The sequence below is a fragment of the Gopherus evgoodei genome, chromosome 2, assembly GCF_007399415.2.
Source record: "Gopherus evgoodei ecotype Sinaloan lineage chromosome 2, rGopEvg1_v1.p, whole genome shotgun sequence".
In the NCBI taxonomy this organism is placed as follows: Eukaryota; Metazoa; Chordata; order Testudines; family Testudinidae; genus Gopherus; species Gopherus evgoodei.
The window spans coordinates 296,551,295-296,610,139 of record NC_044323.1 but is presented as its reverse complement, the minus strand read 5'-3'; the positions used below and the strand labels follow the sequence as shown (position 1 = coordinate 296,610,139).

At 51.6% G+C, this 58,845-nt stretch overlaps 1 protein-coding gene across 3 annotated transcripts; it reads left to right on the top strand.

The window, feature by feature from the left end:
* The first annotated feature begins 3,846 nt into the window (after positions 1-3,846).
* LOC115647216 (casein kinase II subunit alpha-like) lies at positions 3,847-50,375 on the top strand. 3 transcript variants are annotated; one of them, XM_030554042.1, is made up of 15 exons: positions 3,847-3,943; positions 7,012-7,266; positions 18,688-18,784; positions 26,318-26,452; positions 29,385-29,496; positions 31,500-31,601; positions 33,336-33,386; positions 34,942-35,001; positions 36,201-36,284; positions 39,075-39,185; positions 39,884-39,985; positions 42,156-42,256; positions 48,588-48,736; positions 49,543-49,632; positions 49,887-50,002. In XM_030554042.1, exons 4-15 carry the CDS (start codon positions 26,352-26,354, stop codon positions 50,000-50,002), a joined length of 1,179 nt encoding a protein of 392 aa, XP_030409902.1. In that variant the 5' UTR covers positions 3,847-3,943; positions 7,012-7,266; positions 18,688-18,784; positions 26,318-26,351. The 3 variants fall into 3 exon arrangements, with proteins under 3 accessions (XP_030409902.1, XP_030409901.1, XP_030409903.1); XM_030554041.1 differs by lacking the exon at positions 18,688-18,784 and having other exon boundaries at positions 26,317-26,452; XM_030554043.1 differs by lacking the exons at positions 3,847-3,943; positions 7,012-7,266; positions 18,688-18,784 and having other exon boundaries at positions 26,352-26,452; positions 49,887-50,375.
* Positions 50,376-58,845: the final 8,470 nt, after the last annotated feature.

Sequence of the window (58,845 nt, the reverse complement as noted above, 5' to 3'; positions counted from 1 at the left end):
CCCTCCCTGCCCGTCACAGACCCACACTCCCTGGGGCATTGCCCAGCACCTCTCTCCCTGCCCATCACAGACCCACACTCCCTGGGGCATTGCTCAGCACCTCCCTCCCACTCTCTGTCCGAAACCTGCACACCTGTGGCATTGCCCAGCACCTCCCTCCCTCTCCCTGTCACAGACCCACACTCCCCAGGGCAATGCCCAGCACCTCCCTCCCTCTCCCTGTCACAGACCCGCACTCCTGTGGCATTGCCCGGCACCTCATTCCCTGCCCGTCACAGACCCGCACTCCTGTGGCATTGCCCGGCACCTCCCTCCCTCTCCCTGTCACAGACCCACACTCCCCAGGGCATTGCCCAGCACCTCCCTCCCTGCCCGTCACAGACCCACACTCCCCAGGGCATTGCCCGGCACCTTCCTCCCTGCGCTTCTCACAGACCCACACTCCCCAGAGCATTGCCCACCACCTCCCTCCCTCTCCCTGTCACAGACCCGCACTCCCTGGGGCATTGCCCAGCACCTCCCTCCCACTCTCTGTCTGAAACCTGCACTCCTGTGGCATTGCCCAGCACCTCCTGCCCTGCCCGTCACAGACCCACACTCCCTGTGGCATTGCCTGGCACCTCCCTCCCTCTCCCTGTCACAGACCCACACTCCCCAGGGCATTGCCCGGCACCTCCCTCCTTCTCCCTGTCACAGACCCGCACTTCCGTGGCATTGCCCGGCACCTCCCTCCCTCTCCCTGTCACAGACCCGCACTCCTGTGGAACTGAGATATCAGACAAGGTAGCCCGGGTGAGGTGCGGGAGGAGAGAAGGACACGGCCACATTGCTTATTGTAGCCACACTACATATCAAACTGTTTGAACGACAGGCAGTCTTCTGTTGCTTGGGCCATCCTCTGGAGTGGAGTGGCTGGGTGCCCGGAGCCTCCTCCCCGCGTTCTTGGGAGTCTGAGTGAGGAAGCTATGGAACATGGGGAGGAGGGGAAGTGATTATACAGTGGATGCAGTGGGGGTCTGTGCTCTTGTTGGCTTTCCTGCAGCTCCAACAGACACTTCATCATGTCCGTTTGGTCGCCCAACAGATGCTTCATCATGTCCGTTTGCTCCCCCATTAGCCTCAGCATCACATCCTGCCTCCGCTCTTCGTGCTGTCTTAATTCTTTCCTGGCCTCTGTCACTGAATGCCTCTGTGCATTAAGCTGTGCCCTATCAGTGCGGGAGGACTGCATGAGCTCAGAAAACATGTCATCATGAGTGCGGTTTTTTTGGCCTTCTAATCTGCAATAATCTCAGGGGCAGAGATGATACGGGGAGTGTAGAAACATTCAACAATTCTGGGGGGACTGCATGGTCACCTGTGCTGCTGCGTTTGCCACGCTGATCAAACAGGAAATGAAATTCACATGTTCCCAGGGCTTTTCCTGTGTATCTGCTCCCTGTCCCCTGACTGCCCCCCCAGGACCCACTACCCTTATCCACCCCCCTGACCCCCTCATCATGCCACTCAGAGCAGCATGTCTGGCAGTCATGCCACCCGGCCAGAGCTAGACACGCTGCCACTCTGCTCAGCAGGAGCGTGCAGCCATGCTGCTCGCACGGCGGTGTGGCTGCAGGGGATTGGAGACAGCATGGGAAGGGCTGGGAGGCTAGCCTCCCCAGCCGGGAGCTCAAAGGCCAGGCAGGACAGTCTCGCCGGCTGTAGTTTGCCCACCTCAGGTCTAACCTGAGGGGGCTCTCGCCCAGCCCAGTGGGAGCCTGCTCCATGGCTGAGTACATCTCCCTGCTGCATTTCCTCTTATTCAGTCTACATTTCCCATCCTAGGACGTGTTTTGCTGTTGGATGCAGTCCAGTGCCAGAAAAGACTCTGGCCCCAAGTCTGGCGGTCTCCTCCCTGTGTGGGAAGCCTTCCTATGACTGGAGGCCCTTTCACTCTGCAAGGGGAAAACCCCTCCATCTCTAGTTCAAAGTGTAAAGTTCTTTGGCACCAGGAGACTCTTGGCTGCAGGAGAACAGCCCCTTAGACCTACATTTTCAAAAATGTTCACGTATTTGATGGGTGCTCAGCACCTCTGAAAACTAGGTCTATGATATCTCAAGCTGGGCTCCCAAAAACCGAGGTCCATCAATTTGTGAATCCCTTTGAAAATGTGAAAGCAGCAAAGAATCCTGTGGCACTTTATAGACTAACAGACGTTTTGGAGCATGAGCTGTCGTGGGCTTTATTCACGCTGCTGCTGACTTGGTGCAAGGAGGAACTGAGGCAGCAATGGTAGGTAAGCCCAGAAGCACTGAGCTCACCCATCTGACCTGCATTCCCTAGCCTCTGCCCCAACCTCCCTCACACTTCAGTCATCACCCTGCTCCCAGGGAGAGCTTAGGGTGTCTGGTGGACTATAGAGTGTCTGGGAATGGGGGAAATGGCTCTGTGGGGATCCAGAAAGGAGAGCCACCATGAAAGAGTGCAGGAAGATTAGTAGGGGAGAGTGGCTGTTTGGATATGTGGTGATAGCATGGGGGGGTGGCCAGTACATCTGCAATGAGGCATTGGTCTGTCACACTGGGGCAGTAGTGCAGTGAATGTAGGTGGAACACATTATGTTTTAGTCTGTGGATTCTGTTCCGTATCAGTGGAGTCTGTTCTTCTTCTCTTCTCCTTTGCACAATTCTGTTGTTTACTTTGTCCCCTCCACACACATCTTTTTTCCTTTAGGTGACTTCAGCACCTGCAAATTCAGCTGAAGTCAACGTGTCCTGGGACATAAAATCAAGGACATAACATTGAGATATGATTCATGGTGGGAAGGGCACCAGGGCCTATGAATCTTACAGGCTTCTCCTCCCCAAGCCCATTCTAGCAGCATTCAGCTATTGCTAGTAGTCAGTGCTGCAAATCTAGGACCACAGCTATTTAATTTACCTTTGATCCCAGAGGAGGTGGGGACCCCTGATTTCAACCGTAACTGCAATACCCCCTTCACAGATGCTGCCCAGAGAAATTCAGGCTGCATTAGCTATGGATGGGATTTGGAATTCATTTTTATTTGCCTTAAAAATATCAAGGGAATTTCACTTTCATTCATAAACATCTCAAAAACTAAGAAGCTTCAGACTGGGTTATTGCTTGGAGGGGAAGCTTCCTAAGACATCAGGGAGCCATGCAGGTGACTTCCTCAGACTGTAGGGAGCAGCAGGCAACCTGCTCTGTTTGAGTCAGTGCTGATCTGACCCCAGGACCCCTGCCCAACAGTAGGAATAGTATTCTGCTCCAGGGAGCAGTGGGGGAAAGGGGGTTCAGTAGGTCACACCCCCCTCAGTCAGGGTTGACCCCAATGTTCCATCCCAGCAGTAGGGAGCTGTTTTGCTCCAGGGAGCAGTGGCAGGAAGGGGGTTCGGTAGGGAGCACCCCCTCAGTCAGGGTTGACCCCAATGTCCCATCCCAGCACTAGGGAGCTGTTCTGCTCCAGGGAGCAGTGGGGGAAAGGGGGTTCAGTAGGGGGCACCCTCCTCAGGCAGGGTTGACCCCAATGCCCCAGCCCAGCTGTTCTGCTTTAGGGAGCAGTGGCAGGAAGGGGGTTCGGTAGGGAGCGCCCCCCTCAGTCAGGGTTGACCCAGCAGGATCCCGTGGCGGCGGGGCGTTGACTCCCCCTGGCCCCAGCAGGACCCCCCGAACACAAGAGCCCAACGCTCTATGGTCCCATGACGTACCAGGCCGCCCCCGGCCGGCGCCGTCTCTCTCCCGCACTCTATGGTGCGGGCCGGCGGGATGCGGAAGTGACCGCGTGCGAGGCCCTGGCGCCCTCTGGCGGCCCGGCCCGGCCCGGCCCGGCCCCGCCCCTGCCGCTCCCGTCCCGCTCCACGGCGCTGCTGCCCGGGCGCGCGGCCGCCATATTGTCACCCCGCGGGCCGGGCTCCGGCAGCCCCCGCCCCAGCGCCCGGCCAGGTGAGGAGCCGGCTGCCGCCTCGGCCTCGGCAGGGCCCGGCCCGGAGCGCGGGGACCGACCGGGGGCGGGGAGCTCCCAACCCCCCCCCGGATCTGCCCCGGGGTTGGGGCGGGGACTGTCCACCCGGGGGCTGAGGGGGCGGGGAGTGTCTCCCCCCCCGGATCTGCCCCGGGGCTGGCGGGGGGGCGGGGACTGTCCACCCGGGGGCTGAGGGGGCGGGGAGTGTCCCCTGGATCTGCCCCGGGGCTGGGGGGGGCGGGGAGTGTCCCCCCCCGGATCTGCCCCGGGGCTGGGGGGGACTGTCCACCCGGGGGCTGAGGGGGCGGGGAGTGTCCCCCCCCCGGATCTGCCCCGGGGCTGGGAGTGTCCCCCCCCGGATCTGTCCCGGGGCTGGGGGGGCGGGGAGGGTCCCCCCCCGATCTGCCCCGGGGATAGGGAATGTCCGTCCCCCCTGGATCTGCCCCGGATCTGGGTGGATTGGGAGTGTCCCCCCCCCCCCCGGATCTGCCCCGGATCTGGGTGGATGGGAGGTCCCCCCCCAGATCTGCCCCGGGGATGGGTGGATGGGGAGTGTCCCGGGGGGGAAGGGGAGGTCCCCCCCAGAACTGCCCCTGGTGCTGTTGGGGAGGGGAAAGGGAGGGGAGGGTTTCCCCCAAAACTGCCCCTGGTGCTGTGCAGGGAGGTTCCCCTCAGATCTGCCTGTGATGCTGTTGGGGGAGGGGCAGCATAGAGGGAGGTTCCTCCCATCTCCCCAGTGCTATGGCGGGAGGGGGCGGTGTGAGGGGAGCTCCCCTGGTGCTCTGGGGCAGAGGTTCCCCCCCTCCCCGGTGCTGTGGCAGGAGAAGTCAGCGTGTGCCAAGGTTTCCCCCGTCACCCCAATGCCATAGGGGTGGGAACCAGTGTGTGGGGAAGGCCCCCCCATCCTCCCTGGTGCTATGGGGTGCTGGTCTAGTGTGGAGAAAGTTTTCCCAGGCAGTATTACCCGCTGGTGCTGTGAGGAAAAGAGGCAGTGTGAGGGGAGCTCCCGTCTGTATACCCCTACTTCCCACCCTCAGGGCAGGGGTTGGTGTGAGGGGATGTTCCCCCTCCTCAGTCCTCCTAGTGCTGGTGTCGGACGGGGGTGGTTTGAAATGGGCATTTCCCCCCTTTCGTATCTCCCTGGTGGTTGTGGGGAAGACAGTTGATGAGAGTGGAGAGGTGAGAGAGTGTTGGGGCAGATTCTCCTCTCCCGGTGTTCCTTGACACACTCCACACACCCCCAGCACCAGAGGGAAGATCTCATTTGCCCTTCCTTCCTGCTGCTGTTGTGGTAGGTGGTCAGTGTTAGAGAACATCCTCTCCACCCATGTCTATGTTCTGTTGGTGCTGCTGGGATAGCGTGTGTGTGTGTGTGTGTGCGCGTGCGCATGGGGGGGATTCTCCTTTCTGGCCTTGCTGGAAGGGGCTTTCATGATCTGATTTAGTTGGGGTTTGGTCCTGCTTTGAGCAGGGGGTTGACTAGATGACCTCCTGAGTTCCCTTCCAACCCTGATATTCTGTGATTCTATGATCACAAAGGACTGGCCTAGTTTCTCTTGGAGGACACATTTCCCAGCCCTTCCCATGACTCCTACCATCATACGTCTTCATTCCCAGCCGTCAATCCCAAGCATGCCCTCTTGGTAATCGTGATTCTAATCAGGATCAGTGAGGCCCCAAGCAGCCCTTAGATGCTGTAGCTCCCAGAATGCTGTGCTCCATCTTGATACGAGTGTTCCAAGGCTCGTGTGCTTGGACTTTTGGGCTCCTTTGTTTTATTGCAGGCCTGTTGGACTCTTGGGCCTCTGGCGAGTGGCTAGTGCAGCTTGAGAATGTGTGAGGTTTGGACACCCCCTGTTCTTTAAGAGTAGACACAGACATTTGTGGATGACACCAAGCTGGGAGGGGTCGCAGGCACTTTGGAGGACAAGATTAGTATTTAAAATGACCGTGACAAATTGGAGAACGGTCTGAAACCAGCAAGTTGAAATTCAGCAAAGACGAGTGCAAAGTACTGCACTCGGGAAGGAAAAATCAAATGCACAACTACAAAATGGGGAATAACTGGCCAGACAGTAGTACTGCGGAAAAGCATCTGGCAGTTCTTCTGGCTCACAAAACGAGTATGAGTCACCAATGTAATGCAGCTGCAAAAAAGGCTAATACCATTCTGGTGCTTACTGACCGGAGTGTCATAGATAAGACGGGAAGTAATTGCCCTGCTCTACTCGGTACTGGGGAAGGCCTCAGCTGAAGTACTGTGTCCAGTTCTGGGCACCAGATGTGAATAAACGAGAGAGTCCAGAGGAGAGCAACAACAGTGACAAAAGGTTTAGAAAACTTGACCTCTGAGGAAAGGTTAAAAAACTGGGTGTGTTTAGTCTTGAGAAAGGATGACTCAGGGGGCACCTGCTAAGTCTTCAGATATGTTAAGGGCTGCTGTAAAGAGGGTGGTGATCAATTGTTCTGCATGGCCACTGAAGGAAGGGTAAGAAGTAATGGGCTTAATCTGCAGCAAGGGAGATTTAGGTTAGATATTAGGAAAAACTTTCTAACTCTAAAGGCAGCTAAATTCTGGAATAGGCTTCCAAGGGGAATTGAGGAGTGGATTTCTGTTCTGGGCTCAGAGTGTTCCCTCTCTAGTTTATTGTGGATTGTATTGTATTAGATGGGTCTATTGCTGAATTATTTCTCTAGTCCTGTACGTGTGCAAGGCATTTTGTGGGTGTGTGACTTTGGACATCTAAAGAAGCATCAGGCTTTTTAGCTGTAACATCTAGATGGTGCCAGAAGTGGCGCTGGTAATGGAGTGGGTTTTCTCAGAAAGGGGTTTCTCCCATTTTGGTGCTGCAGAGAGGGGCTGTGTGATTCAATCTCTGTTGTAAATAGCTGGACAGTGTTGCTGTGTGCTGTTAAACCGCTGCTATGTCCGATTGGAGAGGTAGCTGCATTTCGGTGCTGCTCTGCTCCTTGTGTATGTGTTTGCCATGCCCTTTGGCTTGTTGATGGAGGGGTGCTATAGACATGTCTGTTTTGTTGTTTTTTTTAGGGACAGGGCAATGCTGTAAGCGCCTGGTTCTGGGAGGCCCCTCAGCCCATCACTTTTCTCTGTGCTGATGGATGGAAACCACAGATAGCTGCAACGTGGAAGCACTTTTCCTTCCCTCCTGAGCTGATTGCTGCAGTGAGCTCTGCCCGGCCCCGCTGGCCCCCCCACCCATCTGGAATGCAGCTCACGCCTTTCTCTGCCTCTCCCAGGACAGCTCATGGCAGCATTTGGGCTATAGATTAACCAAGGTTCAAGGTAATAACTTTCTGTTCCTGGAGAATGTGAAATCAGTGTCAATGACTTGGGCCATGTTCTACCGTGGTCCTTTCAAAGGGAAAGTCAGTCTGAGATTGTGTCCTGTCTGACCTGGGCTGGAGAGTTGATACTCTTGCAGGTTGTAATATGTATGAAAGTGTTTTGCCAGTCCTGGGATGCTCCATCAGGTGTGCCCATGTATCTCACTTCTTACCTGCAGTTCCCCTGCTGTCCCTGTCCTGGGACCCCTACGTGATTTGCTCATGCACCGTTCCTGAGTTGCTCCCACCTCCTTCTCCCTGACATTGCTGCTTCTCTAGGTGTGAGGGGAGCAGCCTAGAAGTGGAGTGCTTGGGCAGCTTCATCTAGTTCTTCCACTCGCACATGACGTGCGAGTGCACCATGACCACGTGCTGCTGTCACTGTGCTGCCTCGTCCAGGCCCATTTTAACTGTGACCTGGGACACGTGTTTCAGTCTCTTTGTGCCTCAGTCACTGTAGCTGGGAAGCTTAGTCAGGCCCCAGCCTCATCACCAGAAATGAGACGTGGGTCAGTGTAGATGCAGCCTGTTTACCGCAGTGAATGGCTGATGGGTAAGCAGCCAAAGAGGAAGGTCGAGCTTTCCTGAGGAAATAGGAAGTATGCGTGGGAGAGATCCTGCTGAACCTCTCTCGTCTTCTCTTGTCTGTGCCACAGGCTTGGTTTCCCTTTTGTAATGAATTATGTCTCATATCAAAAGGCTCTTCCCATGGAACCAGTTGGGCTTCTTGCTGCTGCTAAATCAGGGCCGTAGTTGCAAAGCTTTCACATAAGAAGGACACCTATGGCTAGTCACGCTAGATGATACATTAATGGGAATTTTGAGTAGGAGCATAGAGGTTATTGTGCCAGTTACTGTATGTGGCCCTGGTGCGAGCGCTGCTGGGATCCTGGGTCCGGTTCTGGTGGCCACAATTCAAGAAGGATGATGATAAATTGGAGGGGTCAGAGAAGAGCCACGAGAATGATTAAAGGGTTAGAAAACCTGCCTTAGAGCGATAGGCTCCACACACTCAATCTATTTAGCTTAACAAAGAGAAGATGAAAGGATGGCTTGATTAGTCTGTAAGCACCTACCTGGGAAACAAATATTTGATACAGGCAAGTCTCATCTTAGGCGGGGGTTCGGTTCCATGGTTATCGCATAAAGCGAAAACCGCATATAGCCAAAATTATATCCCCAAGCCCTTTAAACCCCGCACGCAGCTCCTGCAGCCGGGCTGGGGGGCATTTAAAGGGCTCCACCGGGCTCCCCGCTGGCCTTTAAATACTGGCCTCGGCCCTGCTGCCGGAGCTTCGGGCGGGGTTTAAAGGGGTCCGCTGGGCTTCCCGCCGCGGTGGGGAGCCTGGTGGAGTCCTTTAAATGCACCCCCTCCCCGGCCCCGCCGCCGGAGCTGCAGGTGGCATTCAAAGGGCTCCGCTGGGCTTCCCGCCATGGTGGGGAGCCCGGAGGAGCCCTTTAAATCCCACCCGCAGCTTGGGCAGCCGGGCTGGGGCTGGCATTTAAAGAGCCCGGAGCTCCACAATGGCTGGAGCCTCGGACCCTTTAGTTCACCACAGGGGCTACCAGCCACCTCTGCAGCTGGGAGCCCCCTGGGTGATTTAAAGGCCCTGGGACTCCCAGCCACAGCTGGTGCCCCAGGACCTTTAAATCTTGAGGCCATGCCCCCCAGTCCGGCCGTATGCGTATAGTTGAAATTGCACATGTTAAATGCACGTAAGTTGCGAGAGACCTGTAATGTGCTCTTCAGTCTAGCAGAGGAAGGTCTAACATCTGATGGCTGGAAGTTAAAGCTAAACAAATTCAGACTGGAAATAAGGTGTAGATTTTGGACAGGGTAATTAATCATTGGACCAATTTACCAAAAGTCATGGTGGATTCTCTGTCACTAACCATTTTTAAATGAAGATTGGATGGTTTTCTAAAAGATCTACTCTAGGAATTTTTTGGGGGAAGTTCTGTGGCCTGTGTCAGACTAGATGTCAGACTAGATGATCACAATGATCACTCTAGCCTTGGAATCGCTGAATCTGTGTGTAACAGGACTTGAAATAGGTTGGAGATTCTGAATTCTGGGGCTGTGAAATATAAATTTGATTATTATACCTGAATTTAGAGTAAACAATGAGGTGACAACATTTGCACATGATACAAAACTACTCAAGATAGTTAAGTCCCAGGCAGATTGCGAAGAGCTACAAAGGAATCTCACAAAACTGGGTGACTGGGCAACATAATAGCAGATGAAATTCAGTGTTGATAAATGCAAAGTAATACACACTGGAAAACATAATCCCAACTATACATATAAAATGATGGGGTCTAAATTAGCTCTTACCAGTCAAGAAAGAGATCTTGCGTGGTAACAGTACCCTCAGCAAGTTTGCAGATGGCACTAAACTGGGAGGAATGGTAAGTATGCTGGAGGGCAGGGATAGGATACAGAGGGACCTAGAGAAATTAGAGGATTGGGCAAAAAGAAATTTGATGAGGTTCAACAAGGACAAGTGCAGAGTCCTGCACTTAGGACGGAAGAATCTCATGCACTGCTACAGGCTAGGGACTGAGTGGCTAGGCAACAGTTCTGCAGAAAAGGATCTAGGGGTTATGGTGAATGAGAAGCTGGATATGAGTCAGCAGTGTGCCCTTGTTGCCAAGAAAGCTAATGGCATTTTTGGCACTATAAGTAGGAGCATTGCCAGCAGATCGAGGGACGTGATCATTCCCCTCTATTTGGCATTGGTGAGGCCTCATCTGGAGTACTGTGTCCAGTTTTGGGCCCCACACTACAAGAAGGATGTGGAAAAATTGGAAAGAGTCCAGTGTAGGGCAGCAGAAGTGATTAGGGGGCTAGAGCACATGACTTATGAGGTGAGGCTGAGGGAACTGGGATTGTTTAGTCTGCAGAAGAGAAGAGTGAGGGGGATTTGATAGCTGCTTTCAACTACCTGAAAGGGGGTTCCAAAGAGGATGGAGCTCGGCTGTTCTCAATGGTGGCAGATGACAGAACAAGGAGCAATGGGCTCAAATTGCAGTGGGGGAGGTTTAGGTTGGATATTAGGAAACACTATTTCACGAGGAGGGTGGTGAAGCACTGGAATGGGTTCCCTAGGGAGGTGATGGAATCTCCTTCCTTAGAGGTTTTTAAGATCAGGCTTTACAAAGCCTTGGCTGGGATGATTTAGTTGGGGATTGGTCCTGCTTTGATCAGGGGGTTGGACTAGATACCTCCTGAGGTCCCTTTCAACCCTGATACTCTATGATTCGATGATCTTGGAGTCATTGTGCAAAGTTCTCTGAAAACATCTGCTCAATGTGCAGCGGCAGTCAAAAAAGCCAACAGAATGTTGGGGATCATTAGGAAAGGGATAAATAAGGAGACAGAAAATATCATAATGCCTCTATATAAATCCATGGTATGCCCACAGCTTGAATACTGTGTGCAGATGTGGTCACCCCATCTCAAAAATGATGTACTGGAATTTGAAAAGGTTCAGAAAAGGGCAACAAAAATGATTAGGGGTATGGAACAGCTTCCATATAAGGAGAAATTAATAAGACTGGGACTTTTCAGCTTGGGAAAGAGACGACTAAGGGGGGGATATGCTAGAGGTCTATAAAATCATGATGGGCGTGGAGAAAGTAAATAAGGAAGACTTATTTACTCCTTCTCATAACACAGAAACCAGCGGCACCAAATGGAATTAATAAGAGGCAGGTTTAAAAGAAAAAAAAGGCAGTATTTCTTTACACAATGCCCAGTCAACCTGTGGAACTCTTTGCCAAAGGATGTTGTGAAGGCCAAGACTATAATAGGGTTAAAAAAAGAACTAGATAAGTTAAAGAGGGATTGTCCATCAGTTGCTATTAGCCAGGATGGGCAGGGATGGTGTCCCTAGCCTCTGTTTGCCAGAAGCAGGGAATGGGCGATGGGATGGATCACTTGATGATTCCCTGTTCTGTTCATTCCCTCTGGGGCACCTGGCATTGGCCTCTGTCAGAAGACAAGATACTGGGTTATCTCGACCATAGGTCTGACCCAGTCTAGTCCTTATGTTCTTATTTATTTTTAATATTTATTATGACAAGTGGAGTGTCCTTGGTTGAAATCTCAATTAAAGGTGGTCACTCAACTGGGCTTTCATAATGTGTAGAGAAAGCCTGAAAGGGTTTTAAAAAATGTTTTTCCAGGGATATTTTTTTTTTTTAAACTTTAGAAATCTCTGGAATGTCTGAGTGTGTTGATACCCAGTTCTTCTGGAGGACTTTTGGGGCTGTTGAATCTTTAACAAAGTCAAGTGTCGAGAGAGGAGCTTATGAATAGATGTTAACAGAGATAGACAAAGGGGCAGAGCGTGAGCAGCACTGAATTCAAATCACTTCCCCGTTCAGGTTTAACTGGATGGCCTCACTGATGTCATGTTATCAGTTTTCTAGACCTTCATAGAATCTTCTAGGCCAGTGGTTCTCAAACTTTTTTTTCATGAATCATTTGAAAATTCCTGAGGATCTCGGTGGACCACTTAATGATATTTCCAAGTGTTGTCTGTACCGTGAGCTAACTATCATAAAGCGCTTTGGATAAAAGCGCTATATAAGAAAACCCTGAATAATAATAAACCTTTTTTGTTCTGCAAATAAAAGCCCACAACTCATATTTTAATATCAGTAGCCTTACCTTTCTAATGTGATGGATGTGCCCTCTCTGCCCTGCCGCAGCAGCCCTGAGCTGGGGCTGGGAAGAAGGGCCGTTTCTCCCCAGTAGCTGCAACTCTGGAGCTGGGGAAAGTTGCCTCTTTCTCTGGCCACCTCAGCCCTGGACGTCCCAAATTCCCCCCACCCCCTCTTCTCACCCCATTAACCCCTCCCACCCACCTACCCCCTATTTGCCCCAAGGCCACCACCTCACCTTACATGTGCGTCTTCTCCAGGGTCCAGGCACATAATTAGTGGAGCCATGCCTGGGCAGCTCCACTAATTAGGTGGGTGGCCCTTCATTCTCTTGTGTGCAGACACCCAGGCATGCACCTTAGATGGAACTAACTGCGAACCATCTGAATGGAGCTCGTGGACCACTGGTGATCCACAGACCACAGTTTGAGAACCTCTGTTCTAGGGGAAAAGGGTAGATGAGACATGAATTTCCAATGAAAAATAACAAGCGGAAAAGATATGTAGAATTGATTTTCATTGTTTCTTTGTAGATCATAAAGGGCACAAGTCATTTTACTATCTTTGCAGGCCCCCTGAAGAGGATTGTACTGCAATATTACTCATAATATTGTTATGTCTGAGCACAGTGCCTAGCACTATAGTTCCCTAATTGAAGCTTTTAGACTCTGCAGCAATACAACTATAAATCATAATCTATATTAATTTCTATGCAAGGGTCTCAAACCCCTTCGCAAACATTCATTTGTGAATTGTTAAAACATTTCTGTGAGGTCGGTAACTGTCATTATTCCCATTTTACAGATGAGGAAACTGAGTCACTGAAGTGCCTGAGGTCAGAGATGGAGTTGGTGGCAGAGCTAGGGATGTCCTTAGGAATCCTGACTCAAGCTACCAGTCAAAACTCCGACGTTGGAGTACTTTCCCCTATACCTACTGTCTCTCAGTGCCTCAGCGTGGCGTAGGAGGTGCTGTGCTGTTGGGGGCTGTCATTTTTCAGATAGGATTCTGTGCCCACCAGAGCTCTGTCTGTGGGCATCACAGGGCAGAATCAGGGCCCTTGGTTGCCACCACTGCCCCTTTATAAGGCCGATTTTGATCCCCCTTGTAAACTCCCCCCACGAAAAACATAGAATTCCTCAAGATTTCAAAGACTTTCAGTGAAGCCTCATTGCCACCATGACTGTTTTCTGAACATCTTGAATCAATTAAGGACTTTTTGAGATTAAAATACTTACAATCTCTCCCTTCTGAAATATTTGTATATGTCTGACTGATGGTTTTGTCTGTGCACGCAGTGAAATCACCCTATACCACAATGTGTGAACTGTAGCAAGGCTTTGACATTAGCTCATGCAGGAGGCAGTTTTCAAAGGCAGGAACACGAAAATGTTTAAGCTGCAATTATTTGAAATCTAAGCATGATTCCCTGTTGACGGAGCTGAAATAAGAAAAAACCCCGTGGCGTCAGAGAATATTTTTCTTGGTGACGTAAAGCTATCCAGAGCTGCTTCCCGCCCCTCTCCCGGAGCCTCCGCGCATCCAGCAGCGTCCCTGGACAGCGCTGCAGTGTGGCTCCGGCGGGGCCTGAGCTCCACCCCACTCAGAGCCGCGTGGTAAGAGGGCAGGGCTGCGAGCTCAGGCCCCGCTGGAGCTCGCAGCCCCACCCCCTTACCACGCGGCTCTGAGCGGGGGAAGCTCAGGCCCTGCCAGAGCCACGCTGTCCCGCTGTTCAGGGACGCTGCTGGATGCAACGTGCTGAGGCTCTGGGTGAGGGAGGAGCCGGGGTACGGGGCCGGGGGGGTGGTTGGATAAGGAGCAGGGAGTCCAGGGGACAGGGAGGGGCAGAGGTTGCGGTGGGGGCCAGGGAACGGAGGGCTTGGATCATGGGCATTCTGGGGGTCTGTCAGGACTCAATGGGGGGGTGGATAGGGGTCGGGGCAGTCAGGGGGCAGGGAGCAGGGGTGGGGTCCCGGGGTGGTGGTGGTGGGGGCTCTCTGGGGAACGGTGAGGGGGCAAGGAGCAGGATGGGTCGGGGATTCTGAGGGGGGCGCGCAGTTGGGCAGGAAGTGGGTGGGGGTCGGATAGCGGGCAGGGCCAGGCTGTTTGGGAGGCACAGCCTTCCCTACCCTAAAGCTCATTCAGCAGTTTGAGGCTTGCAGAAGAGCCAAGCTGTTAGCTTTTCCATTAGGACTACCATCCCTTTCACTTCTCAAATGCCAAGTTATAGTCTGTATTTCATTTCAGTGCCGTAGGAAGATTCATGTCAGGGGAGGGTAGCTTCATTTAAAATTAGTCACTAGGGGAGGGGTCACATGAGAAGAGCAATATCCTTCCCAGCCCTACCAAGGGAGACCCCCCTCCCCTGCATTCCCTGAGGCTTCAGAGGGGTTAATTCAGTGGTTCTCAAACTTTTGTGCTAGTGACCCCTTTCACGTAGCAAACCTCTGAGGGTGACCGCCCCCCCCTTATGAATTGAAAACACTTTTTTTGTATATTTAACACTATTACAAATGATTGAGGCAAAGCGGGGTTTGAGGTGGAGGCTGACAGCTCGCGACCCCCAGTAATAACCTCATGACCCCTTGAGGGGTCCCAACCCCTAGTTTGAGACCCCTGGGGTAATTTAATGTTAGCACCCTGTGTCCATTCACATGCATGTGCTATTTTGAGCATTTCGGTTTTCACAACATAGGCTCATCCCAGATTCTGGAACAAGCTCAAATGCTCAGTTCATGGAGTAGGTACATACGCTCTACTGAAGACAAACCCACAGTAACGTCTCCAGTTTGTGAGGGACCCCATGGAGCCAGTCTCTAGGAAACAGATAAAGGCTGTTAGCCAGGATGGGTAAGGAATGGTGTCCCTAGCCTCTGTCTGTCAGAGGGTGGAGATGGATGGCAGCAGAGAGATCACTTGATCATTAACTGTTAGCTTCACTCCCTCTGGGGCACCTGGCATTGGCCATTGTCGGTAGACAGATACTGGGCTGGATGGACCTTTGATTTGACCCAGTATGGCTGTTCTTATGTTTTAACCTAAATGAACCCAAGTTATGGAGACAGATATGAGTCAAGGAAACTAGCAGAGTATCAGAACCCTGGAAAAATCTCTGACTGGATGGGCTCAGGCGTTTGGTCACAAGCTGAGATGGTTCAAAAGTTTTTGATTTTTTTTAAGCAGAATTTTTTTATTGTTTCTTTAAACAATCAAACACAGCAAGCAGCAAATATTTGGCCACACACTTCTGAAACCCCAAACCATATTCAGGTTTTGGCAGACTAATTTCAGCTTTTCAATTAAAAAAACCACAACAAATTTTGAAGGAAAGGAGGCGATGTCTGTGATTTTTTAATGCTTTTTAAAAACCCCTAGTTTTCGATCCAAAAAAAGTTTTGACGGAAAATATTTGTCCAACCCTTTTAATGAGCTTTAGTACCTTTTAGCACTAGCTGATGCTGAGAACCAGTGATACCTGGAAAGAAGTTTTCTCACAACTGGGTTTGTGCTGAGATGTGGAAGGTTTATTTTTCCCAGGGCCGCCTGTGGTGGGGGGAGCAAGTGGGGCAATATGGAAGGGACCACTGGAATTGCTTTGCCCCAGGCCCCTTGAATCCTCTGGGTGACCCTGGTCTCTTTCACGAGCCAAGGTCATGGATTACAGTGGCAGCCCATGGTTTGAGTTTGAGTTTTTTTGTGGTGGTTTCAAGGTTTTCAGTTGTGCAAATGGGCTGAGTTCCGAGAAGGAAGGTATTGTTTTCAGGCCTGTGTCTGTTATTTGGTTCTTGGTGTTCTGAGAGGCTGTTTTGGATACAAGTGACACTCTGAGAAGTAGGTTGGTAGCTGTATTGTTTGAGAGGGGTGAGATTCTGGAGCTGATTGGAATCATTCTGGTTTTATACAGATATTCACAGTCCCGAATAGTTCCAGTAATGATCTAAGCTGTGAATTGTGGAGGACTGGCCAGCTGAGAGGCACCTGGCAGTGGAGAAAAAATACGTAATGTTCACAGCATTTGTAGTGATTAGTGTTGCCCGACAATCTAGAAATTTCAAACAGTGCTTGGGCCTTCTGTCGCCCTGGTATTGAGGCCCAGAAGGAACCTGAGGCCATAGTTAGAGAACTTGTCTGATGATCGATGCTAGGTCACCAAAAGATCATCACCCTTTGTTGACCTTCAAGGCAGAGAGGATGAGGTTTACAACTGCATTTATGCTCCTCAGATGCGGTGTCAGTCTCTGAATGTGGCAATCCCTTTCCCCAGGGCATTCCACATCCTGCTAAGCTTGAGCTGCTGCTTGAAAGAGAGAAAATAAACATGAGACCCCCCTCCCCCGCTGTTTTGTAGCAGTAGTGCTGAGAGATGGGGTTCTCAAAGTTCAGGGGAAAGGACTCCTGAAGGGTTGGTTCATATGGACCTCTACCCCTGTGCACTTCAGCCTTTTGACTCCTTGCTCTTTGAAACCTATTCCCTCTGATCAACAGCACGGGAGACCCTGCAGAGGTCTTGGGATTGGAAACATTGATTTGGGGAAAGACACGGATTAATTGCGTTCTAGGGAGCAATCCTGCGTGAGTTCCTGGTGGGGGGGTAGACTACTCTGGGTCTGACAGAGCATCTAACCTCAGTGAAATACAGCTCCAGCTTTCTTTGGCTATCCTGTACCACCACGCTGTCCATTTGCTAACTTCACGGAAGGCGTAGGATTTCAGTCGCACCATCTCAGTGCGGGTCCCCTAAATTTCTCCTTCCCCATATAGTTTGAATGGGAGTGGCTGATGCTCCCATGGTGTGCGGCGCATTCTCTCAATGAGTTAGTTAAGCTACTGCAGTTTTGCTCAGCGTCTGAGTCTTGCCAGGCTCCTCTTGCACATGATGGTGCTTTCCATCCGATCATCTGGTGGGCTTGGTCTCCTGGCAAAAGACCAAGAGGCAAGCCGTCCCCCACCCCCTCTTCTTCTAGTTTAACTCTATACAACAGGGAAGACAGAGGGCTAGAACTAGGAATCTTATCATGTAACTAGGGAGATCGTTACACCCTTACATGAGGGGCAGAACTTGCTGGCCCCATGGGCCTGAGGTTAATTTTAAATGTGAGGGAAGTGAGCCTGCGACTCTGGAGATCTGGGCTCAGTTTCCAGACTTCCTCTGTGAGCTTGGGCAAGGCACTTAGTTCTTTTGGGCCTCAGTTTCCTATTTGTAAAATGTGAGTGTTAGCTCTGCCCTGTCTCACATGGTGTGTGAGAGAATAAAGACGTTAACGTTTGTGAGGCGCTCAGATACTATGATAATCGGGGCCATATAAGTACCTAAGATTAATGAATGTGAGGGAAACTGTGGGCTGCACTGTGGAAGTTGGTGAGCTGGTTTTGACCATGCATCTTAATGGTAACTAAGAATTATAACCTTCCCCCGAGGGCTGGAAGAGAAATAGCCAAGACAGACCTTGCCTAGTGAGCTCTTTCTCTGAGTAGCCAGCTCTGAGGAGAGCCTCCGGCTTCCACATGAAGCTGGTCTGCTCTGTTTTCATAGTTTATGGACCAGACGCCTTCAGTTCACGAGCCTTAAATTGGAGTTGTGCATGTTGTCCAGCAACGGCCAACCCAAGTTCCCTTAGTACGACTCTCCTGGCATGGCAACAAATAGAAAGATACCTTCGTTTGCCTTTGTTTTTCTGATTGTAGCGATTGGTCCCAGCAGAATTCGTTTACTCATAGAAATCAGATAGGGAGAAGTCTATTGAGTCCCATGCAGTCTTATCCCCTTAGGCCAGGAAAGGATTGTTCTGTGTAATCTATTCTCTAGTGCTTTGTTCAGTTTGGGGCTTCCCTCCTTCCCTGGCGAGAGAATTCTGCTGCACTAATACATCTCCGGGTCAGGAGAGTTTTTCTGATTTTCTGCCTACATTTCCCTTCATTCTGTTCCATTTCTCCTACGTCTGCCTCCATGCTACCCTAAATAATTCAGTTACAAACGGGAATTGTATAGCCAAAAAAACCCGTTACTGCCACATTCTGAGATTTTAATTGCACAAAAGTCAGGAGCTGAGAGTTAATGTTCCCACCTCAGTCTTAACAATGTCTCCTCGCCTGACTGGGATAGGGTCCCTTAAGTGAGCACATCACAGTTGTCAGTCTGACATGCTGTTTTGCAGTGAATAAGACTTAAAGGAGCTACCTCTCCTTTCACATGGGTTGAATCTTATCTTGCTCCTTAAGCTCTCGTGTTGAATTTTAATACATGCACCTCCAGTGAGAGTTTTGAAGAACAAATGTGTGCTGGTGATTTACCTGTGAGCCTCCCTTTTGGGATAATCTCAGATAGCTGCATATGTAGCACACAGGCACCATCTCCTCCTCGTTTTCACCTGCGCCATGGACACGGGAGAGTCAGGAAGCCAGAGTAGTCAGCGTCTGTAGGGGAGGCAGGATGAATCCTGGGGCCAGAGCTCTGGGATGCAGATTCCCTACTTTAGGCAAAATGCACCTCATGAACCTATGTAAATTGTTGTTTGGTTAAATGTGGAAGTAAAGATGAAGTGCGTTTGGGTTGGTAACCTGGATCCTAATCGTTCCTTCCTGAGGTTGAGTGCCTACTTTTGAGGGCGCTTCATTTATTATTTTCTAATGTGGGATGATCATGGACTATTTGTGGCCCTGTGCCATGAGCAAGGCATCATCATGTTATGTATTAAATGCATTGTCTTAGGCTCGGAGATGAGGGACAGAATCTGCAGTCCAGTGATGTGCTGCCAGGAGGCAAAGGGCTCCTGAATGAATTCCTCGAATGGTGATCACTTCTCCAGGTGGGCTTGTTGCCTCTTGTGTCTCAAGTAGGCTCCCATCATGCAAATGTTGTGTGTGTATGTGCCCATTTGCGTGCAGACTATTGGAATCTCTTAGGGCAGGGCTGGGCAAACTGTGGCCTGTGGGCCGGATCTGGCCTGCCAGCTGTTTTAATCCAGCCCTTGAGCTCCGCTGGGGAGGAGGATCGGGGGCCACTCCGCACGGCTCCCGGAAGTAGTGGCATGTCCCCGCTCTGGCTCCTACACATCGGGGCAGCCAGGGGACTTCGCATGCTCTCCCTGCCCCAAGCACCACCTCTGCAGCTCCCATTGGCTAGGAAGCACAGCCAATGGGAGCTGCAGGGGCAGTGCCTGCGGATGGGGCAGCATGCAGCAGACCCGCCTGACTGCGCCTCTGCATAGGAGCCAGAGAGGAGGATATGCCACTGCTTCTGGGAGTTGCTTGAGGTAAGCACCGCCTGGAGCCTGCACCCCTGAGGCACCACCCATGCCCCAACCCTCTGCCCCATCCCTGATCCCCCTCCTGCCCTCTGAACCCCTCAGTCCCAGCCTGGAACACCATCCTACACCCCAAACCTCTCACCCTCAGCCTGAGCCCTCCCCTCCCCTCCATCCTCCCTGCCCCAGCCCAGAGCCCCCTCCTGCACCCTGAATTCCTCACTTCTGGCCCCACTCCAGAGCCTGCACCCCCAGCCAGAGCTCTCACCCCCGTGTGCACCTCAATCCCAATTTCATGAGCATTCATGGCCTGCCATAATTTCTATACCCAGAAGTGGCCCTTGGACCAAAAGGTTTGCCCACCCCTGTCTTAGGGACTGTGGCGTGTTCTTGCAGAGGGATAGTCCTAATGTCTTCCTTCCCCTCCACCTTGCTAAGAAACTTTGTTCCTTCCTCAAGGCCAGGGCCGGCCTGCAGTGATTCGTACATTTATCACTTCCAGGTTGGATCACTGTGATTCACGGCGTCTGAAGCTGAATGTAAAGATAGTGCATGGGCTCTGGGTGGTAAGGAATGAGGCTGCCTTCCTCTTCCATTGTCTGAGATGCTGTGAGCCCATCAGGCTCGTACTGAAATCGCTCCTCTGGTTCCCAGTCATCTTCCGGTCTCAGTTTCCTAATCTTCAAAGCAATGAATGGATCAAGCCTCAGCTACATTAATGACAGAATTTTGATCTATAAACCGCTGCGATAGCTGCTCCTCTAGGACCATGCTGGGCACAAAGCCCAGGGTGAAGCGTGTGAGTGCCAGGGACAAAGTGTTCAGTCAAGGGACTCTGGCTATGCAATGAACTTCCAGAGCAGAGTAGGGGAGCTGGAGCCAGAGTCAGACTGTCTCTGTGAAACGCTGCAAAGCCTTCTCTTTGCAAAAGCCGTTCCACCCTCAGAATGGCTCAGAATATTGACAGTCCCACCTACCCAAACAAAACCTGTTATAAACAGATCAACCAACCAAAACAGAAGTGTACCCCTAGCAGAGCTCTGCCTCAGTGAGAGAGAAGTGCCGGATACTCCATGGAGTCTGCTGGGGACTCCACGATTGCTGTTGGTTGACATGGAAGTGCTGGAATCCTGCCGTGACGGGTGACAGTGAAGAACCCTAAGCCAGACAGATCTCATCCATCTCTTACCTCAGGCGCTTATCTAAGATCCGGCTCATGGGAGTGAGGAGCGCATGTGCTTCCTAAATGTCAGTCCTGGGTCCCACAGTGCGGGGAGGAATCGTAGCCGAATTCCTCAGAGGAGGGCTGGGGACACGTTCTCTCTGCCTGGGGAGCTGCTTAGGCAAATCCTGTGCCTGAAAGGAAATAATTCCAGGCAGGATTTGGGGCTCCAGTGCTGTCACAGCTGTGTAGATGACCCTTTAAAGGATGGGTGCCCACAAGGCTGCAGTGCTTCGGGACTGCTGAGTCACCCCCAGCTGAGTGCGGGCTTCCTTTTGGGGTCACTGGAGAGAGCCACTGTCTCTGGACCCCCCCCCCTCCGATTTGGCCTCTTGGTTGGAGTAACAAGCCCACCCAGCAGACATGCCGACCATGAGGGAAATAGGGCAGACCACTGCCATCCTTGTGACTGCAGGTCCCAGCGTTCAGTGTCTTGTCTTGATTTGGGTAGCTAGGCTACACTGCATGCTGGGAGCAGTGATGTTCAGGGACTACATCAAAGGGGAGGGCAGGTGTAACCTGTTTGATATCTCTCAGATTCAGGGCAATCCTCAGTTGCAATAGGGCTCCCTTGGCTGGGCAGCGTTCTGGTGCTGCAGCCTCATTCCTCAGAGAAGGGCAGCTGAATTGAGTTTGTCTGTGTAGGTCTTTGTGCTACGCAGAAGTTGGGGGGAAGCCCTCCTGGGTCCCATCGTGCAGTTAATGAGGAGGTGGCTGCAGAGAGCTGGGCTCTGGGAAGAGTGCCCTCAGGCTGCAGGCATTTGCTGGAAAATGCTCCTCCCTCATCTCTTAGGAAATCCTTCCTCAACCCCTGCTTCTGGATTCAGCCTTGCTAGGGCTTGGGAGGGCCTGGCTGTCAGAGCTGTGCGGCTCCAGCCTGGCTTGTGTAGTGCTGTGCTCGCTGAGTGGGACGGCATGGATGAGCGTGTGCTGAGGACAAGCTTTTCATCACTGCCTCTCAGCCACTCGCCTTTGAACTAAGCAAGCTGCTCTTTCCTGTTCAGAGTCCAGGCTTTGAAGCCACACACGGAGCAGTTAATCAGCAGCTTCCTGCCTCCTGGGGGATGGAGCAGGGTAGGGCACTGGGGCCCATTGCAGCCCTGTGCTCCGGCTCGGCTCCAGCTCCAGGCAAAAGCCTGCAGCTCCACTGCCCTGGAGCTGCTCCACGCTCCAAAGCCGTGTGTGGAAGTGTAGCCCCTGGAGACCAGTACAGAACAAGGCCAGGGCATTAGAATCCAGATGGAGGATTGCTTGTGGGATCTCTACTCTCCACAGGCCACATCTTGGTTAAACAGGAAGGCCGACCTGGACCAGATTTTGGCTGCCCCTCGAGTAAGGGCTTTTCCTCCATCCAGCTTGACCCTTCTGGGTGTGATATCTCTTACCTTGGAAACTAATGTGCATCATAAATTCCTGCTTGTAGCACTGGTGCAGGGTCCTATGGAAAGGGAAGCAGTGTCATGTTTCCAGGGACAGTTGCTGATTGGGCCATCCAGGTGAGAGGAGAAGTGCTTTCTGCTGGGGGTGCGGGCCCCTTTCAGAGAGGAAGGTCCAGGGTGGTGAAGAGGCTGGTATTTTGGCCAGACTCCAGCAGATGGTGGTTTGAATTGGTGGTCAGCAGAGGTCTGGGCTCCCTCCACCTTGGCACTTTTCAGATAAAATTCTGGACATTTCCGCAGTGAGGAAGGGATATTGGAGGACACTATAAAAAACTGGATGGATTTGATTTAATTCATGATTTAAATCACTAGTCAGGAAGACTATTTAATCATGGATTTCTACATAAAAGTGCATTCTTGTTGGTTGTTTTAACTTTAATACATATTCTTCACAACTCAGAGATAGATGTAGGTTTCATTTTTAGAAAAATACACACTATACATTTTTAAAGTGATTTATTTTGAAAACTTTTCAGATTAGTTTTACAGCTCTATCAGAAAATGATTGGTTATTTCATTTACCAAAAATTGAAGCAGATATTTATGAAGTCATTGGGAGGTGAACTATCTCCAATTCAACAGGTTAATCGTTAATAATTGGAGGATTTCCTTTCCATCCTGTGTTAGGAGGAGAACATCACCAGACATTTAAGTTGTTTTATTTAACTAAAACACAATGCTATGTATTCTGGATTTTTTTCTTCAACAGCAAACATATAATATTTTAACAAAAGAGGCATATGAATGTTTGAATTTAGTTAAACATTCAAGATTTTTAAAATCAGGTTTGTTTTTGTTAAAATTGTTTTTACCTAAAATAGTTAAAAGAAATATTTTTAAAAAATCCCTAAAATTAAATTGACTGCGTCAGCCAGGTCAACATGAGAAACTTAAAATATTGGTTTCTGCAGCTAACTCAGTCGTCTTCACCTTCATTTTCCTGTTTGTTCATAATCTGGAAAAGAAAAACAAGCTTTCCTGCTTTTTCAGGTCCCAAACGATTTCTCAGCTTGGAATGAATTAGTCCAAAGGAAGAAAATATTCTTTCTACACTGACAGAAGAAGCTACTGCTGTTAAAAGTCAGATTATCACTTCAACAGTCTCTGAATCCAAGTGCTTAAGTGACTTCCAGCGGTTCACTACTGTGACTTTCTTTAAAATATCAGCAAACATATGTTTCTTGAATGGTTCACTCTTAGCTCTGAAGTTTATTGTAGCTGGCATTATGGAGGGATGATTGCTGGATGTCCATGTCATAGCCAGCTCTTCTTCACCGGTTAAGGTTTGACCCTGGTACTGAGTATTGAGAATATTTGCAAGAAAATGGAGATAGTGCTTCTCCCATTCATTTTTTTTTAATGCTTGTAATGTAACTCTGTCATTGCATATTTCTCTCGTTAAGATCTCACTCAATTCCTTCCAAATTTCAGCAGTGTCAGCAATAAAACAGCGATTTCCCTGCATTTTGTTCAAGGCCACAGAAATAGGCTTCAGGGTACTCAGCATGTGTTCAACATTTCTCTTAAGCCCAATCTTGAGAACTTTGGCTGTGACGGCGACATCTGTTTTTTCACATTTTTGTTCAGAAACTGTCATTGGATTAGGCCAGTGCTTGATATAGTGTTCAGAACAGTCCACTGCTGAGTTCCATCGCACGTCTTGCGGGAGGGTTAGCTCGGTTCCTCCCACTTTTTTCAGAGCAGCTGCTGCAAAGTTGATTTAAATTTTTTTTAAAAATTTTCATTTAATTATTTTACTTAAAAACAATTTTAACAAAAACAAGCCTGATTTTAAAAAACTTGAATGTTTAACTTAATTCGGAAATTCATATGCTTGTTTTGTTAAAATATTATATGTTTGCTGTTGAAGAAAAAAATCCAGAATACATAACATTGTGTTTTAGTTTAATAAAACAATGTAAATGTCTGGTGATGTTCTCCTCCTAATACAGCATGGCAAGGAAATCCTCTAAATATTAATGATTAACCTGTTGAATTGGAGATAGTTCATCTCCCAATGACTTCATAAATATCTGCTTCAATTACCTTTGGTAAATGAAATAACCAAACATTCATTTTCTGATAGAGCTGTAAAACTAATCTGAAAAGTTGTCAAAATAAATCACTTAAAAATGTATTGTGTGTACCTTCTGAAAATGTAACCTACCTCTGTCTCTGAGTTGTGAAGGATATGTATTAAGGATATAATCAACAAGAATGCACTTTTATGTAGAAAACCATGATTAAATTGAGTCTTCCTGCCTAGTGATGATTTAAATCATGATTTAAATAAAATCGATTTAAATCAAATCTGTCCTGCCTTTATTTATCTAGTTATTCATTTATTTAAAAACATTTTTACTGTTAACAAGCATATTACCTCTGAAGACACATTGTCTAACCCAGGAGTGGGCAAACGTTTTGGCCCGAGGGCCACATTGGGGTTCCAAAACTGTATGGAGGGCTGGGTAGGGAAGGCTGTGCCTCCCAAAACAGCCTGGTCCCTGCGCCTTATCTGGCCCCTCCCACTTCCTGTCCCCTGACTGCCCCCCTCAGAACCGCCCACCCATCCAACCTGTTCTAGACTGAGCACAGTGTCCCATTGGGTAGATAGAAAGATTAACCTAAATAATCGATACAGAAGCCCCTGGAACCCCATAAGATTGGGTCCCTAATCCAGGAACTACTGGAACTCATTTACCAAACTTTTCTTGAACCATTATCTGATTATATTGTCTCATGCTATAAAATTAGAGTTCATAATCCCTATACACGGCTACCTCTCTGAAACCTGATTCCATGAGGGGATCTTTGAGCTATAATATACTTAACTAAAACTATCTTTAGGTAGAGTTTTTCCTCAAAAAGCATTTTATCAAAAAATCCAATTTTTAAATAAAAAAAGTCAGGTTTTTTTTTTTTAAATCATTGATTTTTATCCTCCTGCTTGGCAAGATGGGAGACTGCAGGTCTTCTCATGCAGAGTTCACTCTTCATCTTTTGGGTGCTGGGAACTGTAGTTGCCTTGGTCCCTGTATCTCTGTTTATAGATGTTTCCATTTGACACCGTTTCAGTAGGGGCGTTGAGCTCCTGATAACTCATCAGTGGAGTCCCCGCTGTAGCGAAGTTTGAGTTCCCCACTCGGTTAGGTTCTGGTGACTCTCTCAGTCCATTTGTGAGTTCTGAAAGAAGGTGACCGGTTGTCCCTCCTCATTGCCTAGACCTATGGTTCAGGGTCATGATGGTTACTGGGTTTCACTGAAACCCCTTCTTCCTGGGGCTTGTGCCAGTGGACACCTTAATTATTCCTGGTTGTGCTGGATTGTCAGCATACAGGTGCAGTGTACAGAGGCTGCATTTAAACCAGCTGGGACCAGGCACAGTAGGCCTGGGGAGAGTCAAGGAACTGCTCGCCCTGACCCTAAGGAAAGGGTGTGGTGACCTGCCCTGAGGCCATTCTTGCCTTTCTTCCTGCCTGGAGAAGGGGCCAGTTACCATAGGGTGCCTGAGCAGGAAGGTAGGCAGGCTCCTTGCCGAGGACCACTCCAGCTAAGCGGAATGAGGAGACATGATAATTGCTCATTTGGGTTGCTGCGGCTGTAATGGAGCATTACATGGGGTTCGTCTCTGCAAGCTGGCCTCCCGGCAGACAGGATGGATGGCTGGGACCTGCTGTAGTTTAGGCCCAGAAGATGTGGCCTTTTCCAGTAGTGCTCTGGGGTGGGCGGTTTGGGAGCTGCCCGTGATGTAAACCTTCCAGTCTTGAGACAGATCTGAGTTTTACCTCTGCTTGTGGTTTGTATGCTAGCCTGGTGCTGGCAGCTTTTTCCAGGCTCTTCCTTTTTCTGGCTTTCTCCTTTGGGGAAGCAGCTTTCAGATGGCCGCAGACTGGGTCCGTGAGGATTTGGTGGTGCTTGTTCTTAATTGCTGTGGAGCTCTTGAAACTGGGGACCAGTGGAGGGAGGTTTGTGCTGTTAGCTTAATTGGGCCCCTGGGTGGATAGCGAGTGTGCTTGGGGCAGGGAGGAGGGAGTGCGTGTGCTGCCAGAGGCTAAAAGAGCTGTCAGTTCAGCACAGCCCAGGTCTTGTCTCTGAGAGGAGGCCGGAATCTGGCCAGCAGCAGGAGTGTGGGCTTCCTTCGTTCTCTTGCACACATGCTGCAGTGCTGCTGACCTGAACGGGTGATGCTTCGAAGGGGTGAGATGCTGGTTCTTCCCTGTTTTGGAGTAGAGCTGGAGCACAGTGCCACTGGCAGCTAGGAACGTGTCTAGCCTCTGTCCTGGAAATACAACCACTGCTAGTCCTGTGTGTGCTCCTCGGCTCCTTTCTCCATAGACCCCTTCCCGTCTAGCAATTTACATGCTTAGCCTCCTTTTTCCTTTCGCTGGGGAGTTTGATTCTCATTTCAATTGGTTTGTATTTATATCTTTTAAGGTGATTGAGGTGCTGACCCTCTGTCTGTGGAAGCATGTCGGGCCCAGTGCCGAGTCGAGCCAGGGTCTATGCAGATGTGAACACTCAGAGACCCCGCGAGTACTGGGACTACGAGTCACACGTCGTGGAATGGGGGTATGACTGGGGTCAAGGGAAACCCCAGGGACTTCTTTCCCAGATTACTGGCTTGTGGTATTTCTAGGTTGCTTTGCGCCATAATATCAATGGCCCATGTTGTCAAATGGGGCCTAAAGTTAGGCTTCTGAAATACATATTTAAGCACTTTAATAATAATGATGCCTAGCTCTTACCCAGCACTTTTCAGCACTAGATCTCAAAGCACTTCAGAAAGGAGGTATCTTGGATCGTTATCATTACCCCGTTTTTAGAGACGGGGAAACTGAGGCACAGGGAAGGGCTTTGGCTTGCTGGTGGCAAAGCAGGGTGAAGAACCCAGGTCTCCAGAGTCCTGGTCCAGTGAGCGCTCTCCTAGGTCACTGCTAGTGGATAGAACACTAGCAATAAGTGGCTGAGCTGTCAGAGGTGCTGAGCACCCGCCATTCCAGGTCCCCAGCACCTCTGAACATTCAGCCGTTTTCATTTTGGTGCCCAGCTTTAAGCACCTGCCTTTGAAAACATTGGCCCAAGTGCCTAATGCTGTGATTAGGGTTTGCAGAGCACAGTCTGTAGCCGGAGTTACTGAGGATTTGGGCTTTGGTAGGCTTTTATAATTTAAAAGAAGCTGAAAATCAAGTTATAGTAAATAATTTTCCAAACACATTTTGAAGCCCCTATTGCTGTGAGCTGGTCTCTTCAGCTCTGTCTGCGCTTCGGATACTTTCCCATCATTGCTGACGCCCGTGGAGCTGAACTGACTGTTAGCTTTAGGTATAGACAGGCATGCCGTGGCCTCTCCCGTTCGTTTTCAGCACCAAGTCCTGTAACTCCAGGATCTAAATGACAGCTCTGAAAATGCTCTTGGCAGCCAGCAGTGCTCCTATTGCAGGGCTCCCAATGCTCCCAGTGTCAGTGGAGCTAGTGGTAAGCTTGAAAAATGACCCTCGTGTGGAGAGGCTCTTTGCCAGTCTTGGGTGTGGCTGGTTTGGAATGTGGGAATTCTCCCCGCTGGGAGAGTAGGCTGCTCTTTGAGTGCTAGTGACTGTAGGTAAAGCAGTAAAACAAGCATTAGCTTTTCACTTAAAACTTCATGTGAGCTGGGAGCAGGCCCACTCTGCTGTGCTGGGGCTGGCAACAGTCAGTGCTAACTGCAGTGTTGGGTTTGTTCTGTCCACTGGGAACGGGACTGAGAGAGACCTCCAGCCCCAAACTCATTTCATTTACAGGCCACTGAACAGCCCGGACTGGGACCGGGGACCTGGAGATGAATGGTTTCTTGTCCAATTCCTAATCTCCGGAGCCAGCCAGCCAGCCAGCCCCCTGGAGAACGTAATCGAAAGCCTTGTGTATCTCCGGTGATGATAATTCCACATCCTCCCTTGGCAGCTTGTTCTGTCACTCAGACTGTGCTCAGAATTAACCTTTTTCCTAATACTGACCCATCCTGTGCTTGTTTCCCACTGAACAAGAAGGGATGCCTGCTGTCTCTCACAGCAGGGGGAGGGCTAGCTCAGTGGTTTGAGCATTGGCCTGCTAAACCCAGGGTTGTGAGTTCAGTCCTTGAGGGGGCCACTTAGGGATCTGGGGCAAAAATTGGTCCTGCTAGTGAAGGCAGGGGGCTGGACTCAATGACCTTTCAAGGTTCCTTCCAGTTCTAGGAGATTGGTATAGCTCCAATTATTATTATTAACCCACTATGTTTTCTTCGTTTGCTGAGCCTAACATGGTTGGTTTGTGTGTCCATGCTGTTCACTTGTCTCCCCGTGCTTCTCTCTGTTGAGAGATCAGCTCCTTTTCTTGACTCTGGTAATTTGCAATGTATGACGTCAAACACTCTGCCTGTTGTTCCCTGTGTTTCCCCAGCTTGTTTACTCATATCAGATCTTTGGAGGCTTTATGCCTTTCCTCCCTAACTTACCAGAAATAATTGCCAACACTTTGCTAGTTCCTTTAGTCCTCTCAGGTGAATTTCATGAGACCCTGATGATTTAACTTAAATGCAGGTTCTCTGGGTGGTATTTATCCTATTATTTCCTGATTCCCCCTTGGTAAGATTATTTTTATAGTGCTCCAGATGTGCGTGACCCTTTCTAGACAAAGAGAAATGGACAGGTCCCTGCCCAGAGGAGGGCAGCGTTGCATTTCAAGTACTGTGTAAATCTTTGCCTTCTTTTAATGCCTTCCATCAGTAGATGTTGGAGTTTGGAATGAATTAATCCTCACAACCCACAACTATCCATTTTGTAGATGGCAAAACTGAGGCACAAAGAGGGGACGTATTGCTCAGGGCTCCTCAGGGTGGAGCTGGCAATAGACTCAAAGAGCCCTGACTCCATCTGCTCCTGAAAGGGAAGAGTGCCAAGTTTTTGAATCGCCAGAACCATCTCCTTCAGCATGGAAGTGTTGCCCCTCAGGGCGGATTCCATCGGGGTAGCTGCATTCTTCCAGCAATAATCTGCACACACACTTGTGAACTTACACTCTGTTAAGCAGCTGTTGTGTCCCATCCCAGAGATGGTGAGTGAAGTGTTCTCTGTTAGTATCTAATCATAAAGCCCTTTGAGGTAGGCAAGAGAGCAGTATTCCTTTTCACCAGGTCTAGGATTTGTGGAGCTCTGTGTGCTACAGAACAGCTCCCTGTTCTCTTGCCCTCACCAGAGTCTTTGGAAGAGCTGCTCTCTGGTTGTTTTTTTGTTTTTTTTTAAATTAATGGAGATATCCTATCTCCTAGAACTGGAAGGGACCTTGAAGGGTCATCAAGTCCAGCCCCTGCCTTCACTAGCAGGGGCAAGTACTGATTTTGCCCCAGATTTCTAAGTGGCCCCCTCAAAGATTGAACTCACAACCCTGGGTTTAGCAGGCCAATGCTTAAACCACTGAGCTATCCCTCCCCCCATTGTTCAGTTCTGACGTGGGTTCTCCTCCTCCATTTTCTTTTCTCCTTGTACAGCAACCAAGACGACTACCAGCTTGTGCGGAAACTTGGCCGTGGCAAATACAGTGAAGTCTTTGAAGCCATCAACATCACCAACAATGAGAAAGTTGTGGTGAAAATCCTTAAGGTGGGTGTGTTGGGCAGGGGGCTGTGAACCCCATCCTGTTCCCTACCTGGTGCTCCCTGTTCACCCCTTCCCTGTGCACTTGAGGTGTGTGCTACTGATCTTTGGGTGATGGATCCTTTGCTGAGGAAGGCTGTAGTCATGAGACGGGAAGGGAGAACTTTTCATTGTCTGAACCATCCTCCTCTCCCTATCTACAGCTCCGAGAGCTGATGTGATGAAGAGTCCGTGGGAGGGGCGGGCAGATCAGCACACGTTCCCTGTGCTCCTCCTCATATTGAAACCCCACATGTTCCCTCTTTGCCCCTCTTCTCCACCATCCACTTACCCTGCACTCACTGTCAGAGCTTCTGAGGCTGGGGTATGGGTGTGTCTATTAACACATGCCAGTCTCTGCTCCACTTGGAGGGGCTGTGGGACACCCCCCCCCCCCACACACAAACAGCCACGACTTTAGTACCAGAGGCACCAGGCCTTGTTGTCGCTGCAATCTAAGGTTATAGGAGTAGGGGGTGGCCATGCCTATATCGGGGTTTGAGAGAGAATAAGGTAAATTCACAGAGGACAGGTCCACCAACGGCTATTTGCCAGGCTGGGCAGGGATGGTGTCCCCAGCCTCTGTTTGCCCGAACCTGAGAGTGGCTGACGGGATGAATCACTTGATGATTACCTGCTCTGTTCATTCCCTCTGGGGCACCTGGCATTGGCCACTGTTGGAAGACAGGATACTGGGCTAGATGGACCTTAAGTCTGACCCAGTATGTTCGTTCTTATGTTCTTATGATATACTTGGCCGAAACGTCCACTCTCCTCCCCGAAGATGGCTGCGTCTCGGTGCTGTGTGTGGAGTTTACGAATGCAGTGGCGTGTGAGCACTGAGGCTCCTCAGTTGCCATTTCAGTAAGTCACAGCAGCCCTGCAAATCCAGCATGAAATCATAGAATATCAGGATTGGAAGGGACGTCAGGAGGTCGTCTGCGGGGAGGGATAGCTCAGTGGTTTGAGCCTTGGCCTGCTAAACCCAGGGTTGTGAGTTCAATCCTTGAGGGGGCCATTTAGGGATCTGGGGCAAAAATCTGTCTGAGGATTGGTCCTGCCTTGAGCAGGGGGTTGGACTAGAGATCTCCTGAGGTCCCTTCCAACCCTGATATACTATGAGCCCCTTGCTCAAAGCAGGACCAGTCTCCAACTAAATCATCCCAGCTAGGGCTTTGTCAAGTCTGACCTTAAAAACCTCTAAGGAAGGAGATTCCACCCCCTCCCTAGGGAACCCATTCCAGTGCTTCACCACCCTCCTCGTGAAAAATCCACAAGCTGAGAACAGCGTAGTTCCTGTCACGGAGTGTGGGCGAGTCCGGCCCTGCGCACCCCTCTTCCTGGGACCCACAGTGACTCTCGGCCAGCCAGTAAAACAGAAGGTTTATTGGACAACAGGAACACAGGTTACAGCAGAGCTTGCAGGCACATTCAGGACCCCTCCATCGAGTCCTTTTGGGCTTTCAGGGTGCTTGGATCCTAGCTAGGATACCCTGAATTCCGCCCACACAGCCCCAAGCCCAAACTCAAACTGCTTCCCTCCTACCACTCCCTTCCTTTGTCCCCTTCCCGGGCAAAGGTGTTGACCTTTCCCCTCCCTTACCTAGCTCAGGTTACAGGCCCTGGCATCGTCCATCCCTAAAGTCCTCCCCTGCTCTCCCATTCCCCACACAGACAGCCCCTACTCCATCACAGTTCCTCACCGCCCAGAGGAGAAACAGTAACTGTGTCCTCGCTCCCAGGAGCTGAAACCTGACTGCAGCTCATTGTTCCAATGGCTCCACGCCACACACAGTGTGTTATGGCAGCTCCCTTCTCTGTGGGGAGGAACGCAGACTGAGCAGCACTTCAGAGACTGTCTTCATCCCATATCTTCCATGTGGGTTTTCCATGCTGTCTGCCCAAGTCATTGTGGCAAACGGGTCCAGTGAGGAATGTTGGTGGTAACACTCTGATTTTCTCTTTTGTAGCCTGTAAAAAAGAAGAAAATCAAGCGTGAGATTAAGATCCTGGAGAATCTCCGAGGAGGCCCCAATATTATCAGCCTGCTAGATATAGTCAAAGACCCTGTGGTAAGAAGTGTGGGCTGGAAGGGAAGGGATTAAAGATGAGAAGGAACCATAGTGGCCTTGTCTGCGCTGACTAATGGTGGCCATGGTCTCACCCCGTGATTCCTACAGCAAACCTAGTGACCTGTGGCAGAGCTGGAACATGTTTCTTGGCCTTGCGGCAGCGGCACATCTCCCACACAGGGAGTCGTGGGCAGGGAGAGCTGGCAGGGCCATATGTTCAGCCCCTCTAGTCATGGGTGGTGGGGGAAGCCTCTTGCACTGTGTCAGTGATCCCTGTGGCTGAGTCAGGAGCCATGGGGTAACAGGCGGGGCCTGCGTGCAGCCCTCTAGCGCCCAGGTAAAGGAGGTTGTGTGTCAGGGGGAGGGGGTATCCCCAGGTCACCTTCTATTAACTGAGCCGTTTCCCCACTGGAACATCTGCTCTCTCGCCCCGTTTTATGGGTCACTGGCAGGTGACTCTGCCGTGGGGCAGGCTGCCTTGCCTAACAACTTGCAGGTCAAGAACAAGCTGATTTTGAACGCACCCTCTTAGGAGCTCTTCTAGTTTGCTAATGAACAAGCGAGGCTCTAGGATGCTGCACCCCAGAGCTTCTGTCTGGGCTCTAGGTGGCACTTCCCACACTCGGAACGGGCCGGACTGACGGCTTCACGGGGAAGGGTGGAGGAGCTGGAGACACAGGACTCCTCAGGCCCTGGCTCTGGATTGTTTTCTAGACGGGCTGGTTGTCTTGAACCCGGACACTTGCTCCTGGACTGACACCTTTAATGTAGTACGTTGCAGTAGGGGACAGATGTGATCTTTGTAGCACATGATCTCGCTGACCCCTTGCAAAGAAGGGTTCACACTGGAAGCACTGGCTGGACTGAAAGTGAGGTTACAGTGTGAAAAGTGACAGTATAATAACGGTTCACTTCTTATGCCACATGGCAGCCTCCTTTGTCTGTCACACCTGCCTCTGGTACTGGCCAAAGGGGCATTTATTCCTCCCGTCCCCACTGAGCCAGGGCAACGCTGGGAGTCAGCAGGGTTCCATTCTGCCTTGTGCCAGCTCGGTTCCTAGTCCCAGTGGCGATGTAGGGAACAGGAGGAGTCTGGCTGGCTCTGAGAGTCGAAGGGAAACGTGTGCTTCTGACAACCGAACGATTGTTTTTCCACGTGAGAGCTGAGCATGCAGGATCTGGAGGCTGCCAAGAGAGGGCAAATCTGGGAGCCACCAGGTGGCTTCTCGGAGCAGAGCTGTACCATAACCCCAGCAGTGCTGGAAGACACCACTGGGGTAAATCAGACCTCAGCTGGATGCAGTGTCTTCCTTCATTCCTGCCCTAAACTGCTTTGTAGTCTTGCTGTTAAATACTTGCTGCATCTTACCCCAGAGGTGGCTGCATTTCATTGGTTGGTGAAGTGATTAATATATATCTATGCATGTGCTTTTTGTGTTATGGTATGTGCAGTACCACAACGTGGGGCACTACACACGCAACTGGAGATGATCCTAGCCCAGGTGGCTTTCCAGTCCAGTTCTCTGGTGTAGCTCTGTGCAGTGTGATGCTGCTTGGGAAGCTCCTCAGGACCCTTTGAGAGGGAGAGTGAAGGGTTCTGGGTCCTAAACAGGGCAAGAGACCTGCTCTTTGTGTCTGCCGTGCTAAACCCCTGGCTGGCTCTGTTCTCTGTGTGCAGGACTAAACCACTTTCTTTTCTTTCTCTGCCTTGGAATGGCTGGTGCTGCCACGCAGTCTCGCACGCCTGCCCTGGTCTTCGAACATGTCAACAACACAGACTTCAAGGTGAGTGAGCTCCAGCCACCTGCAGGTGTCCCCTGTAATATCAGGTCATGCTCAGAGTCCGGCCCAACACTGTGTGCCCAGCCTCATGCAGGGGAGGGAAGGCCTTGAGTGGGCCTCTGCTGCTGAGCCCAACAGGGCCACAGACCTGGTTATTGTCACCCTTCAGTGCAAATGGGTTGGGAAATGCTGCCGCTGCGACCTGGACTCATCACCGACTCCCTCAGGGATGTGCTGGTGCTGTTGACTGAAGGGGCTTAAAATCTGGGGGAGGAACCCAGGAGCCTGATGCATGGGGCAGGAGTTGCTGCACTGGATTGATCTTGCCGGTATCCCTCCAGCTCTGTCACACTGTTCAGAGGAGGAGCCTACCTCCGCCCTGTACCCTGTCTCTGGCAGTGGCCTGTGTGTGATGCTTTAGAGGAAGCTGACAGCCACTAATGCAGTTGGCCAAATGCATATCTGGGCCTTGGGACAAGGCCTCCAGCATGTTCACAGTGGAAAAACGAGAGTGTATGAGCAGGGGGTTGGACTAGACGACCTCCTGAGGTTTCTTCCAACCCTATGATTCTTAGTCCTTGTTGTGAGAGTAAATGACGTTGTGGTTAGACCCCTCTCTGTCCCCAGTGGTGTCTCCTGCATGTTACAGTCGGTTCCTGTTTCCTGTGTGCCAGGGGCTCATCTCTGACCTGTCTCAGACAGGCGCTGTCTGCCCTCAGTGGGTTGTTCAGCATTGCCAAGCGTTCTTTTTCCATCCCAGTTCGTCAACTCAGGGGTTCTCAAACTGTAGGTCAGGACCCCATTTTAATGGGGTCACCAAGGCTGATGTTAGACTTGCTGGGGTCCAGGCCAAGCCCCACTGCCTGGGGTTAAGGTTACATGCTCCCCGCCCAGGGCTTTGGTCCCCCCGTCCTGGGGTCGTGTAACGGGGTCACGGTGCAGTGAAGTTTGAGACCTGCTGGTCTAGCTCCATCCTCAGTGCCAGGATCTAGTAGCACCAAGTTCTCCCTGTTCCTAGGCCTAGGACAGGAGCATCTTGCTCCATCTGCTCTACCTCCATTTCGCGAGGTGGGAGCACTGGAGTGTGGATGAAGGCCTCTGTGGGTTGAGGGGTTGACCAGTTTATGGGTTCAGCTCCTCTTCTGTTGGTGGTTCCTGGTTGTAACAGTTGGAGCACAGAGCAGGCACTGTGGGCTGTGCACTAGAGACCTACCAGGGTGTGAGGGTTACAATCTTAAGCGCCCAGAATGGCCTGAGTCCGGCCCCAGTCCTTCAAGATCGCTTCTCCCCCTCGGCCCCATCCAGGAGCATTCTCAGTTGATTGGCCAGGCCTGGAGTTTCAGGGCCTGAGGTCTGAGCACAAAAGTCCTCCTCTGTTGTGCAATTCCTGTTCTCGTGCAGGGGGCTAGCGAGGCCCGACTTGCTATGTGGTGTGCAGCGGCGCTCTTGTGCCAATAGAGATGCATGTCACTGCCCTTGAGCTTACAGGAGACGATAAGATGCTGAGCACAAGCGTGTAGGGCATTTCATTAACTGCGCTCCGATTTCTTACTTGCAGCAATTGTACCAGACTCTATCTGATTTCGACATTCGATTCTACATGTATGAAATCCTAAAGGTGAGTGCCCCGAGACAGAGGGACCTCGCCTGTCTTCCTAAGGTGATGGGTGGGTGCTCTGTATTGCAGTGATCGGGGGTGAGGTGCTACGTCTCCTCCTTGTAGTCAGAATGCAAAGGCAGGAGGCAGGGCACAGCAGCCAGTTGGCTACACAACCCCCCTGAGTTGGTGCCTGCTAGTCACATGTGATGGCTTCCTGAGCAGCAACGCAGGGAGCTCACACGTAAATCCCAGGCAGGGCAGAGGAAGCAGGCTGTAGAGTTTGTTGGTGAGTGGAACCATGTCTTGGGATGTGGAGGTCCCAAAGTCACTGACTCGTTGAGGTCCTGTGACCCTGAGAAACCATCCATCCTCCTTCCCCACTTCAGGCCCAGTATCAGGGTTGGCGCTAGTTGCAAGCAGCTTGCCTAGGGAAGCGTGTGGTTTTCTAAGGTGGCTGGCCAGCGTGAAGAGTGGTATCAGCACTTTATCTAGGCGTCACCCTGTCCCGCATTACAACCATCACCCGTCCAGCCACAGACTGGCCAGAATCCCATTGTGCAGTTCCTTAGTCACAGGAGGCACCTGTGAAGGGCTATTGGAATTTGGGGGCTTGAAAAGCAAGACAGAAATGAAGCCTAGGTCTCACCCTTGGCACTGGGCCAGACCAGTAAGTGTCTGGGACTGAGAATTGGACCTGGGCGAAGGGTCAGCTTGGGAAACCAGAGTCAGGGCTGCGGTGGAACTGGCACCAGTGCAGCAGGGGTAGCCAAAATGCAGATCACCGTATGGTCTTTAATGCTGCCTGTGGCTACTGGGGGGTTTAATAGAGCATCCTGGCAGAGCCCTCCTCTAAGTGAGTTTGGTAACAAAGGAGCCTGGTTTTCCTCCCGCCGGAATGCAGAGAGGTCGGAAGCAGGAGAGTATATCGATTGGGTGATCAATCCTATGGGCTTATCTGGGGCAGTAAAAGGGCCTGCACCTGAACAGAGCCCGGAGAATGTGTGGGCTCAGACCTTGGGCTTCGTGTCAGTGAAGTGCTGACTGCTCTTCCTGCTGCCTGGGGGCTCAGCCCATGAAGTTCCTGCGGTTGCGTGGCCCGTGACTCTCTCCCTCTGTAACAGCTGGTGCCAAACCTTACATTGCACTTAGTGTGTCTAAGTACGCAGGGGGATTTGCCAGTCAGTGACATGACGCTGCCTCTGTTGTTCTGTTCCCAGGCACTGGATTACTGTCACAGCATGGGGGTCATGCATAGAGACGTCAAGCCACACAATGTCATGATAGACCACGAGCACAGAAAGGTAAGGTGGGGCCCACAAAAATCCCGCAATTGAGCGTGCCTTTCTTTCCCTTCCTCTGCCCGAGACCCGCTGCTGAGCAGCACCGGATAGCTCACTTGGGTGTGTTTGATGTAGTGTGATGAGGAAAGGAGCTGCTGCTGATCCGACCCCCCGCCCATGGTGTCTGATGCAGCAGTAAGCAGAGACCGTTAGCTGTCTTCCAAGCTCGGCTTCCAAGTCCCAGTGAAGAAACCTCCAGAGAATTGCAGAGCAAAGAGTCCTCCTCTTGCACACTCGTGTGCACATGTGCTCATGCTTCTCCTTTGTGCTGTCTCAGGCTCATTTACACACTGGGCCTATCCTGATCAGAAACTTAGCGGCAGTTTGCTCAGCTCTGGTTTTAATACCATTGCTTCCCTTGGACAGGCGGTTGAGTTAGTGCCACTTGGGGCTAATATGCTCACAACCCTTTCCCCGTGCTGTGCTCCAGTCTCTCGCTCCCATCTCCTACAGGGAGGACGTGGCAGCAGTGGGACCCAGGGGCTGGTGGTATGCAGGCAGCGAGTGGATTCGAGTGGAGCCTTGCCTGGGAACAGACTGACCAGCCCTGGCTATAGCAGGTCCCCAGCAAGCTCCAGCCTGGGGTGATGAATTTGCAGCTGTCCCCCAACACTCCTGTTTGTCTGGGGATACAGGTGCCCATAAAAACCAAACCTGTATCTAGTAAACTCGGTTTTATTTGCCATCTGTTTGTCAGTAACTTGAGCTTGTAACTGTAACTTTAGATTCCTCCTAGAGCCTTTGTAGTGAACCTCCATCTGGGACCCTGAAAAACCCCAGGACTTCAAAGGGAGGCTGCTCGGAGAGCTGTGCTGGTCATTCTTGTGTGGTGCATGTCAAGGTCAAAACCACCTATTGCCAGCAAACTCCTGTGATCCTTAGCAGGGAAAGAAAGTTCTCTCTCACGGGCCATGTTCTGCCACTTCCTTCTGCTGGGGAGATGAGGCCAGACCCACCTGTTCTGGGTCACTTCCCCTTCAGTTTATCCACAGCACCTTCCCATCTCTGCCGCTGACTTACTGCAGGGCTTTGGGCAAGTCATTTCCCCTCTGGGGCTAATATTGACCTACTTCAAGGGACTGTTTGTGAAGCTTGGTAGGAATTTGCTCACATTTAGAAAGTGCTTTGAGATCCTCAGATGTGTTGTATTAATTGAGATGGAATAAATGGGCCCAAAGGTGTAACGTGACGTGAAACTGTCCAACACAGGGGTTCCCAACGCGGTGCCTGCGGGAGCATCTAAATGCACTCGTGTCCTGGCCGGCGGTGAAGCATCCGCCGAAATGCCACTGAATTTCTGTGGCATTTCGGCGGCGACGCCTCTCAATAACGCCACTTGCCGCTGACAAGCAACGTCATCTAGAGGCGTCGCTGAAATGCCACAGAAATTGGACGGCATTTCGGCGGATGCTTCACCGCCGCCACGGGGTGAAAAGGTTGGGGACCACTGGTCCAACACTAAACAGTGTTAAGCAGAGTTTGGGGTTTGATACGCAGAGAGCTGCCTGCTTAGTCCCTGGCAAACACCCCAGTAACGCGCTTTTTAACCTTTCCCAAAGGATGCGGAAAAGGAGGAAACCCATTTGAAATGTCAGGCAATGGGTAAAGCTTTCATTTTAGTAACATCCCTTGTTTCCTTTCCCTCTAGCTGGACAGAGAATTTTAGAAGGAAAATGCCCCTGGTCTGACAGCCTCTTAGCTGTTGCTAGAGATAGGAATGACTGTCCTTTTGGGGAAGAGACACCTTGGTAGAGATGGGCTGAAGCTGCTGCTAAAGTCCAGTCCCGTTTCATAAGAGAGAAATGACAACAAACATGCACGCAAGGGGAATGCAAAGCAGCAAAGATAGCAAATACAGCTTCTGTCTCTGGTGTTCTCCGACTTGCAACCTCGCGGCTGGAAAACACTAGCATGGCATGCGGTTTGATCAGCTGCTCCGAGACTTGGCAAACTTTGGAGCAGCATCGGATGTTCAGGGCATTGCATTTAGCTGCCTTTCTGATCACAAAATGACCAGTCTTGTCTGACTATGCTAGATGCTCATTAGACAGCAGGCAAAAGGAGAGGGCTGGGAAGGAGGAGAAATAAAGCAAGGAAGAAAAAGGACACGGGGTGGAGGGGGAGACACGTGTTCGAGATTTAGTGGTGATGTCATCAGTTTCCCTCTCTGGCCTGGTCTGGTCAGGTCATCTCTCAGGGCTAGGATGTAGCCTGTGGGGCTGGCAGCCATAATGGTGCCCTCCCCTGGTCTTGCAGTCAGCGTCACGAAGGCACCTTTTTCCCCAAAAAGTCTCCTTTTGAGGACCCCAAAAGGGAGAAGTGGTGGAAAACCCCTTCCCTCCCCTCCTTATTTTGTTCACCAATTAGGCCTAATTTCTGACATTCCAATTTTGTTCACTGATTTCAGGCCCCACCCTTCTGGTTACCAGCCATGATCTTAACACAGTCCTCGAGTTATGTCCGGGGCTAATTCAGTCTGTCTCCGGTTGTGCCTTTTCCCCTCAGCATTTGTTGTTCTCGGTTTCTGTGGCTCTTTAGAAACTTTCTCGCAGATCTGACAGGTGCGCTCACAATTAGGGTGCATTTGTAGGCCCAATTATCACAGCAGCTGAGAACGCAAAGTGTCTGGTTTTCTGCTGCAGTTCCTGCGTCTCCCTGGGCTTGGGATCCCCCTGGGGAAGGGCAGAGTGCTCGCTGTACAAGGCACTCCAGGCCCGGCCCGGTAATGGTGCTGTCTCTTTCCTACTACAGCTGCGACTGATAGACTGGGGCCTGGCTGAGTTCTACCATCCTGGGCAGGAGTACAATGTTCGCGTGGCCTCCAGGTATTTCAAGGGACCGGAGCTCTTGGTAGACTACCAGGTACGTGAAGAAGCCGAGCAGGTGAACAGTGCCAGCTGCTGGCCATGTCAGTCCTTGCAGTGATTGCGCAGCCTTTGTACAGGTCCTCGTTCCTCGTCGGCTCCTTGGAGGGAGTGGAAATACACACTTGCAGGTGGTGGGGGTGCAGCTGTTCTATCCCCCCAGACACACCATGCAGGGCTGGGCACTGTCTGTGCAGCTTTCCCCTAAGAAGGGGTGTTACAGGTTAAGACATCGGGGCTGATTCTCGGAGAAAAGAGAGACTGTGGCATCAAACTAGAGTCTGTCCAAGGGGTGGAAGGGATACCATGGATGGAGGGGAGGGGACCTGGCCAGGATGAGGCCATGCTGAAAGGTGTAGGGGAGGGGACAAGTGAGGCAGTGAATATAAACGAGTGCGACACAGCTGGGAGGGCTCCTCCGGGAGGAGAAAGGAAGGTGGTAGAAGAGTGACCATGAAATGCAGGTGAAACCTAGGCCTATGAACAAGAGACTGAGGGCCCTGGGCTAACGGCATCTTGGAAGAGGAACTGTCAGCCAAACTGACACCCCCTGTTCTCTGCTGGAGGCTGAGGGATCTCCTCGGGGTTTGTGGTGCTGGAGGACAGGGCCTGATCTCTCTCCTGAGCCAGTGGTAACCGGCTGGGGGTGCTTGGAGCTGCTGCTGACTCCCAGCTCTCTCCCCTTGGCTTTTCCAGATGTATGACTACAGCCTGGACATGTGGAGTTTAGGCTGCATGTTGGCCAGTATGATCTTCCGGAAGGAGCCCTTCTTCCACGGCCATGATAATTATGACCAGGTGAGCTGAGGGTGTCGGGGCGCAGGACCCCACACAGCCCCTCCTTTACCCTCTAGCTCTCTTTCTGCACAAACCAGGTGAGACTCGGTGGATGAGAGAGGGGTCTAAAGAATGCGTCAGTGCTCTGTTCTCTGAAGTATCGGCTCCGGCAGCCCTGCACTTGCCAGCAATCCTAGAACAGACCAGCCACCAGCTCTCCGGCGCAATCCTAGGACAACAGACCGGCCCTCTAGAGAACCAGGACAATAACCACCTGCACAGGCAGTGCAATATCCGACCAGGGCGTGCAGCCTCGTGTGCGCGGCACCCAGAGATAACTAGGGGGCTGCACCCAGGGCTTCATTTGTAATGAAAGGGGGGGCCAGGCTCAAGCAATTGTTTTATTTTCATAAATGAAGCTGCCAGGCCCGGCGGCGCCGGGGCTCTGAACCACCGGGCCCGGCGGCGCTGGGGCTCAGCCCTGGCAAGCCCTGGCACAAGTTAAGCCCTGGTTGTACCCTTTGTTGCTTCTGTAGGCTGAGTTCATTGCATGTACCAGAGACTTGTTGCATCCCTCCATCCCCCCACAAGCTCCCTGTGTGCCACCCTCCCATACCCCTGTATTTCAGCGACTCCCTGCAGCCCAACTCTGCCCCTCCATCATGCCGGGGCACCCCTGCTTCTCCCACTGTTGCTTCTCCTGGGAGATGAAACTGTCGACACACTGAGTCACTGTCGGAAGGATGGGTGAAGCTGAGGTGGGGGTGTTAATGACAAACCTCAACTGGTTCTTTGAGCTATAGACAACTGCCAAGGTGCTCGAGACTAGGGCTCTGTGCCCCCCACCCCCCCGTTTCGCCCCACACCACTGGAACTCTGCCCACTGAAGCCGAGAGCGTTCCCTGACATGGGCTGGAGAAGACATTCCCAAGTTAATGCTCGATCTGAACAGAGAAAGGCCATCCTTGAGCAAAGGGCCTTACGACTTAGCTGACAAACAAGGCTCGTGTCAGGGCTACACTACAAACGTGCATCGGCGCAGCTGTCCCGCTGTAGTGCGTCTGGTGAAGATGCTCTAAGCTGACAGGAAACGGCTCTCCATCGGCTTAACCCGCCTCGGTAGCTGTGGCACCCACAGCGCTGTCTGCACGGGAGGCTAGGTCGGTATAACTGCGTCACTCGAGGGTGGATTTTTCACACCCCTGAGTGATGTAGTTATCCCAAAGTAAGTGTGTGGTGTAGTCCTGGTCTTGGTGTACATGTATCCTGGCACGGCTGTGTTGGTGGGTGTGAAATAACCACTGCCCTAGTGCCATAGCTGTGCTGGCAACCCCCCAGCTGTGCTGACAACCGCAGCTCTGCCAACAGACGGGAGCTGCTGTCAGCACAGCTAATGCTGCCTGGAGGTGCTATTCCTACGCGGGCTGGAAATCTCCTGCTGGCGTCCATGCTAGGGGGCTAGTCTGCATCGGTTCTGTTGTGCAGACATAGCTGAAATCATAGTGCCCTTCAAACCTTGCTGTCAGCCAGGCCCTGGGACCTCCCCTTCACCCTCACTCGTCTCAGCTGGCCTGTCACCTCTGCTGTCAGCAGCAGCTGAGCAGAGACCCTTCACTGCACTCTGCAGATCCTCCACAGGCCCAGGCTCCTTCAAGGGCCGAGGGGAAGCCTACACGGGGCTCCCCTCTCCTGAGTCAGGGGGAGCAGCAGTAAACATGGATGTGCTGGCGTTACTGATGCCAATGGTCTAGCTCTGTTGAATGCTGACCTAGGGCCTTGTAACCCACCCTCTTAGCCTCCGAAAGTAGGGGCCTGGTGTATCGCACCTCACTGGGGTGTTAAATCGGCTGTTAGTGGGCAGCCCCCAGAGGAATGTCTAGAAGGGTGGGGCGATCCCTACAGACGTGCTCTGGTTCCAAGCAGAGCCTCCCCACTGTGTGCATTGTCTCTGTGTTGTCCCTGTAGCGCTTGGCACAAAGGCTCCCAGTGTCAGGCAGTGAAGGGCTGGGAGGCCTGCAGCTAGGCCTCGCGTTCTGTCTCTGTGCTCTGCTGCTGGATCACAGATGCCGGACTTGCTTGGTATGGAAAATCACGTACAGCCCAGATGTGGCCTGGTGACCCTGGCCACTCAGGTAGGATTTGCCTACGTGCCATTGGATTTAGTGGTTCTTCTTTCTCTCCCCTCCCCCAGCTTGTGCGGATCGCGAAGGTGCTGGGAACGGAGGACCTGTACGACTACATTGACAAGTACAACATAGAGCTGGATCCCCGCTTCAATGATATCCTAGGCAGGTGGGTGCTGGGGCAGCTGGAGTTCCTGCCTCTCCTTCCCTTCCTGAATCTCCCCTGAGGATGTCCTGACCTAGCCTCTCCCCAGGGCAGGGAAGTAGCAGTCTCATTGCACTGGCAACGCTTGACCCCTGCGTGGTCTTTTCTCCAGCTGGTGAGATGAGCTTTCCTCTGGCCTCTGTCTGTGGGCTGGAGCTATTGCTGCAGGGAGTGGCGGTGCTGAAAGCTAAGGTTTAGACCTGGGTGCTGAAAGCTAAGGTTTAGTCCTGGGTGCTGAAAGCTAAGGTTTAGTCCTGGGTGCTGAAAGCTAAGGTTTAGTCCTGGGTGCTGAAAGCTAAGGTTTAGTCCTGGGTGCTGAAAGCTAAGGTTTAGTCCTGGGTGCTGAAAGCTAAGGTTTAGTCCTGGGTGCTGAAAGCTAAGGTTTAGTCCTGGGTGCTGAAAGCTAAGGTTTAGACCTGGGTGCTGAAAGCTAAGGTTTAGACCTGGGTGCTGAAAGCTAAGGTTTAGTCCTGGGTGCTGAAAGCTAAGGTTTAGTCCTGGGTGCTGAAAGCTAAGGTTTAGTCCTGGGTGCTGAAAGCTAAGGTTTAGTCCTGGGTGCTGAAAGCTAAGGTTTAGTCCTGGGTGCTGAAAGCTAAGGTTTAGTCCTGGGTGCTGAAAGCTAAGGTTTAGTCCTGGGTGCTGAAAGCTAAGGTTTAGACCTGGGTGCTGAAAGCTAAGGTTTAGACCTGGGTGCTGAAAGCTAAGGTTTAGTCCTGGGTGCTGAAAGCTAAGGTTTAGACCTGGGTGCTGAAAGCTAAGGTTTAGTCCTGGGTGCTGAAAGCTAAGGTTTAGTCCTGGGTGCTGAAAGCTAAGGTTTAGTCCTGGGTGCTGAAAGCTAAGGTTTAGTCCTGGGTGCTGAAAGCTAAGGTTTAGTCCTGGGTGCTGAAAGCTAAGGTTTAGTCCTGGGTGCTGAAAGCTAAGGTTTAGACCTGGGTGCTGAAAGCTAAGGTTTAGACCTGGGTGCTGAAAGCTAAGGTTTAGACCTGGGTGCTGAAAGCTAAGGTTTAGTCCTGGGTGCTGAAAGCTAAGGTTTAGACCTGGGTGCTGAAAGCTAAGGTTTAGTCCTGGGTGCTGAAAGCTAAGGTTTAGTCCTGGGTGCTGAAAGCTAAGGTTTAGACCTGGGTGCTGAAAGCTAAGGTTTAGACCTGGGTGCTGAAAGCTAAGGTTTAGACCTGGGTGCTGAAAGCTAAGGTTTAGTCCTGGGTGCTGAAAGCTAAGGTTTAGTCCTGGGTGCTGAAAGCTAAGGTTTAGACCTGGGTGCTGAAAGCTAAGGTTTAGACCTGGGTGCTGAAAGCTAAGGTTTAGTCCTGGGTGCTGAAAGCTAAGGTTTAGACCTGGGTGCTGAAAGCTAAGGTTTAGTCCTGGGTGCTGAAAGCTAAGGTTTAGTCCTGGGTGCTGAAAGCTAAGGTTTAGACCTGGGTGCTGAAAGCTAAGGTTTAGTCCTGGGTGCTGAAAGCTAAGGTTTAGACCTGGGTGCTGAAAGCTAAGGTTTAGTCCTGGGTGCTGAAAGCTAAGGTTTAGTCCTGGGTGCTGAAAGCTAAGGTTTAGTCCTGGGTGCTGAAAGCTAAGGTTTAGACCTGGGTGCTGAAAGCTAAGGTTTAGACCTGGGTGCTGAAAGCTAAGGTTTAGACCTGGGTGCTGAAAGCTAAGGTTTAGACCTGGGTGCTGAAAGCTAAGGTTTAGACCTGGGTGCTGAAAGCTAAGGTTTAGACCTGGGTGCTGAAAGCTAAGGTTTAGTCCTGGGTGCTGAAAGCTAAGGTGTAGTCCTGGGTGCTGAAAGCTAAGGTGTAGTCCTGGGTGCTGAAAGCTAAGGTTTAGTCCTGGGTGCTGAAAGCTAAGGTTTAGACCTGGGTGCTGAAAGCTAAGGTTTAGACCTGGGTGCTGAAAGCTAAGGTTTAGACCTGGGTGCTGAAAGCTAAGGTTTAGTCCTGGGTGCTGAAAGCTAAGGTTTAGTCCTGGGTGCTGAAAGCTAAGGTTTAGTCCTGGGTGCTGAAAGCTAAGGTTTAGACCTGGGTGCTGAAAGCTAAGGTTTAGTCCTGGGTGCTGAAAGCTAAGGTTTAGTCCTGGGTGCTGAAAGCTAAGGTTTAGACCTGGGTGCTGAAAGCTAAGGTTTAGACCTGGGTGCTGAAAGCTAAGGTTTAGTCCTGGGTGCTGAAAGCTAAGGTTTAGTCCTGGGTGCTGAAAGCTAAGGTTTAGTCCTGGGTGCTGAAAGCTAAGGTTTAGTCCTGGGTGCTGAAAGCTAAGGTTTAGACCTGGGTGCTGAAAGCTAAGGTTTAGTCCTGGGTGCTGAAAGCTAAGGTTTAGTCCTGGGTGCTGAAAGCTAAGGTTTAGACCTGGGTGCTGAAAGCTAAGGTTTAGTCCTGGGTGCTGAAAGCTAAGGTTTAGTCCTGGGTGCTGAAAGCTAAGGTTTAGTCCTGGGTGCTGAAAGCTAAGGTTTAGACCTGGGTGCTGAAAGCTAAGGTTTAGTCCTGGGTGCTGAAAGCTAAGGTTTAGTCCTGGGTGCTGAAAGCTAAGGTTTAGACCTGGGTGCTGAAAGCTAAGGTTTAGTCCTGGGTGCTGAAAGCTAAGGTTTAGACCTGGGTGCTGAAAGCTAAGGTTTAGTCCTGGGTGCTGAAAGCTAAGGTTTAGTCCTGGGTGCTGAAAGCTAAGGTTTAGACCTGGGTGCTGAAAGCTAAGGTTTAGACCTGGGTGCTGAAAGCTAAGGTTTAGACCTGGGTGCTGAAAGCTAAGGTTTAGTCCTGGGTGCTGAAAGCTAAGGTTTAGTCCTGGGTGCTGAAAGCTAAGGTTTAGACCTGGGTGCTGAAAGCTAAGGTTTAGTCCTGGGTGCTGAAAGCTAAGGTTTAGACCTGGGTGCTGAAAGCTAAGGTTTAGTCCTGGGTGCTGAAAGCTAAGGTTTAGACCTGGGTGCTGAAAGCTAAGGTTTAGTCCTGGGTGCTGAAAGCTAAGGTTTAGTCCTGGGTGCTGAAAGCTAAGGTTTAGTCCTGGGTGCTGAAAGCTAAGGTTTAGACCTGGGTGCTGAAAGCTAAGGTTTAGTCCTGGGTGCTGAAAGCTAAGGTTTAGTCCTGGGTGCTGAAAGCTAAGGTTTAGACCTGGGTGCTGAAAGCTAAGGTTTAGACCTGGGTGCTGAAAGCTAAGGTTTAGACCTGGGTGCTGAAAGCTAAGGTTTAGACCTGGGTGCTGAAAGCTAAGGTTTAGTCCTGGGTGCTGAAAGCTAAGGTTTAGTCCTGGGTGCTGAAAGCTAAGGTTTAGTCCTGGGTGCTGAAAGCTAAGGTTTAGACCTGGGTGCTGAAAGCTAAGGTTTAGTCCTGGGTGCTGAAAGCTAAGGTTTAGTCCTGGGTGCTGAAAGCTAAGGTTTAGACCTGGGTGCTGAAAGCTAAGGTTTAGACCTGGGTGCTGAAAGCTAAGGTTTAGTCCTGGGTGCTGAAAGCTAAGGTTTAGTCCTGGGTGCTGAAAGCTAAGGTTTAGTCCTGGGTGCTGAAAGCTAAGGTTTAGACCTGGGTGCTGAAAGCTAAGGTTTAGACCTGGGTGCTGAAAGCTAAGGTTTAGTCCTGGGTGCTGAAAGCTAAGGTTTAGACCTGGGTGCTGAAAGCTAAGGTTTAGTCCTGGGTGCTGAAAGCTAAGGTTTAGACCTGGGTGCTGAAAGCTAAGGTTTAGACCTGGGTGCTGAAAGCTAAGGTTTAGTCCTGGGTGCTGAAAGCTAAGGTTTAGACCTGGGTGCTGAAAGCTAAGGTTTAGTCCTGGGTGCTGAAAGCTAAGGTTTAGACCTGGGTGCTGAAAGCTAAGGTTTAGTCCTGGGTGCTGAAAGCTAAGGTTTAGACCGCTCGCTGCAATCCCCTGGGGGATCCTGTTACTGCGAGAGCCTTCACTCTGGTCACACACTCCCAAGGGTTAATCGCCCCGTGAAACCATCTCTGAATCTTCGACATGCCTGGTCCCTGTCAATCCCCCTTGTTTTACTGCTCCCCAGTCACTGTCCATGGGGTGCAGTAGATCCTACCGCTGCCACCAGTTGTGACGGAGTCCCCGGGCACTGGTCTGGAACTACTGCTCACAAAGCCAGGCAGGACTCGGGGGAGCCCCCTCTCCCTTGGAGCAGACTGTCTGCAGGGCAGGAAGCTCACACGTAGCATTCAGCATGTGCTTCCCACAGCGAGTCCACCCAGTTGGGGTCCTGGGGAAGCCACAGGGTCCTGCACCCCCACTTTGCAGTCAGACGTGACTCTCAGCCAGCCAGTAACACAGAAGGTTTATTTAGACGACAGGAGCACAGTCCAAAACAGGTCTTGCCAGTACAGACAACAAGACCCACCTTAGTTAGGTCCATCTGGGGCCCAGGAAGGCCACAGCTCCATTGGGAGGCCCAAGCCTCCTTGGGGCTCCCCTCCATTTTCCAGCCAGCTTCCAAAAAAATCCCAACCCCCCACCAGCCCCTCTTCTCTGGGCTGTCTCTCTTTCCCCGACCAGAAGGTCACCTGATCTCTCTGTCTCCCACACCTTTAGCATCCCCTTGCAGGGGGAAGGGCCTGGCCATTAGTTGCCAGGCGACAGAGGGTCGGCCAGAGCTGAGGCCCCCCCACAGTATTCAGAGGGAACATTAAATCCAGTCCCACTTCATCACGCTATATACCCCCGACTAACTCTTGGGTGCTCTGGGGCAGGGAGCGGCCCAGTACTGCCGCTGGTGCTTGATGGCGGGGGCGGCACAGTGGCCTGAGACTGCCCCAGCAGCCCTGGAGTCAGACGCACAGGCTGCTGCAGAGTCACGAGGGTCCTGGAAAGTCACAGAATCCGTGATCTGTGACAGACTCACACCCAGTCAAGCTCCAGGAAGATAAACTGAGGCTGCTTTAGCCCTTGAATGGGAGCCTTCCCCAGAAAACGGGGTTCAGGAAGGGGTAAAGGTGATTCAGCAGGGGGAGCTCTTCCCTCGGAGCATGTACCATCCCCCAGTGTGGTGCCGGGGGTGCCGGCTGTTTTCTGGGGAGACCTCAAAGTGAGGCCCTGGGGTCTGAATTTCATTGGTAAACTTTGGAGGCCTTAGACAAAGCTGAAGCATTGTGTAGGAGAACTACAGGGAATCTCCCTCCCCACGTGTCGGAGAGAGACTGCAGGTCACATACGTGGGGGGCAGGAGAGGCTCTAATCCGTGTACCTAATACCCTGCACTTGGAGGCTCCATTCCCATGATTCCAGGTGGCTGTGGCAGCAGGTTCACGGAAGAACTCGTTTAGTAATAAAACTGAGACACTAAAGCTCTCAGGACACCGAGATGATGGGTTAGCCCTCGTGCCTAGCCAAATTCTGACTCAGGGCAGCATCTTCAGGGGAGTTCAGGGATCAGGGGAGTTCTCTCTAGCCCCTCAGATGAGACCTCAGCTCCCTGCAGAATAAAGCTGGTGATTTGGCTGAGGTAACCACATCCCTGCACTGGGCACCTCCAGAGCAGTGGCTTGGTGTAGCCGTGCTCTCTGTCCTGCCCCGGGTGGCTGTGTAGAGCCACCTGCAGAAAGAACAGAAGCAGGAGCTGATGACCAAGTGTGTGCTGGTTTGGGATTAAGTGGAGCAGTAAGGCTGGCTGGTTTCTCCATGTCGGAGAGTCAGGGTTTCTGGCTGGGTGCTGTGCTTCAGGTGGTGTCTCATCTGCGGGGAAAACGGTAGTGGACACTTCAGGGGGTGTCACCGTGCTATGGCGGGTTGCTGCTGTATGGGTAGGGCCCTACCAAATCACAGTCCATTTTGGTCAATTTCATGGTCATAGGATTTTAAAAATCATGAATTTCATGATTTCAGCTATTTCAGTCTGAAATGTCAGGGTGTTGTAATTGTAGGGGTGGTGTCGCAAGGTTATTGTGGGGAGGAGGCTTGTCGGATGGCCACCCTTCTGCGCTGCTGCTGCTGGCGGCGCTGCCTTCAGAGCCGGGCACCCGGCCAACAGGCGCCGCTCTCTGGCCCCCCAGCTCGGAAGGCAGCGCAGAAGTAAGGGTGGCAATACCGCAACCCCCCTAAAATAACCTTGTCCCTGCCCTTGTAACTCCCTTTTGCGTCAGGACCCCCGATTTGAGAAATGCTGCTCTCCCCTATAAAATCTATATAGTACAGGATAAAAGCACACACACGAGTAGATTTCGTGGTCGGTGACGTGTGTTTCATGGCTGTGAATTTGATAGGGCCCTATGCATGGGGCTGCAGAGAGCCTGGGTGCTGATGGCTGGGGCGAGTGTTAGTGAGGGGGAGTTCCAGGGGCATGGGCTAGGGTGCAGCAGGCTGGGGTCCAGGCTGGCTGTCTCCCTTGCAGACATTCCCGCAAGCGATGGGAGCGTTTCGTGCACAGTGAGAACCAGCACCTCGTGAGCACGGAGGCACTCGACTTCCTGGACAAGCTGCTGCGCTACGACCACCAGACGCGACTCACTGCCCGGGAGGCCATGGAGCACCCATACTTCTGTGCGTAGGAGCAGCGCCAGCGTCGCCTTCTCTCTCCTCCGGCCATTCTATCCTGGCTGCCCCCATTCCCTCTCAGCCCTTGGATCTCAGTCCCTGTCCCGCCTCGAGCTGTGCACTGTTGGGACCTCCCCAGTCTCCTGGACAAGTGTTACTCTGGCCACAGCACGGCCAGCGCCCTCCCGTGTCTGGGCAGCAGCTTCCTTTCTGCACCTCCCCTTGGTGCAGATACCTGGTCCCGCTCTATCATTGAGCAGCGTCTCTTGGCCTCTCTGGCAGCCCCATGGGTCAGTTCTTGGTCCTCTGCCCTTCTCTCTTCCTGCTCAGCCGTCTGCACTTTCCTTTCTCCCCACGCCCTGCTCGAGCACTGCCCGTTCCTACCCAGGCACTGCACCTGTAAAATGACGACTGGCCATCAGAATTGGGTGAAGCAACGCGGCTTAGACATGCTGCTCCCTGTGGGGAGAGACCAGCCCCCCAAGAGCTGGATTCCCTCCCGGGGGCACCTGCTGGCAGTGAGCTGGTTCCCTGTCTCTTACGGGAGTGGAGCATCCTGTCTTCAAGCGCCCGGATTTCCCACTTGCTTCCCCCACCTTGGGTGTAGCTTCACCTTTGACCCTGAGTGCGGCTCCTCCCCTGTCTGTGGCCACCTGCCAGCACCTCCCACTGGCCTGCTGCGTGGCTGCTGCTGTCCCTGGCTGCAGGCTATCAGGGAGGGTGAGGGAGACCCTCCGGAAGCACCCAGCTCTCTCTATGGGGTTGTCTCTTGTGCGTGCGGATGCTCGTCTTATTCACCCTTTCCCTTGCAGATCCCATAGCGAAAGATCCAGCCAGGATGGGCCCCTCAGCTGGACTGTCAGCCAGTAACACACCTGTCAGCGCCTCCAGTATGTTGGCAGGTAGGGTCCTGTGTTCTGGAGCCCTGTGGTACTGAGGAGCAGTGACTCCGGTCAGGGAAGACGGGAAAGGCTGCCCTTCCTGTGCCACCCGCCTGACTCCCTCTGTAGGGAGCTGGATTGGCATTGGGGGCCCGGCCTTCGCGCTAGAGCGGGGTAGGAGGTGCCATGAGGAGCAGCCTCTGGCCTGTTCCGTCCCTGCCATTGTTCCTTTGCTGCCTCTGCTGGCCTGACTCTCTACCCTCTCCCTGGCACAGGTCTTACCTCAATGTCTGCAGCCCAGCCCATTGGCAGCTTGGCCGCATCGCCCGTCATCTCCTCTCCAAACGCTCTGGGGTCGCCGGTTCCTGGTGCAGCTGGAGTGCAGCCCTGAACTCAGTTCTCAGCTTCCAGCTTCGAGCCCCACCATGGCTGCGCTTGCCTCCTATGCACCTGCCCTATTCCGCCAAGCGCTGATCCACTCTGCCATCTGCGAGCAGCAGCTTTCCAGAAGGCAGGAACCGGGGGGCTCTCTGGAATTTTATTTGTATTTCTGTTGAGTATGAAAAAAGAGCAAAAACATAGGTTCCTTTTTCCCTCTGTGCAGTAACGATCTCAAACTCTCTGGCTATGGCCGAAGGCTGATCTTGTTGTCTGTCCGGGTAAAGAGTTAGCCGCATTCTTCTCATGAGGATCATGGTTAGTGATGCAACGACAATGTAGAAATTTAAAATGGATAATAAAATTTATTTTCTATGTCGCTAACAGGACAGCATGGCCAGTGGCTTGGTGTGGGGCCAGAGACTTGAGCAAAAGCCTCTGAGTGGCTTGGTGTATCCTGGGCAGGGAGTGTCTCGGGTGACGACCACTAGCAAGGGTTGAGGATAGTAATGCTCCTTCTGGAGAACCTGGATTTTAAGGCCAGAAGTGGAACTGTTCTGATCACCTAGTCTGACCCCCAACTATCATTCATTCCCCTCTGTTGCCATAGGCAGGGGCTGGAATCCCCTGGCGTGTCCCCTCGCTCACTCACCTCCATCTGAACGTACCGATCGGTTAGTATTTATCTGTTTTCTAGGCTGTGCCAAGGGAGCTGTGTGTGGAGTGTTTGCACTGGGAATCGTCCTGTTTGTCCCTCCTTCCTTGTGAGGTCCCAAAGTTCGGGCCCCAGCCCCAGCCCAACATCTGCACAGCAGTTTTACAGCCTGAGCCCCGGCCAGCTGTGTAGACACCCTCTAAATCCAAGGACGGGAGGAAGCATAGGTCCAGGGTTACAGCTGGTGTCCTGACTCTGTGCTGCAGCACTGATAGGGCCTTCATGCTTTTGGCTTTCAAATCTGAAACACCTGCTTCTGCAAACTCATCCGTTGCTGCACACCTAGAGGGGAGCTGATGCTGCTGAACTCTCTGGTATCTATCAAGCGAAGACTTTGTCAACCACACGTCTTCTCAGGGACCCTTCCTCTGTTAGCTGTTCCAGAGCTTGGGTTGGAGACACTGGTGAGCAGCGGAGGTCTCAGCTTTCAGAGGTGACCTCTCTGCCACCAGTGATGATGACCAAAAATCCTCTGGTCCAGGAACCTGCCCAGCAGCTGGGCACTGTGTAATCTCCTCAGTGAGGACAGATCTACCAAGAGCACCTTAATCAGTTTGCAGACCCCACTATGTTCCTATGCCTTCCACGGCAGGGAGGGATGTTCCCCGTGAGCTCTGTCCAGGGAAGATTTTGGGCTGCCGGTGCAGAGCATTGAGACCTGATGAGGCTGTTGCCACTTGCTGTCTTCTCCAACTGATGGCTGCCATGGTTTCCTGGCACTTCTAGGAAGGACTATGGCTGGCTTGGTGTTCAGGGGAAGGCTGCCACCTTTTTGCTGTTTTTCAAGCCGATGCAGGTTGCCCTTCCAGCAATGAGGAGGTTCTGGTGATGCCCAAACTCCTTCACCCGTGTCCAAACAAGCAGGCATAGGCTCACGCCCTCCTATGGAGCTCCAGGGGCAGTAAGAGCGTTTGAGTGCATTGTGTTATCTAGTCTGACCTGCGTATACAGGCTCTAAAATTTCACCCAGTAATTCCTGCCTCGCCCCTACGTTTGGTGGAGCGAGAGCATTTTCTTTAGACATGTCTAGTCTTGACTGAAAGGCCAAGCGATGGTGGATTCTCCGTGTCCTCACGTCAGTTGTTCCAATAGTTACTTTCCGTCCATTTGGAAATTTTGCACCTTATTCCTAGTCTGAAGTTGTCTAACTTCATGTTCTACCCCGGGTTCTTGTTCTGACTTTGCCAGCTGAAAGCCCCCTTAGCTATAGCAAACCTTCTCCCCATTGTAGGCCATGCTCTAGTCACCTCTTAATCCTCTCTGGGATAAGTTTCAGCTTCAGTTGTCTCACTCTAAAGCAGCTTTTCCAGCCCTCGAATGGTCCCTGTAGCTCTTTGCCAACCCCCCAGGGCAGCAGTAGAGCAGGTGCCCCTGAAGTAAAGGGGCAATTAGCTGATGCTATCCGAACGGGCAGCAGGAGAAAGGGTAAATTCTGGAATGGCCTGTGCCTGTTTCCCTGGCGGGGGGAAGAGTCTGTAACGCTGCTCTCTCATGCAGAGTGGAGCCTGCTCACCACTGGCATTTGAAACCCTGAGCCGGCTGTGTGACCTGCAGCTGGTTCGCTTCCGAACCATGCGAAGGGCACATCTGTACACCCGCGTGCTCCGTACTCTCCATTTCCTCACCCTCGTTTTCCGCCCGGACACTAAGTGGTGGGGTCTAGTGAGGGTGAGGAACCTCAGTGGGCCAGCCTGTATTCCACCTTGGTCCCACGGCCTGCCAGGGATAGTAGTTGGCGCTCCTTCATGGAGCTGTGAGCACGGGCAAGTACCTGGCGCGGTTCACCTGTCCCTGATGCCTGTCCCTCTGCGGCATGAGGGAGACCCTGGCACATGACTACCTGGAGTGCGCCAGGTTGCAGACTCTATTCCGGCTTGTGCCTGCCCACTTGCCAGAACTCAGCAGGACCACTGGGATTTGAAATGTCCCCCAGGGCCCAGGATGTGGCCTATCCTCCCCTCTGGCTTGGTATTAATGGCCCCGGGGTTCTTTTACTCCTGTGGTGGTTTGCTCAGGAATTCTCTCCTAGTGCTGCCTGTGTGAGGGGAGAGAAGGGGCCAAAGCCCCGAGCACTGGGTGGATGGAGTTCGTTTCTGCCCCCTCCATTAGTTACTCCTGGGGGGGATTCTGGGCCAAAAATGAAAAATCCTGCACCCAGTATTTTCAAATTCTGCAAATTTTATTTGTCAAAATAACACAATATAATCACACCAGTTTCAATTATTTTTGGTCATTTCTTTCAAAATATAGACAACAAAAAAGATTCAGGAAATGTTTTTTGAGACAGAGATTCCTTCTTAGGCACATTACTACAGAACACGGAGTAATAATTCATTTAAACTACACTACAGAACTGTATGTCCCGCACCCCCCCAACGCAGTGCGGGGGGGGGGGGTCGGTGGCAGAGGGAGAGGGAAGTAGTTTGCTGGGAAGGAGCCTGGGTGTGAACTTGGAGGGTTGTTGGGTGTGGCAAAAGTACGGAATGGGGGTGGTGGTTTTGGGCAGGGGGCAGAGGGAGACTGTTAAGGAGCTTTCCCCATACAGGCCCTGGGCTGACCCCTTGCCTCCCATTCAGTCAGGCACATCTGTCCCTGTCCACATGTCCTTCCACCACCACTCCTCCCATTGCCATGTGGCTCTGTGCCCCTACTCAGCCAACCTCATGTCCCTGTCCCCCCGTTCCCCCCCCCCCGCAGTCAACCTCTGTCCCGATGTAGCGCTGCATCCCCTCCCCCATCACCATGTGGCCCTGCACCTCCCTCCCTCCCTCTGGTGGCCCTGTGCCTCCACTCCCATTCAGCCCCTGCCCCAGCCTGTCTCTTCCCCCCCAGCACCCTACACTGGCTCCTGCCACGGGCACTGGGAAAGGCAATGACAAGGTGCAGCATGTAACTGCTCCCCCACCGGCCCTGGCCACCGATGTAAATGGTGGGTAATCACAGTCAGGCAGCTACCCCAGCCCCTGCTTCCCCTGCACTCAGCTCCTGGCCAGGCTGAGGGCATGTCCGGTCCCTCACCTCTGGGCCTGCTGCTAGGGCAGTTTGCAGCGGCTCTGGGACTTTTCCAGCCTGAGGGGGGTGGGGGCTGCTAGACACAAGGGAAGGGGCCTTGTAGGCACTTGTACTGCACCCCTGACCAATGAAGGTTCCCTCCCTGGGGCTGGCAGGTGCTGACGGCATCCCTGAGTGGCTGCCCAGCTCCAGCAGGCCTAGGTACCTAGGTGGGAAGGTGCTAACTGCCCCTTGAGAATCAGAGGGGTAGCTGTGTTAGCCTGGCTCTGGATTCTTTGCTGCCCCTTGAGAGCAGCCGGCCAGGAGGGGTCAGCTCCTATCCCCCAGCTGGTGCCCTGGGTGTTCCTCTGCCCCTAGTGCTCCCCCTCCTCAGCTCCAGGGAAGGTCCGACCTCCTCTGCCCCCACCCTGCCGGCTGCCATAGTGGGGCCAGTGCACCTTACGCCAGCAAGTCCCCCACTCAACGCAAGCCGGCTGTGCACACAGCTACGGCTCCCTAAGCACTGGCTCTGGAACAGCAGCACCACCCCTGTTCCCTCCAGCCTCCACCCAGGCCAGCTGCCTCTCCCCTGAACTGCTCTGGGCTCCCTTTGCTCTTTGGATCTGCTCCCACCCATACCCAGCAGCACGAAAGAACTCCTGCCCTAGGGGATGGTGAGGTGCCCCCGTCAGACACAACCCAGGGATCATATTTTACTTCAATGCATAATGGTTGGTGAAGTGGGGGGGGCTAAGATGTTATCGCTGGGAGTTAGGGTCCATGCCTGCCAAGCTACCTCGACCTGGAAACATAGAAGCTGCCAGGTGCGAGTGGTGCCATGAAACTCGGGTGGAGGGGTACTTGTAAGCCATGGGATTAAATGAACATGTGGTCCAGACAGGGTACCTGGGATAGGGAGTTGGGACCAGTGACGTGCACTGGACGCAGCCAGTAGCATTTTTCCCACTAGACCATAGTTGTACTGGGGTCCAGACAGGCGATGGGCCCAATTGTAAATAGCATTACCATGTTGCAGTACAGTGAACCCTACACGTTGTTTTGTAATAAACAAATTAATGTTGAGGGGTTCTTGGGAATTAAAACGGGCGAGGTGGGGGTTAGAGGCGAACCAGCCAGCTAGTTTCTCTAAGCTTTGTTGTGCTGATGCGTTCCATACTTCTCGGGAGCATTTAGAAGAGAGAGAGCTTTGTAGGATTTCTAGGTTAAAAATTAGCTGTGCCGGGATATATTGGCGGTGATAATTAAGGAGACCTAATAGCTGCTGAAGCTCTCGTTTATTTTGTGGAGGGGCTTCTGTCCAAGGGTCTAATACACTGGCTGGGGCTTGGGTGTGAGTGGTGGGAGTGAAATGGAGTCCCAAGAATGAGAATTGCTGGCTGACCTGCAGGTGGCTCTTTGTTTTGTTAATTTGCCACCATCTGCTTCTAATGCATCAATTATCATTTGGGTGGTACTTTGAACTGCTTGTGGATTGGGCCCACAAATGACAATGTCATCTACATAGGTTAGCACATACACATCCTGTAGGGGTTTTACCTTTTGTAATGTGATATTGAGATGGGACGATGGAAGTGCAGGAGAATTACAGAACCCCTGTGGGCAAACTTTCCATTTATATTGGACGCCCTTAAAAGCAAAGTTTAAGATCCCTTGTGTGTCCTGGAGTGGGATTTGGGAAAACATATCTTTTAAATCAAGAGTACATGCCCACTGATTACTTGCATCGCTTAGTTGCCGCTGTATTTCGGGAATGGTGACAGAGCTGGAAAATGCGATAGGCTTTACATGGCTGTTAGCTTGTCTGTAATCAATGACAAGGCGATATTTAGAGGGATCGCCGGGCTTGGGATACCCCAACTTGCAGACAGAAAGGTGGATGCAGTGACCCTTTCTATTTTTTCTTCTTCTAGAAGCTGAGTGAGCAAAGCTTCAATAAGGGGAAGCCCTTCGGATTTTGTGGGAATAGGGGAAAATTTCCATGGCTGGGAGTTAACTACTTCGGGGGTATAGTGGGAGTGATCGCCTACGGTTATAGGGAGGGCTTGCAGAATTTGATCATGCAGTTTAAATTTTTTAATATCTGAGACACCTAGCAGGTTTTTTGATCCCAACAAGGCTTTTATTTTTCTTAGGTATTTTCCGTGGGCAATTTTAACCCAAACCACGGGTTTTTCTTGTACTGCATTGAGACCTTGAACAAACATAAAGGAGCCAGTAGGACAGTGGGGAACGTTGGGCTCAATAACGCTAACTTGAGCTCCAGTGTCTAATAAAAAGGAAGTGGGGTTGTCACCGTTAACTAACAGGGTGGCGTATGGGCGTTCATCGGTGGGATCTTTAATTTGGGCTGGGCAGCATCCGGCCCCTATTCGTTTTTTGTCCTAACATAGTCCTCCCAATTTTTCCAGCCTAGCTGTTCGGCTACATTTTGCTGCTCTTGGTTTGACATTTTACGCAGGGCTTCTTTAGGGATCCCTTTGTTAAGAAGGAAGCCAAACAGTGCTCGTTCAGCTTCAGTTCGCTCAGGATATTTTTGGGGATTAAACTGACTTTTTGGAGGGTTTTTTGGTGGCGAATCAACTGGGAGAACAACAGGCGGGGGTGGCAGTAACAACTTAATTTTACTAACCACTTCAAATAACGTTAAGATGGGTCTGCGAACGGCCGCATGCAAGTGCGGCATGGCACCGGTGTCAGCTCCAGGGGCAGCTTCTAATGCCAAATTAACCGCCTCTGCTGAGACAGGAATTTGGGTGGGATCAGTAACGTGTATAAAGGGTGTGGCCACCAATTGCTGTTGAACAGTTAATTTAAGTGGATTTTGTGGTGGATCCCACAGGGCTATGGAAGCTCCTGCGATTGCCCATATTAGATCGTGTGGAGTAACTAAGGTTCCCGGAGGGATATATAATCCTTTAAAACAGCCTTGCATTGCTAAAATGGCAGCTGCCAGGGTGGTAAGTCACCAAATGCGATTATTTAATAAAGGGTGACCTGGGAAGCCTCGTGCCCAATTGGCCGTTTTGGCTAAGGTGCCGGCCTCCTCGCGGTCCACCAATTCTGCTCTGTGTTCTAAGGCTAGCCGCCCGACCCAAACCATGGGTGCCTCGTCGACTTTTCGTTGCATTTCCTTTAAAAACTCTTTAAGTTCGGCCTTAGTACGTGTTCGCAGTTCAGGAACCTGCGTTGTGGTGCCTGTTTGTGCGTCTATTTTAGTTTTAGTTATTGCAATAGGCAAAGCTTCTGCTACGGTTTCAGATTCTGCAAATTCTGGGGCTGTTGGCAGAGCTGGATACAGAGGAGTTTTAGGAGCTTCATATGGGGGTGGCAAAATTTTCCGAGAGGGACTTGGGTGGGGGTAGTGATGGGCTCTACCTTTTCTGTCTTCTTATTATTACCTTTAGGAGAGCCTGGGGCTGCCTGTTTAGCTGCAAACATTGTGCCTCCATGGAGGACAGAACACAGATCGAGGGCCTTGCATATCATGCTAAACAGGACGGTGGAAACATCCTCAGATTTATATTCATCGGGTCGCAATTTTTTGGTTTTCTTAATCAAATTTAATTCTTTTATCATTTGGCATAATAATTTATGTGCCGGATCAGCAGGTATTACCCGAGGTGGGGGAATTAATTTGGAAACGGTGCCTCCAGATTTTCTAACAATGCGGCTACATTCTCTCCAAAGTTGAGAGGGATCTGCAGCTCCGAGGTTTTCCACAGTCTCCGTGCACTGAGGCTGCAGGGAACAATCGGCTGGCTGACACCTAAAGCTCGGGTGGCACCGAAGGAGGCATCCCATATCTGCCAGGGTTAATGGTACAGTATAACCTTTTAGAGTTTTGCCCGAGCCAAGAGAACAGATCCATTCTATTTTTGGATTAGTCGAATTTTGGCTAGTAAGGTGAAACTGCAAATGTTGGAACTGTTCAGTTTCATTATCTGCGCGATCTGCAGTGTGCCACGGGCATGGCCCAACCTCCGTGCATCCTGTTCGTGACGTCATGTAGATTGCCACGTACTTTTAGGGGCGAAAGAAAAATGCAGACCTGTTATTTACCAGCCTGCACGTGGCAATAGACTGTATAGGTAAGGGATGCAAGGAGGGTATGGGTCACGATGCAAACTGCAGGCACGCACACAACTAAAATTAATTAATTTAAAGTTTTATTGGGGATAGTTACAAGGGGTAGGGGAGCAGTATATGGTTAGCTAATAGGGTTAATGGAACTTAAGACATACAATGGCCAAAGTATTTACTATCAAACAATATTTATAAACACGGATGCAGCATTTAGTAATAACCAATACTTACGAATACAAACCAACTCATAACGACCGGCAAACGTAGAAATTCTGCTTAAAACACATGAGCTGAGAGAGGCTTCGAGGTGATCAGGCTCGGTTACCGGTGTGCACAAGGTACACAGGATTCGTTTTTTTTTCTCCTCTTCTGCCTGCACATGGCAGACCAGCCTAAAATACCCACTATGACATCATAGAAGTGTCATAGGGGACGGGGCCCAAAAACTGTGTGTGTTCGTTTCTGATTGGTATAAGCAAAGTTTACACCAAGTAGGGGAGCAGGTGCCTGAAAGTCTGGCTTCGCCCCCAAAAGGTGAGGAAATGCATATAGTTTAGAATGCGTTTAACACTGAATGACAAAAGAAGAGGCCAGGGCAATACCGGTATGGGCAAGTTTTTAGGATGCAGACAGGAACTTATCTTAACAGGAGGCAGCCCCCACCCCCAGAAGAAGGGTAGGACTAGCAGATGGCTGCAGCCAGCACTGGTACAGTGAGAAGAGGCTGCAGCCCACCCCCTCTGCCTTACAGACCAGGTACCCTCAGGCCAGGGTCTCATTTCCTCTGAGAAGCCATGACCACCTTCTTAGTTACACCAGCCCAGGGTGCAAGGTGCAACCTCCCACCCTCCATTCATGGGCAGGGGTTAGGGGAGGCAGCTGCTCCTGTCACAGTTTATCTAACAAATGGCTGACTTCATAGATACCTAGAAGGAAGTTAGGTTATGGTCATGGAGCCAGGGCCAGCTCCAGGCACCAGCATAGGCAAAGCAGGTGCTCAGAGCAACACACTGTCCAGTATTGGGGGCTTGGGCAGGACCCTCATT

Excerpts from the sequence above, each read along its gene's own strand:
- LOC115647216 (XM_030554043.1), top strand. The coding sequence starts at position 26,352 with ATGTCGGGCCCAGTGCCGAGTCGAGCCAGGGTCTATGCAGATGTGAAC. Across the intron at positions 33,387-34,941 it reads TCAACAACACAGACTTCAAG|CAATTGTACCAGACTCTATC; the intron begins GTGAGTGAGCTC and ends TCTTACTTGCAG. Across the intron at positions 39,186-39,883 it reads AGCTCTTGGTAGACTACCAG|ATGTATGACTACAGCCTGGA; the intron begins GTACGTGAAGAA and ends TGGCTTTTCCAG.